Source organism: Cetorhinus maximus, unplaced genomic scaffold (assembly GCF_964194155.1).
Source record: "Cetorhinus maximus unplaced genomic scaffold, sCetMax3.hap1.1 HAP1_SCAFFOLD_1078, whole genome shotgun sequence".
Lineage (NCBI taxonomy): Eukaryota > Metazoa > Chordata > Chondrichthyes > Lamniformes > Cetorhinidae > Cetorhinus > Cetorhinus maximus.
The window spans coordinates 40,974-110,097 of NW_027597020.1; the positions used below are offsets into that span (position 1 = coordinate 40,974).

Here is a 69,124-nt window from a genome sequence, read left to right on the forward strand (position 1 = left end):
TGGGTGTACCTACACCACACAGGGGATAAAATCCTGAAACTCCCTCCCTAACAGCGTTGTGGGTGTACCTACACCACAGGGGACAAAATCCTGGAACTCCCTCCCTAACAGCACTGTGGGTGTACCTGCACCACACAGACAAAATCCTGGAACTCCCTCCCTAACAGCGCTGTGGGTGTACCTACACCACATGGACAAAATCCTGGAACTGCCTCCCTAACAGCGCCGTGGGTGTACCTACACCACAGGGACAAAATCCTGGAACTCCCTCCCTAACAGCGCTGTGGGTGTACCTACACCACAGGGGGACAAAATCCTGGAACTCCCTCCCTAACAGCACTGTGGGTGTACCTACACCACAGGGGACAAAATCCTGGAACGCCCTCCCTAACAGCGCTGTGGGTGTACCGACACCACAGAGGACAAAATCCAGGAACTCCCTCCCTAACAGCGCTGTGGGTGTACCTACACGACACGGACAAAATCCTGGAACTCCCTCCCTAACAGCGCTGTGGGTGTACCTACACCACAGGGGACAAAATCCTGGAACTCCCTCCCTAACAGCGCCGTGGGTGTACCTACACCACAGGGGACAAAATCCTGGAACTCCCTCCCTGACAGCGGTGTGGGTGTACCTACACCACACAGGGGACAAAATCCTGGAATTCCCTCCCTAACAGCGCCATGGGTGTACCTACACCACACAGGGGACAAAATCCTGGAACTCCCTCCCTAACAGCGCTGTGGGTGTACCTACACCACACAGGGGACAAAATCCTGGAACTCCCTCCTTCACAGCACCATGGGTGTAACTACACCACACAGGGGACAAAATCCTGGAACTCCCTCCCTAACAGCGCCGTGGGTGTACCTACACCACACAGGGGATAAAATCCTGGAACTCCCTCCCTAACAGCGCTGTGGGTGTACCTACACCACACAGGGGACAAAATCCTGGAACACCCTCCTTAACAGCACCATGGGTGTAACTACACCACACAGGGGACAAAATCCTGGAACTCCCTCCCTAACAGCGCCGTGGGTGTACCTACACCACAGGGGACTGCAGCGGTTCAAGAAGGCAGCTCACCCACCACCACCTTCTCAAGGGGGCAGTTAGGGATGGGCAATAAATGCTGGGCCCATTCAGCGATGCCCACGTCCCGTGATTGAAAAATTAACTTGAAGCACAGATCTCGCTGACTCCGAAGCTCCACTCTCGGCGCCACACCTTGCCACGTGCACACACACACACACACACCCACGCGGCTGCCATCTTGAACAGCACTGACTCACTCTGTCCTGGTGCAGTTTGAATTCAGCCTTCACCTGATCTGGCGTTTTTGGCAAAATAAAACCTTTCCGTCTTACCTTCACCTACTCACAGGGAAACCGGGTCCATCCAGGTTCACCCTCCCCTTCCCTCTGATCCCCCCCATCCCCCACCTCTTTCCTTGAGTCTCGGACCTCGTCGTGAATGTGTGAAACCATCTGGGACGACCTGTAAAATCTTAACAGGAAGAGACAGGGTAGGTGCAGGAAGGATGTTCCCGATGGTGGGAGGGGAGTCCAGAACCAGGGGTCACAGTCTGAGGATAGGGGGTAGACCATTTAGGACGGAGATGAGGAGAAATGTCTTCATCCAGAGAGCGGTGAGCCTGTGGAATTCCCTACCACAGAAAGGAGTTGAGACCAAAACACTATGTTTTCAAGAAGGAGTTAGATATAGCTCTTGGGGTGAAGGATATGGGGAGAAAGCGGGAGCAGGTTATTGAGTTGGATGATCAGCCATGATCACAATGAATTGGCGGAGCAGGCTCTAAGGGCCGAATGGCCTAATCCTGCCCCTAGTTTCTATGAGGAGATTATCCTATGAGGAAAGGCTTGGCCACTATCCATTGGGAGTCCGGAAGAACGAGAGGAGGTGGTCTTATCGGAACATATAAGGTGCTGAAGGGCGGGTGGGAGGGGTTCTTTGGAATTCTCTTCCTCGGGGCTAGTAATCCAGAGACCCGGGGTGATGCTCTGGGGACCCGGGTTCGAATCCCGTCTCGGCAGATGGTGGAATTGGAATTGAATGAATATCTGGAATTAAGAGATGACTATGAAACCAGTGACGATGGTTGTTAAAACCCATCTGGTTCACTGATGTCCCTTTAGGGAAGGAAATCTGCCCTCCTTACCTGGGTCTGGCCTACATGTGACTCCAGACCCACAGCAATGTGGTTGGCTCTTAAAATACCCACTGAACAAGGGGCAATTAGGGATGGATAATAAATGCTGGCCTGGCCGGCAATACCCACATCATAAGAAACCATAAGACATAGGAGCAGAAATTAGGCCATTCGGCCCATCGAGTCTGCTCCGCCATTCAATCATGGCTGATACGTTTCTCAACCCCATTCTCCCGCCTTCTTCCCCGTAACCTTTGATCCCCTCACCAGTCAAGAACCTATCTATCTCGGTCTTAAATACACTCAATGACCTGGCCTCCACAGCCTTCTGTGGCAATGAACTCCATAGATTCACCACTGTCCGGCTAAAGAAGTTTCTCCTCATCTCTGTTCTAAAAGGTCTTCCCTTTACTCTGAGGCTGTGCCCCTCGGGGTCCTAGTCTCTCCGACTAATGGAAACATCTTCCCCACGTCCACTCTATCCCAGGCCTTTCAGTATTCTGTAAGTTTCAATCAGATTCCCCCACCTCATCCTTCTAAACTCCATCGAGTATAGACCCAGAGTCCTCAAACCTTCCTCATATGTTAAGCCTTTCGTCCCTGGGATCGTTCTCGTGAACATCGCATGAATGAATTTATAAAAAAGGCAGTGGAAACCGAGTCTTTGAATATTTTTCAGGCAGAGGTGGAGAGATTCTTGGTGAGCAAGGTGGGGTGAGAGGTTATCGGTGGGTGGGAGGTGGGATGCAGATTTCAGGTTACGATCAGATCAGCCACGATCTTATTAAATGGCGGAGCAGGCTCAAGGGGCTGAATGGCCTTTTCCTGCTCCTTGTTCGTGTGTTCGTATGTACTGACCTCAACCAAGCAGAGGCTGAAAGTCAACCCTCTGGCGCTCCCTCTTACCCAGGTTGACATTCCCTGACGCCCAGCGCCGAGGGAGTGTGGCACTGTCTGAGGCGCCGTCTTTCAGGTGGGACCATTAACTGAATGAAATGACTTTCCCAGTGTCCTGGGTTCATGTGGATGCAGCAACCATGTCATGCTGCAAACCATCGACAAACATCGTCAATAAGTAGCCAACGGTACATTATCTAGTTGTTATTACAGACCATAGATAGAGCGAGTGCAGGAAAGAAATAGAAAGAGAGAGGGAGAAAGAGAGAGGGAGAAGGAGAGTGATGAGAGCAAGGGAGGAAGAGGTAGAGTAAGAGAGGGAGAAAGGGAGGGCGAAAGGGAGGGAGAAAGAGAGGGAGAAAAGAGGGAGAAAGAAAGGGAGATAGAGAGGGAGAAAGAGAAGGAGAAAGACAGGGAGAAAGGGGAGGAGAAAGGGAGAGAAAGAGAAGGAGAAAGAGAGGGAGAAAGAGGGGGAGGAAGAGAGGTGGGGGGGAAGAGATAAAGAGATACACAGACAGGGAAAGAGAGACATGAAGGACATCCCATTCATTATATGCATCTTGAAATTACCAAAACATCCGAAATGCTTGACAGGAGCAATAATCAAACAAGTATGGTCCTGAGACGCGTACGGAGATATTATAGACAAGACACCAAAAGCCTGGTCAGAGAGGGAGGATTTAAGGAGCGTCTTAAATGAGGAGAGAGGGAGAGAGAGAGATAGAGAGAGGGAGGTGCAGGGAGGATTTACGGAGGGAACTGCAGAGCTTGGGGCCCCCAGGAAGCTGAAGGCACGGCCGCCAATGGTGGAGCGATACAAATTGGGGATTTGAGAGAACAGCATTGGAGGAGCGCAGAGATCTCGGACGGTTGCAGGGGCTGGAGGAGGTTAGAGGGGTGGGGAGGGGTGCAGAGGCTGCAGGAGGTTACAGAGATAGGGAGGGTTGTAGGGACTGGAGGAGGTTACAGAGATGGGGAGGGTTGTAGGGGCTGGAGGAGGTTACAGAGATAGAGAGGGGTGTAGGGACTAGAGGGGGTTACCGTGATAGGGAGGGATGTAGGGACTGGAGGAGGTTACAGGAGTAGGTAGGGTTGTGGAGTAGGTAGGGTTGTGGGGTAGGAGGAGGTTGCAGTGATAGGGAGGGTTGTTGAGACTGGAGAAGGTTATAGAGATAAGGAAGGTTGAAGGTGCTGGAGGAGGTTACAGAGATAGGGAGGGTTGTCGGGGCTGGAGGAGGTTAGAGGGATAGGGAGGGCTGTTGGGACTGGAGAAGCTTATAGGGATAGGGAGGGTTGTAGGGGCTGGAGGAGGTTAGAGGGATAGGGAGGGGTGTAGGAGCTGGAGGAGGTTACAGAGATAGGGAGAGTTGAAGGGGCTGGAGGAGGTTACAGAGATAGGGAGAGTTGAAGGGGCTGGAGGAGGTTACAGAGATAGGGAGGGGTGTAGGAGCTGGAGGAGGTTACAGAGATAGGGAGGGTTGTAGGGCTGGAGTAGTTTACCGAGATAAGGAGGGTTGTAGGAGCTGGAGAAGGTTACAGAGATAGGGAGGGTTGTTGGACTTGGAGGAGGTTACCGAGATATGGAGGATTGTAGGAGCTGGAGGAGGTTACAGAGATAGGGAGGGTTGGAGGGGCTGGAGGAGGTTACAGAGATAGCGGGTACTAGGGGCTGCAGGAGGTTACAGAGAGAGGGAGGGTTGTAGGGGCTGCAGGAGGTTCCAGAGATAGGGAGGGGTGTAGGGGCTGGAGGAGGTTACAGAGATAGGGAGGGTTGTAGGTGCTGGAGGATGTTACAGAGACAGGGAGGGGTGTAGGGGGCTGGAGGACTTTACAGAGATAGGGAGGGGTGTAGGGGCTGGAGGAGGCTCCAGAGATAGGGGGGGGGGGTCTAGGGGCAGGAGGATGTTACAGGGATAGGGAGGGTTGTAGGGGGTGGAGGGGGTTACAGAGTTAGGGAGGATTGTAGGGACGGGAGGAGTCTACGGAGATAGGGAGGGTTGTAGGGGCTGGAGAAGGTTACAGAGATAGGGAGGGTTGTAGGGGCTGGAGGAGGTTACAGAGATAGGGAGGGTTGTTGGGGCTGGAGGAGGTTAGAGGGATAGGGAGGGCTGTTGGGACTGTAGAAGCTTATAGGGATAGGGAGGGTTGTAGGGGCTGGAGGAGGTTGCAGAGATAGGGAGGGGTGTAGGGGCTGGAGGAGGTTACAGAGATAGGGAGGGGTGTAGGGGCTGGAGGGGGTTACAGAGTTAGGGAGGATTGTAGGGACGGGAGGAGGTTACAGAGATAAGGAGGGTTGTAGGGGCTGGAGGAGGTTACAAAGATAGGGAGGGTTGTAGGGGCTGGAGGTATTTATTGGGATGGGGAGAGGTGTAGGGGCAGGAGGACATTACAGAGGCAGGGAGGGGTGTAGGTGCTGGAGGAGGTTTCAGATAGAGGGAGGGCAGTAGGGACTGGAGGAGGTTACAGGGGTAAGGAGGGTTGTATGGGCAGGAGGAGGTTACAGAGATAGGGAGGGTTGTTGTGGCCTTGGAGGATACAGGGATGGAGAGGTTTGTAGGGGCTGGAGGAGGTTACAGAGATAGGGAGGGATGTACTGACTGGAGGAGGTTACAGAGATAGGGAGGGGTATAGGGACTGGAGGAGGTTACAGAGATAGGGAGTGTTGTAGGGCTGGAGGAGGTTACAGAGATAGGGAGGGGTGTAGGGGGCTGGAGGAGGTTACAGAGATAGGGAGGGTTGTAGGGGCTGAAAGAGGTTACAGAGATAGGGAGGGTTGTAGGGGCTGAAAGAGATTACAGAGATAGGGAGGGTTCTCGGGGCTGGAGGAGGTTACAGTGAAATGGAGGGTTGTCGGAGCCAGAGGAGGTTACAGAGATAGGATGGTTGTAGGGGCTGGAGGAATTTATGCATATAGGGAGTTTTGTTGGGGCAGGATCTGTTCACAGAGATAGGGAGGGGTGTAGGGGCTGGAGGAGCTAACAGAGATAGGGAGGGGTGTAGGGGCTGGAGGAGGTTACAGAGATAGGGAGGGGTGTAGGGGCTGCAGGAGGTTACAGAGATAGGGAGGGGTGTAGGGGCTGAAGGAGGTTACAGAGATAGGGAGGGTTGTATGTGCTGGAGGAGGTTACAGAGATAGGGAGGGTTGTAGGGGCTGGAGGAGGTTGCAGAGATAGGGAGGGTTGTAGGGACTGGAGGAGGTTACAGGGATAGGGAGGGTTGTAGGGGATAGAGGAGGTTACAGAGATAGGGAGGGTTGTAGGGGCTGGAGGAGGTTACATTCTTTCTGCATTCTCCGCATTCTCTCTCTCTTTCTCTGTATTCTTTCCCTGACTTTCTCTGCATTCTCTTTCTGTCTCTGCATTCTCTCTACCTTTATTCTGCATTCTCTCTTTCTTTCATTGCATTCTCTCTCTTTCTTTCTCTGCATTCTCACTTTCCTTCTCTGCATTCTCTCCTTCCCTTTCCTTCCTGAGATTCTCTGTCTTTCTTTCTCTGCCTTCTCTCTTTCTTTCCCTGCATTCCCTTTCCTTCTTTCTCTACATTCTCTCTTCCTTTCTGTGCATTATCACACTTTTACTCTGCATTATCTGTCATTCTTTCTCTGCATTCTCTTTCTTTCTTTCTCTGCATTCTCTTTTTCTTTCTCTGCATTCTCTCTCTTTTTATCTCTGAATTCTCTCCCTCTTTCCTTCTCTGCATTCTTTCTCTATCTTTCTCTGCATTCTCTTTCTTTCTCTGCATTCTCTCTATTTTTGATCTGCATTCTCTCTTTCTCTGCATTCTCTCTATCTTTTTTTCACTGAATTCTCTCTCTCTTTCTTTCGAAGTATTATCTCTCTCTCTTTCTTTCTCTGCATTCTCTTTCTTTCTCTTCATTCTCTCACTCTCTCTTTCTTTCCCTGCATTCTCTCTTTTTTTCTCTGCAGTCTCTTTCATTCTCTGCATTCTCTCTTTCTTTCTCTGCATTCTCTCTCTTCCTTTCTTTCGTTGCATTTTCTCTCTCTTTCTTTCTTTCTCTGCATTCTCTCTCTCTTTCTCTGCATTCTCTCTTTCCTTCTCCGTATTCTTTCTCTATCTTTCTCTGCATTCTCTTTCTTTCTCTGCATTCTCTCTATCTTTCTTCCGCTGAATTCTCTCTCTCTTTCTTTCGAAGCATTATCTCTCTCTCTTTCTTTCTTTCTCTGCATTCTCTCTCTCTTTCTCTGCATTCTCTCTTTCCTTCTCCGTATTCTTTCTCTATCTTTCTCTGCATTCTCTTTCTTTATCTGCATTCTCCCTATTTTTGATCTACATTCTCTCTTTCTCTGCATTCTCTCTATCTTTTTTTCACTGAATTCTCTCTCTCTTTCTTTCGAAGTATTATCTCTCTCTCTTTCTTTCTCTGCATTCTCTAAACTCTCTTTCTCTGTATTCTCTTTCTTTCTCTGCATTCTGATTCTTACTCTGCATTCTCTCTCACTCTTTCATTCTCTGCATTCTCTCTATATATATCTCTGCATTCTCTCTCTCTCTCTATTTCTCTGCATTCTCTCTCACTTTCTCTGCATTCTATCATTCCTTCTCTGTCTTCTTTCTCTATCTTTCTCTGCATTCTCTTCCTTTCTGTGCATTCTCTCTATTTTTGATCTGCATTCTCTCTTTCTTTCACTGCATTCTCTCTCTTTCTTTCTCTGCATTCTCTTTCTGTTTCTTTCACCGCATTCTCTCTCTCTCTTTCTTTCTCTGCATTCTCCCTTTCTTTCCCTGCATTCTCTCACTCTCTCTTTCTTTCACTGCATTCCCTCTTTCCTTCTCTGCATTCTCTTTCATTCTCTACATTCTCTGTTTCTTTCTCTGCATTCTCTCTCTTCCTTTCTTTCGTTGCATTCTCTTTCTCTTTCCTTTTTCTGAATTCTCTCTATCTTTCTCTGCATTCTCTCTTTCCTTCGCTGTATTCTTTCCCTATCTTTCTCTGCATTCTCTTTCTTTCTCTGCATTCCCTCTAACTTTGTTCTGCATTCTCTCTTTCTTTCACTGCATTCTCTCTCTTTGTTTCTCTGCATTCTTACTTTCCTTCTCTGCATTCTCTCCTTCTCTTTCTTTCCTGGGATTCTCTGTCTTTCTATCTCTGCCTTCTCTCTTGCTTTCCCTGCATTCCCTCTCCTTCTTTCTCTGCATCCTTTCTTTCTTTTTGTGCATTCTCACCCTTTTTCTCTGCATTCTCTTTTTCTTTCTCTGCATTCTGCTCCTTTCTTTCTCTGCATTCTCTTTTTCTTTCTCTGCATTCTCTTTTTCTTTCTCTGCATTCTCTCTCTCTTTTTTTCTCTGAATTCTCTCTCTCTTTCTTTCGAAGTATTATCTCTCTCTCTTTCTTTCTCTGCATTCTCTCTCACTCTTTCTTTCTCTGCATTCTCTCTCTCTATTTCTCTGCATTCTATCTCTTTCTTTCTCTGCATTCTCAATCTTCCATTCTCAGCATTGTCTACCTCTCTTCCTCTACATTCTCTGTCTTTCTCTGCATTCTCTCTATTTTTGATCTGCATTCTCTCTTTCTTTCCCGGCATTCTCTTTCTCTTTCTTTCTCTGCATTCTCTCTCTCTTTCTTTCTCTGCGTACTCTCACTCTCTTTCTTTCCCCACTTTCTCCGTCTCTTGTTTTTCTCCGCATTCTCTCTTTCTTTCCCTGAATTCCCTTTCTTCCTTTCTCTGCATTCTCTTTCATTCTCTGCATTCTCTCTTTCTTTCTCCGCATTCTCTCTCTTCCTTTCTTGCACTGCATTCTCTCTCTCTTTCTTTCTTTTTCTGCATTCTCTCTTTCCTTCTCTGTATTCTTTCCCTGTCTTTCTCTGCATTCTCTTTCTTTCTCTGCATTCTCTCTATCTTTGTTCTGCATTCTCTCTTTCTTTCTCTGCATTCTCTCTTTCTTTCCCTGTATTCTCTCTCTTTCTTTCTCTGCATTCTCACTTTCTTTCTCTGCATTCTCTCTTTCTTTCCCTGCATTCCCTCTCCTACTTTCTCTGCATTCTCTTCTCTTATGTGCATTCTCACAATTTTTCTCTGCATTCTCTGTCATTGTTTCTCTGCATTCTCTTTCTTTCTTTCTCTGCATTCTCTTTTTCATTCTCTGCAGTCTCTCTCTCTCTTTTCTCTGAATTCTCTCCCTCTTCCTTTCTCTGCATTCTTTCTCTCTATTTCTCTGCATTCTCTCTCTTTATTTCTCTGCATTCTCTCTCTCTATTTCTCTGCATTCTCTCTTTCCTTCTCTGTATTCTTTCTCTATCTTTCTCTGCATTCTCACTTTCATTCTCTGCATTCTCTCCTTCTCTTTCCTTCCTGGGATCCTCTGTCTTTCTTTCTCTGCCTTCTCTCTTTCTTTCCCTACATTCCCTCTCCTTCTTGCTCTGCATCCTTTCTTTCTTATTGTGCATTCTCACCCTTTTTCTCTGCATTCTCTGTCTTTCTTTCTCTGCATTCTCTTTCTTTCTCTCTCTGCATTCTCTTTTTCTTTCTCTGCATTCTCTCTCTCTTTTTTTCTCTGAATTCTCTCTCTCTTTCTTTCGAAGTATTATCTCTCTCTCTTTCTTTCTCTGCATTCTCTCAACTCTCTTTCTCTGTATTCTCTTTCTTTCTCTACATTCTGATTCTTTCTCTGCATTCTCTCTCACTCTTTCTTTCTCTGCATTCTCTCTCTCTATTTCTCTGAATTCTCTCTCTCTATTTCTCTGCATTCTCTCTCTCTATTTCTCTGCATTCTCTCTTTCCTTCTCTGTATTCTTTCTCTCTATTTCTCTGCATTCTCTTTCTTTCTCCGAATTCTCTCTATTTTTGATCTGCATTCTCTCTTTCTTTCTCGGCATTCTCACTTTCCTTCTCTGAATTCTCTCCTTCTCTTTTCTTCCTGGGATTCTCTGTATTTCTTTCTCTGCCTTCTCTCTTTCATTCCCTGCATTCCCTCTCCTTCTTTCTCTGCATTCTCACTCTTTTTCTCTGCATTCTCTCTCATTGTTTCTCTGCATTCTCTTTCTTTCTCTGCATTCTCTCTTTATTTCTGTACATTCTCACTCTTTTTCTCTGCATTCTCTCTCATTGTTTCTCTGCATTCTATTTCTTTCTTTCTCTGCATTCTCTTTTTCTTTCTCTGCAGACTCTCTCTCTTTTTTCTCTGAATTCTCTCCCTCTTTCTTTCTCTGCATTCTTTCTCTCTATTTCTCTGCATTCTCTCTCTCTATTTCTCTGCATTCTCTCTCTCTCTGCATTCTCTTTTTCCTTCTCTGTATTCTTTCTCTATCTTTCTCTGCATTCTCTTTCTTTCTGTGCATTCTCTCTATTTTTGATCTACATTCTCTCTTTCTTTCACTGCATTCTCTCTTTCTTTCTCTGCATTCTCTCACACTCTTTATTTCTCTGCATTCTCTCTCTCTCTTTCTTTCTCCACAATCTCTCTTTCTTTCCCTGCATTCTCTCACTCTCTCTTTCATTCTCTGCATTCTCTCTTTCTTTCTCTGCATTCTCTCTCTCTTTCTCTGCATTCTCTTTCCTTCTCTGTATTCTTTCCCTGACTTTCTCTGCATTGTCTTTCTTTCTCTGCATTCTCTCTACCTTTGTTCTGCATTCTCTCTTTCTTTCATTGCATTCTCTCTCTTTCTTTCTCTGCATTCTCACTGTCCTTCTCTGAATTCTCTACTTCTCTTTCCTTCCTGAGATTCTCTGTCTTTCTTTCTCTGCCTTCTCTCGTTCTTTCCCTGCATTCCCTCTCCTTCTTTCTCTACATTCTCTCTTCCTTTCTGTGCATTATCACACTTTTTCTCTGCATTATCTGTCATTCTTTCTCTGCATTCTCTTTCTTTCTTTCTTTCTTTCTTTCTTTCTTTCTTTCTTTCTTTCTTTCTTTCTTTCTTTCTTTCTTTCTTTCTCTGTATTCTCTTTTTCTTTCTTTGCATTCTCTCTCTCTTTTTATCTCTGAATTCTCTCCCTCTTTCTTTCTCAGCATTCTTTCTCTCTATTTCTCTGCATTCTCTCCCTCTAGTTCTCTGCATTCTCTCTCTTTCTCTGCATTCTCTCTTTCCTTCTCTGTATTCTTTCTCTATCTTTCTCTGCATTCTATTTCTTTCTCTGCATTCTCTCTATCTTTGATCTGCATTCTCTTTCTTTCACTGCATTCTCCCTCTTTCTTTCTCTGCATTCTCTCACTCTCTTTCCTTCTCCGCACTCTCGCTCCCTCTTTCTTTCTCTGCATTCTCTCTTTCTTTCCCCACATTCTCTCACTCTCTTTCTTTCCCTGCATTCTCTCTCTTTCATTCTCTGCATTCTCTCTTTCTTTCTCTGCATTCTCTCTCTTTCTTTCTTTCTTTCGTTGCAGTCTCTGTCTCTTTCTTTCTTTCTCTGCATTCCCTCTCTCTTTCTCTGCATTCTCTCTTTCCTTCTCTGTATTCTTTCTCTATCTTTCTCTGCATTCTCTTTCTTTATCTGCATTCTCCCTATTTTTGATCTGCATTCTCTCTTTCTTTCAATGCATTCTCTCTCTTTCTTTCTCTGCCTTCTCTCTTTCTTTCCCTGCATTCCCTCTCCTTCTTTCTCTGCATCCTTTCTTTCTTATTGTGCATTCTCACCCTTTTTCTCTGCATTCTCTGTCTTTCTTTCTCTGCATTCTCTTTCTTTCTTTCTCTACATTCTCTTTTTCTTTCTCTGCATTCTCTCTCTTTTTTCTCTGAATTCTCTCTCTCTTTCTTTCGAAGTATTATCTCTCTCTCTTTCTTTCTCTACATTCTCTCAACTCTCTTTCTCTGTATTCTCTTTCTTTCTCTACATTCTGATTCTTTCTCTGCATTCTCTCTCACTCTTTCTTTCTCTGCATTCTCTCTCTCTATTTCTCAGAATTCTCTCTCTCTATTTCTCTGCATTCTATCTCTCTTTCTTTCTCTGCATTCTCAATCTTCCTTTCTTAGCATTGTCTCCCTCTCTTTCTCTACATTCTCTGTCTTTCTCTGCATTCTCTCTATTTTTGATCTGCATTCTCTCTTTCTTTCCCGGCATTCTCTTTCTCTTTCTTTCTCTGCATTCTCTCTCTCTCTTTCTTTCTCTGCGTACTCACTTTCATTCTCTGCATTCTCTCCTTCTCTTTCCTTCCTGGGATTCTCTGTCTTTCTTTCTCTGCCTTCTCTCTTTCATTCCCTGCATTCCCTCTCCTTCTTTCTCTGCATTTTCTTCTTTTATGTGCATTATCATTCTTTTTCTCTGCATGCTCTGTCATTGTTTCTCTGCATTCACTTTCTTTCTTTCTCTGCATTCTCTTTTTCATTCTCTGCAGTCTCTCTCTCTCTTTTCTCTGAATTCTCTCCCTCTTTCTTTCTCTGCATTCTTTCTCTCTATTTCTCTGCATTCTCTCTCTCTATTTCTCTGCATTCTCTCTTTCCTTCTCTGTATTCTTTCTCTTTCTTTCTCTGCATTCTCACTTTCATTCTCTGCATTCTCTCCTTCTCTTTCCTTCCTGGGATACTCTGTATTTCTTTCTCTGCCTTCTCTCTTTCATTCCCTGCATTCCCTCTCCTTCTTTCTCTGCATTCTCACTTTCTTTCTGTGTATTCTCACTCTTTTTCTCTGCATTCTCACTCATTGTTTCTCTGCATTCTCTTTCTTTCTTTCTCTGCATTCTCTCTTTCTTTCTGTACATTCTCACTCTTTTTCTCTGCATTCTCTCTCATTGTTTCTCTGCATTCTATTTCTTTCTTTCTCTGCATTCTCTTTTTCTTTCTCTGCAGACTCTCTCTCTTTTTTCTCTGAATTCTCTCCCTCTTTCTTTCTCTGCATTCTTTCTCTCTATTTCTCTGCATTCTCTCTCTCTATTTCTCTGCATTCTCCCTCTCTCTGCATTCTCTTTTTCCTTCTCTGTATTCTTTCTCTATCTTTCTCTGCATTCACTTTCTTTCTGTGCATTCTCTCTATTTTTGATCTACAATCATTCTTTCACTGCATTCTCTCTTTCTTTCTCTGCATTCTCTCACACTCTTTATTTCTCCGCATTCTCTCTCTCTCTTTCTTTCTCCACAATCTCTCTTTCTTTCTCTGCATTCTTTCTCTCTATTTCGCTGCATTCTCTCTTTCCTTCTCTGCATTCTTTCTCTATTTTTTTCTGCATTCTCTTTCTTTCTCTGCATTCTCTTTATTTTTGATCTGCATTCTCTCTTTCTTTCACTGCATTCTTCCTCTTTCTTTCTCTGCGTTCTTTCACTCTCTTTCCTTCTCAGAATTCTCTCTCCCTCTTTCTTTCTCCGCATTCTCTCTTTCTTTCCCCGCATTCTCTCACTCTCTCTTTCTTTCCCTGAATTCCCTCTCTTTCTTTCCCTGCATTCTCTCTTTCTTTCTCTGCATTCTTCTCTTCCTTTCTTTCATTGCATTTTCTCTATGTTTCTTTCTTTCTCTACATTCTCTTTCTCTTTCTCTGCATTCTCTCTTTCCTTCTCTGTATTCTTTCTCTATCTTTCTCTGCATTCTATTTCTTTCTCTGCATTCTCCCTCTTTCTTTCTCTGCATTCTCTCACTCTCTTTCCTTCTCCGCAGTCTCTCTCCCTCTTTCTTTCTCCGCATTCTCTCTTTCTTTACCCACATTCTCTCACTCTCTCTTTCTTTCCCTGCATTCTCTCTTTCTTTCTCTGCAGTCTATTTCATTCTCTGCATTCTCTCTTTCTTTCTCTGCATTCCCTCTCTCTTTCTCTGCAATCTCTCTTTCCTTCTCTGTATTCTTTCTCTATCTTTCTCTGCATTCTCTTTCTTTATCTGCATTCTCCCTATTTTTGATCTGCATTCTCTCTTTCTTTCACTGCATTCTCTGTCTTTCTTTGTCTGCCTTCTCTTTTTCATTCCCTGCATTCCCTCTCCTTCTTTCTCTGCATTCTCTCTTTCTTTCTCTGCATTCCCACTCTTTTTCTCTGTATTCTCTATCTATCTGTCTCTGCATTCTCTTTTTCTTTCTTTGCATTCTCTCTATCTTTTTTTTCGCTGAATTCTCTCTCTCTTTCTTTTGAAGCATTATCTCTCTCTCTTTCTTTCTCTCCATTCTCTAAACTCTCTTTCTCTTTATTCTCTTTCATTCTCTGCATTCTGATTATTTCTCTGCATTCTCTCTCACTCTTTCATTCTCTGCCTTTTCTCTATATATATCTCTGCATTCTCTCTCTCTATTTCTCTGCATTCTCTCTCGCTTTCTCTGCATTCTCTCTCTCTATTTCTCTGCATTCTCTCTCGCACTTTCTGTGCATTCTCTCATTCCTTCTCTGTATTCTTTCTCTATATTTCTCTGCATTCTCTTTCTTTCTCTGCATTCTCTCTATTTTTGATCTGCATTCTCTCTTTCTTTCACTGCATTCTCCCTCTTTCATTCTCTGTATTCTCTCATTCTCTTTCCTTCTCCGCATTCTCTCTCTCTCTTTCTTTCTCCGTATTTTCTCTTTCTTTCCCTGCATTCTCTCACACTCTCTTTCTTGCCCTCCATTCCCTCTTTCTTTCTCTGCATTCTCTCTTTCCTTCTCTGCATTCTCTCCTTCTCTTTCTTTCCTGGGATTCTCTGTCTTTCTTTCTCTGCCTTCTCTCTTTCTTTCTGTGCATTCTCATTCTTTTTCTCTGCATTTCTGTCATTGTTTCTCTGCATTCTCTTTCTTTCTTTCTTTCTTTCTCTGCATTCTCTTTTTCATTCTCTGCAGTCTCTCTCTCTCTCTTTTCTCTGAAGTCTCTCCCTCTCTCTTTCTCTGCATTCTTTCTCTCTATATCTCTGCATTCTCTCTCTCTATTTCTCTACATTCTCTCTATTTATCTGCATTCTCTCTTTCCTTCTCTGTATTCTTTCTCTATCTTTCTCTGCATTCTCTTTCTTTCTCTGCATTCTCTCTATTTTTGATCTACATTCTCTCTTTCTTTCACTGCATTCTCTCTTTCTTTCTCTGCATTCTCTCACACTCTTTCGTTCTCTGCATTCTCTCTCTCTCTTTCTTTCACCACAATCTCTCTTTCTTTCCCCACATTCTCTCACTCTCTCTTTCTTTCCGTGCCTTCCCTCTCCTCCTATCCCTGCATTCGCTTTCAATCTCTGTATTCTCTCTTTCTTTCTCTGCATTCTCTCTTTCTTTCCCTGCATTCTCTCTTTCTTTCTCTGCATTCTCTTACATTCTCTGTATTCTCTCTTTCTTTCTCTGCATTCTCTCTCTTCCTTTCTTTCTCTGCATTCTCTCTCTCTTTCTCTGCATTCTCTCTTTCCTTCTCTGTATTCTTTCTCTATTTTTCTCTGCATTCTTTTTCTTTCTCTGCATTCTCCCTATTTTTGATCTGCATTCTCTCTTTCTTTCCCTGCATTCCCTCTCCTTCTTTCTCTGCATTCTCTCTTTCTTTCTGTGCATTCTCACTCTTTTTCTCTGCATTAACTGTCTTTCTATCTCTGCATTCTCTTTTTATTTCTCTGCATTCTCTCTCTCTCTTTTTCGCTGAATTCTCTCTCTGTTTCGAAGCATTATCTCTCTATCTTTCTTTCACTGCATTCTCTAAACTCTCTTTCTCTGTATTCTCTTTCTTTCTCTACATTCTGATTCTTTCTCTGCATTCTCTCTAACTCTTTCATTCTCTGCATTCTCTCTATATTTATCTCTGCATTCTCTCTCTCTCTCTATTTCTCTGCATTCTCTCTCTCACTTTCTCTGCATTCTCTCATTCCTTTCTCTGTATTCTTTCCCTATATTTCTCTGCATTCTCTTTCTTTCTCCGCATTCTCTCTATTTTGATCTGCATTCTCTTTTTCTTTCACTGCATTCTCTTTCTCTTTCTTTCACCGCATTCTCTCTCTCTTTTTCTTTCGCGGCATTCTCCCTTTCTTTCCCTGCATTCCCTCTCTTTCATTCTCTGCATTCTCTCTTTCATTCTCTGCATTCTCTCTTTCTTTCTCTGCATTCTCTCTCTTCCTTTCTTTCATTGCATTCTCTTTCTCTTTCCTTCTTTTTCTGCATTCTCTCTATCTTTCTCTGCATTCTCTTTCTTTCTCTGCATTCCCTCTAACTTTGTTCTGCATTCTCTCTTTCCTTCACTGCATTCTCTCTCTTTGTTTCTCTGCATTCTCACTTTCCTTCTCTGCATTCTCTCCTTCTCTTTCTTTCCCGGGATTCTCTGTCTCTCTATCTCTACCTTCTCTCTTTCTTTCCCTGCATTCCCTCTCCTTCTTTCTCTGCATCATTTCTTTCTTTTTGTGCATTCTCACCCTTTTTCGCTACATTCTCTGTCTTTCGGTCTCTGCATTCTCTTTTTCTTTCTCTGCATTCTCTCTCTCTTTTTTTCGATGAATTCTCTCTCTTTCTTTCGAAGCATTATCTCTCTCTCTTTCTTTCTCTGCATTCTCTAAACTCTCTTTCTCTGTATTCTCTTTCTTTCTCTGCATACTGATTCTTTCTCTGCATTCTCTCTCACTCGTTCATTCTCTGCATTCTCTCTATATATATCTCTGCATTCTCTCTCTCTATTTCTCTGCATTCTCTCTCACTTTTTCTGCATTCTCTCTTTCCTTCTCTGTATTCTTTCTCTATATTTCTCTGCATTCTCTTTCATTCTCTGCATTCTCTCTTTCTTTCTCTGCATTCTCTCTCTTCCTTTCTTTCTCTGCATTCCCTCTCTCTTTCTCTGCATTCTCTCTTTCCTTCTCTGTATTCTTTCTCTATATTTCTCTGCATTCTCTTTCATTCTCTGCATTCTCTCTTTCTTTCTCTGCATTCTCTCTCTTCCTTTCTTTCTCTGCATTCCCTCTCTCTTTCTCTGCATTCTCTCTTTCCTTCTCTGTATTCTTTCTCTATCTTTCTCTGCATTCTCTTTCTTTATCTGCATTCTCCCTATTTTTGATCTGCATTCTCTCTTTCTTTCACTGCATTCTCTGTCCTTCTTTCTCTGCCTTCTCTTTTTCTTTCCCTGCATTCCCTCTCCTTCTTTCTCTGCATTCTCTCTTTCTTTCTCTGCATTCCCACTCTTTTTCTCTGCATTCTCTGTCTATCTGTCTCTGCATTCTCTTTTTCTTTCTCTGCATTATCTCTATCTTTTTTTCGCTGAATTCACTCTCCCTTTGTTTCGAAGCATTATCTCTCTCTCTTTCTTTCTCTGCATTCTCTAAACTCTCTTTCTCTATATTCTGATTCTTTCTCTGCATTCTCTCTCTCTCTCTGCATTCTCTTTGTTTCTCTGCATTCTCTTTGTTTCTCTGCATTCTCTCTTTCTTTCTGTGCATTCTCTTTCTTTCACCACATTCTCTCTCTCTCTTTCTATCCCTGCATTCTCTCTTTCATTCCCTGCATTCTCTTTCTTTCTCTGCATTCTCTCAATCTCTTTCCTTCTCCGCATTCTCTCTCTCTTTCTCTGCATTCTCTCTTTCCTTCTCTGCATTCTCTCCTTCTCTTTCCTTCCTGGGATTCGCTGTCATTCTTTCTCTGCCCTCTATCTTTCTTTCCCTGCATTCCCTCTCCTTCTTTCTCTACATCCTCTCTTTCTTTCTGTGCATTCTCATTCTTTTTCTCTGCATTCACTGTCATTCTTTCTCTGCATTCTCTCTTTCCTTCTCCGTATTCGTTCTCTGCATTCTCTCATTGCTTTCTCTGTATTCTTTCTCTATCTTTCTCTGCATTCTCTTTGTTTCTCTGCATTCTCTCTTTCTTTCACCGCATTCTCTTTCTCTTTTTCTTTCTCTGCATTCTCCCTTTCTTTCCCTGCATTCTCTCACTCTCTCTTTCTTTCCATGCATTCCTTCTCTTTCATTCTCTGCATTCTCTCTTTCCTTCTCTGCATTCTCTCTTTCATTCTCTGCATTCTCTTTCATTCTCTGCATTCTCTCTTTCTTTCTCTGCATTCTCGCTCTTCCTTTCTTTCATTGCATTCTCTTTCTCTTTCCTTCTTTTTCTGCATTCTCTCTATCTTTCTCTGCATTCTCTCTTTCCTTCTCTGTATTCTTTCCCTATCTTTCTCTGCATTCTCTTTCTTTCTCTGCATTCCCTCTAACTTTGTTCTGCATTCTCTCTTTCTTTCACTGCATTCTCTCTCTTTCTTTCTCTGCATTCTCTCTTTCTTTCTCTGCCTTCTCTCTTTCTTTCCCTGCATTCCCTCTCCTTCTTTCTCTGCATCCTTTCTTTCTTTTTGTGCATTCTCACCCTTTTCTCTGCATTCTCTGTCTTTCTTTCTCTGCATTCTCTTTTTCTTTCTCTGCATTCTCTCTCTCATTTTTCGCTGAAATCTCTCTCTCTTTCTTTCGAAGCATTATCTCTCTCTCTTTCTTTCTTTCTCTGCATTCTCTCTCACTTTCTCTGCATTCTCTCATTCCTTCTCTGTATTCTTTCTCTATCTTTCTCTGCATTCTCTTTCTTTAGCTGCATTCTCCCTATTTTTGATCTGCATTCTCTCTTTCTTTAACTGCATTCTCTCTCATTCTTTCTCTGCATTCTCTCCTTTTCTTTCTTACCCGGGATTCTCTGTCTTTCGTTCTCTGCCTTCACTCTTTCTTTCTCTGCATTCTCTCTTTCTTTCTGTGCATTGTCACTCTTTTTCTCTGCATTCTCTGTCTTTCTTTCTCTGCATTCTCTAAACTCTCTTTCTCTGTATTCTCTTTCTTTCTCTGCATTCTGATTCTTTGTCTGCATTCTCTCTCACTCTTTCATTCTCTGCATTCTCTCTATATATATCTCTGCATTCTCTCCCTCTCTATTTCTCTGCATTCTCTCTCTCACTTTCTCTACATTCTCTCATTCCTTCCCTGTATTCTTTCTCTATATTTCTCTGCATTCTCTCTTTCTTTCACTGCATTCATTTTATTTCTTTCTTTGCATTCTCACTTTCATTCTCATCATTCTCTCCTTCTCTTGCCTTCCTGGGATTCTCTGTCTTTCTTTCTCTGCCTTCTCTCTTTCTTTCCCTGCATTCCCTCGCCTTCTTTCTCTGCATTCTCTCTTTTTTTCTGTGCATTCTCACTCTTTTTCTCTGCATTCTCTGTCTTTCTGTCTCTGCATTCTCTTTTTCTTTCTCTGCATTCTCTCTCCCTTTTTTTGCTGCATTCTCTCGCTCCTTCTTTCGAAGCATTAGCTCTAAATCTTTCTTTCTCTCCATTCTCTAAACTCTCTTTCTCTCTATTCTCTTTCATTCTCTGCCTTCTGATTCTTTCTCTGCATTCTCTCTCACTCTTTCATTCTCTGCATTCTCTCTATATCTATCTCTGCATTCTCTCTCTCTTTCTATTTCTCTGCATTCTCTCTCACTTTCTCTACATTCTCTCATTCCTTCTCTGTATTCTTTCCCTAAATTTCTCTGCATTCTCTTTCTTTCTCTGCATTCTCCCTCTTTCGTTCTCTGCATTCTTTTTCTCTTTCTTTCACCACATTCTCTCACTCTCTCTTTCTTTCCCTGCATTCCCTCTCTTTCATTCTCTGCATTCTCTCTTTCATTCTCTGCATTCTCTCTTTCGTTCTCTGCATTCTCTCTCTTCCTTTCTTTCGCTGCATTCTCTACCTCTTTCTTTCATTCTCTGCATTCTCTCTCTCCTTCTCTGCATTCTCTCCTTCTATTTCCTTCCTGGGATTCTCTGTCGTTCTTTCTCTGCCCGCTAACTTTCTTTCCCTGCATTCACTCTCCTTCTTTCTCTACATCCTCTCTTTCTTTCTGTGCATTCTCACACTTTTTCTCTGCATTCTCTGTCATTCTTTCTCTGCATTCTCTTTCTTTCTTTCTCTGCATTCTCTCTCTTTTTTTCTCTGAATTCTCTCCCTCTTTCTTTCTCTGCATTCTTTCTCTCTATTTCTCTGCATTTTCTCTCTCTATTTCTCTGCATTCTCTCTCTCTTTCTCTCCATTCTCTCTTTCCTTCACTGCATTCTCACTCTTTCTTTCTCTGCATTCTCTCTCACTTTCTCGGCATTCTCTCATTCCTTCTCTGTATTCTTTCTCTATATTTCTCTGCATTCTCTTTCTTCCTCTTCATTCTCTCTACTTTTCATCTGCATTCTCTCTTCCTTTCACTGCATTCTCTCTCTTTCTTTCTCTGCATTCTCACTTTCATTCTCTTCATTCTCTAGGTCTCTTGCCTTCCTGGGATTCTCTGTCTTTCTTTCCCTGCCTTCTCTCTTTCTTTCCCTGCATTCCCTCTCCTCCTTTCTCTGCATTCTCTCTTTCTTTCTGTGCATTCTCACTCTTTTTCTCTGCATTCTCTGTCTTTCTGTCTCTGCATTCTCTCTCCCTTTTTTTGATGAATTCTCTCTCTCTTTCTTTCGAATCATTAGCTCTAAATCTTTCTTTCTCTGCATTCTCTAAACTCTCTTTCTCTGCATTCTCTTTCTTTCTCTGCATTCTCTCTCACTCGTTCATTCTCTGCATTCTCTCTATATATATCTCTGCATTCTCTCTCTCTATTTCTCTGCATTCTCTCTCACTTTCTCTGCATTCTCTCATTCCTTCTCTGTATTCTTTCTCTATATTTCTCTGCATTCTCTTTCTTTCTCTGCATTCTCTCTATTTTTCATCTGCATTCTCTCTTTCTTTCACTGCATTCTCTCTCTTTCTTTCTCTGCATTCTCACTTTCAATCTCTGCATTCTCTCCTTCTCTTTTTCTTTCCTGGGATTCTCTGTCTTTCTTTCTCTGCCTTCTGTCGTTCTTCCTCTGCATTCCCTCTCCTTCTTTCTCTGTATTCTCTCTTTCTTTCTGTGCATTCTCACTCTTTTTCTCTGCATTCTCTGTCATTGTTTCTCTGAATTTTCTTTATTTCTTTCTCTGCATTCTCTTTTTCTTTCTCTGCATTCTCTCTCTTTTTATCTCTGAATTCTCTGCCTCTTTCTTTCTCTGCATTCTTTCTCTCTATTTCTCTGCATTCTCTCTTTCCTTCTCTGCATTCTTTCTCTATTTTTTTCTGCATTCTCTTTCTTTCTCTGCATTCTCTTTATTTTTGATCTGCATTCTCTCTTTCTTTCACTGCATTCTCCCTCTTTCTTTCTCTGCATTCTCTCACTCTCTTTCCTTCTCCGGATTCTCTCTCCCTCTTTCTTTCTCCGCATTCTCTCTTTCTTTCTCCGCATTCTCTCACTCTCTCTTTCTTTCCCTGCATTCCCTCTCTTTCATTCCCTGCATTCTCTCTTTCATTCACTGCATTCTCTCTTTCTTTCTCTGCATTCTTCTCTTCCTTTCTTTCCTTGCATTTTCTCTATGTTTCTTTCTTTCTCTGCATTCTCGCTCTCTTTCTCTGAATTCTCTCTTTCCTTCTCTGTATTCTTTCTCTATCTTTCTCTGCATTCTCTTTCTTTCTCTACATTCTCTCCTTTTCTTTCTTACTCGGGATTCTCTGTCTTTCTTTCTCTGCCTTCACTCTTTCTTTCTCTGCATTCTCTCTTTCTTTCTGTGCATTCTCACTCTTTTTCTCCGCATTCTCTGTCTTTTTGTCTCTGCATTCTCTTTTTCTTTCTCTGCATTCGCTCTCTCTTTTTTTCACTGAATTCTCTCTCTCTTTCTTTCGAAGCATTCTCTCTCACTCTTTCATTCTCTGCATTCTCTCTCTATATATCTCTGCATTCTCTCTCTCTATGTCTCTGCATTCTTTCTCACTTTCTCTGCATTCTCTCATTCCTTCTCTGTATTCTTTCTCTATATTTCTCTGCATTCTCTTTCTTTCTCTGCTTTCTCTCTATTTTTGATCTGCATTCTCTCTTTCTTTCACTGCATTCTCTCACTCTCTCTTTCTTTCGCTGCATTCCCCCTTTCTTCCTTTGCATTCTCTCTTTCCTTCTCTGCATTCTCTCATTCTCTTTCCTTCCTGGGATTCTCTGTCTTTCTTTCTCTGCCCTCTCTCTTTCTTTCCCTGAATTCCCCCTCCTTCTTTCTCTGCATTCTTTCTTTCTGTGCATTCTCACTCTTTTTCGCTACATTCTCTGTCTTTCGGTCTCTGCATTCTCTTATTCTTTCTCTGCATTCTCTCTCTCTTCTTTTCACTGAACTCTCTCTCTTTCTTTCGAAGCATTATCTTTCTCTCTTTCTTTCTCTGCATTCTCAAAAACTCTCTTTCTCTGTATTCTCTTTCTTTCTCTGCATACTGATTCTTTCTCTGCATTCTCTCTCACTCGTTCATTCTCTGCATTCTCTCTATATATATCTCTGCATTCTCTCTCTCTATTTCTCTGCATTCTCTCTCACTATTTCTGCATTCTCTCTTTCCTTCTCTGTATTCTTTCTCTATATTTCTCTGCATTCTCTTTCTTTCTCTGCATTCTCTCTATTTTTGATCTGCATTCTCTCTTTCTTTCACTGCATTCTCCCTCTTTCATTCTATGCATTCTCTCGCTCTCTTTCCTTCACCGCATTCTCTCTCTCTCTTTCTTTCTCCGCATTCTCTCTTTCTTTCCCTGCATTCTCTCACTCTCTCTTTCTTTCCCTGCATTCCCTCTTTCTTTCTCTGCATTCTCTCTTTCCTTCTCTGCATTCTTTCCTTCTCTTTCCTTCCTGGGATTCTCTGTCTTTCTTTCTCTGCCTTCTCTCTTTCTTTCCCTCCATTCCCTCTCCTTCTTTCTCTGCATTCTCTCTTTCTTTCTGTGCATTCTCACTCTTTTTCTCTGCATTCTCTGTCATTGTTTCTCTGCATCCTCTTTCTTTCTTTCTCTGCATTATCTTTTTCTTTCCCGACAGTCTCTCTCCTTTTTTTCTCTTCATTCTCTCCCTCTTTCTTTTGCTGCATTCTTTCTCTCTATTTCTCTGCATTCTCTCTCTCTATTTCTCTGCATTCTCTCTCTCTGCATTCTCTCTTTCTTTCGCTGCAATCTCTCTCTTCCTTTCTTTCATTGCATTCTCTCTCTCTTTCTTTTCTTTCTCTATCTTTCTCTGCATTATCTTTCTTTCTCTGCATTCTCTCTATTTTTGATCTACATTCTCTCTTTCTATCACTGCATTCTCTCTTTCTTTCTCTGCATTCTCTCACACTCTTTCCTTCTCCGCATTCTCTCTCTCTTTCTTTCTCCACAATCTCTCTTTATTTCCCTGCATTCTCTCACTCTCTCTATCTTTCCCTGCATTCCCTCTCTTCCTTTCCCTGCATTCTGTTTCATTCTCTGTATTCTCTCTTTCTTTCTCTGCATTCTCTCTCTCTTTCTCTGCATTCTCTCTTTCCTTCTCTGTATTCTTTCCCTGTCTTTCTCTGCATTCTCTTTCTTTCTCTGCATTCTCTCTATATTTGTTCTGCATTCTCTCTTTCTTTCACTGCATTCTTTCTCTCTATTTCTCTGCATTCTCTCTCTCTATTTCTCTGCATTCTCTCTCTCTTTCTCTGCATTCTCTCTTTCCTTCTCTGTATTCTTTCTCTATCTTTCTCTGCATTCTCTTTCTTTCTCTGCATTCTCTCACTCTCTCTTTCTTTCCCTGCATTCTCTCTTTCTTTCTCTGCATTCTCTTTCATTCTCTGCATTCTCTCTTTCTTTTTCTGCATTCTCTCTCTTCCTTTCTTTCTCTGCATTCTCTCTCTCTCTGCATTCTCTCTTTCCTTCTCTGTATTCTTTCTCTATCTTTCTCTATCTTTCTCTGCATTCTCTTTCTTTATCTGCATTCTCCCTATTTTTGATCTGCATTCTCTCTTTCTTTCTCTGCATTCTCTCCTTCTCGTTCTTACCCGGGATTCTCTGTCTTTCTTTCTCTGCCTTCTCTCTTTCTTTCCCTGCATTCCCTCTCCTTCTTTCTCTGCATTCTCTCTTTCTTTCTGTGCATTCTCACTCTTTTTCTCCGCATTCTCTGTCTTTCTGTCTCTGCATTCTCTTTTTCTTTCTCTGCATTCGCTCTCTCTTTTTTTCACTGAATTCTCTCTCTCTTTCTTTCGAAGCATTCTCTCTCACTCTTTCATTCTCTGCATTCTCTCTATATATATCTCTGCATTCTCTCTCTCTATGTCTCTGCATTCTTTCTCACTTTCTCTGCATTCTCTCATTCCTTCTCTGTATTCTTTCTCTATATTTCTCTGCATTCTCTTTCTTTCTCTGCTTTCTCCCTATTTTTGATCTGCATTCTCTCTTTCTTTCACTGCATTCTCTCACTCTCTCTTTCTTTCGCTGCATTCCCCCTTTCTTCCTTTGCATTCTCTCTTTCTTTCTCTGCATTCTCTCCTTTTCTTTCTTACCCGGGATTCTCTGTCTTTCTTTCTCTGCCTTCACTCTTTCTTTCTCTGCATTCTCTCTTTCTTTCTGTGCATTGTCACTCTTTTTCTCTGCATTCTCTGTCTTTCTTTCTCTGCATTCTCTAAACTCTCTTTCTCTGTATTCTCTTTCTTTCTCTGCATTCTGATTCTTTCTCTGCATTCTCTCTCACTCTTTCATTCTCTGCATTCTCTCTATATATATCTCTGCATTCTCTCTCTCTTTCTATTTCTCTGCATTCTCTCTCACTTTCTCTACATTCTCTCATTCCTTCTCTGTATTCTTTCCCTAAATTTCTCTGCATTCTCTTTCTTTCTCTGCATTCTCTCTCTTTCTTTCTCTGCATTCTTTTTATCTTTCTTTCACCACTTTCTCTCACTCTCTCTTTCTTTCCCTGCATTCCCTCTCTTTCATTCTCTGCATTCTCTCTTTCATTCTCTGCATTCTCTCACTCTCTCATTCTTTCGCTGCATTCCCCCTTTCTTCCTTTGCATTCTCTCTTTCCTTCTCTGCATTCTCTCATTCTCTTTCCTTCCTGGGATTCTCTGTCTTTCTTTCTCTGCCCTCTCTCTTTCTTTCCCTGAATTCCCCCTCCTTCTTTCTCTGCATTCTTTCTTTCTGTGCATTCTCACTCTTTTTCGCTACATTCTCTGTCTTTCGGTCTCTGCATTCTCTTTTTCTTTCTCTGCATTCTCTCTCTCTTTTTTTCGATGAATTCTCTCTCTTTCTTTCGAAGCATTATCTCTCTCTCTTTCTTTCTCTGCATTCTCTAAACTCTCTTTCTCTGTATTCTCTTTCTTTCTCTGCATACTGATTCTTTCTCAGCATTCTCTCTCATTCGTTCATTCTCTGCATTCTCTCTATATATATCTCTGCATTCTCTCTCTCTATTTCTCTGCATTCTCTCTCACTTTTTCTGCATTCTCTCTTTCCTTCTCTGTATTCTTTCTCTATATTTCTCTGCATTCTCTTTCATTCTCTGCATTCTCTCTTTCTTTCTCTGCATTCTCTCTCTTCCTTTCTTTCTCTGCATTCCCTCTCTCTTTCTCTGCATTCTCTCTTTCCTTCTCTGTATTCTTTCTCTATATTTCTCTGCATTCTCTTTCTTTCTCTGCATTCTCTCTATTTTTGATCTGCATTCTCTCTTTCTTTCACTGCATTCTTCATCTTTCTTTCTCTGTGTTCTCTCACTCTCTTTCCTTCTCCACATTCTCTCTCCCTCCTTCTTTCTCTGCATTCTCTCTTTCTTTCCCCGCATTCTCTCACTCTCTCTTTCTTTCCCTGCATTCCCTCTCTTTCTTTCCCTGCATTGTCTCTTTCTTTCTCTGCATTCTTCTCTTCCTTTCTTTCGTTGCATTTTCTCTATGTTTCTTTCTTTCTCTGCATTCTCACTCTCTTTCTCTGCATTCTCTCTTTCCTTCTCTGTATTCTTTCTCTTTCTTTCTCTGCATTCTCTTTTTTATCTACATTCTCCCTATTTTTGATCTGCATTCTCTCTTTCTTTAAGTGCATTCTCTCTCATTCTTTCTCTGCATTCTCTCCTTTTCTTTCTTACCTGGGATTCTCTGTCTTTCTTTCTCTGCCTTCACTCTTTCTTTCTCTGCATTCTCTCTTTCTTTCTGTGCATTGTCACTCTTTTTCTCTGCATTCTCTGTCTTTCTATCTCTGCATTCTCTAAACTCTCTTTCTCTGTATTCTCTTTCTTTCTCTGCATTCTGATTCGTTCTCTGCATTCTCTCTCACTCTTTCATTCTCTGCATTCTCTCTATATATATCTCTGCATTCTCTCTCTCTCTCTATTTCTCTGCATTCTCTCTCACTTTCTCTACATTCTCTCATTCCTTCTCTGTATTCTTTCGCTTAATTTCTCTGCATTCTCTTTCTTTCTCTGCATTCTCTCGCTTTCTTTCACCACATTCTCTCTCTCTCTTTCTATCCCTGCATTCTCTCTTTCATTCCCTGCATTCTCTTTCCTTCTCCGCATTCTCTCTTTCATTCCCTGCATTCTCTTTCCTTCTCTGCATTCTCTCCTTCTCTTTCCTTCCTGGGATTCTCTGTCGTTCTTTCTCTGCCTTCTCTCTTTCTTTCCCTGTATTCCCTCTCCTTCTTTCTCTACATCATCTCTTTCTTTCTGTGCATTCTCATTCTTTTTCTCTGCATTCTCTGTCATTCTTTCTCTGCATTCTCTTTTTCTTTCTGTGCATTCTCACTCTTTTTCTCTGCATTCACTCTCTTTCTTTCTCTGCATTCTCTTTCTTTATCTGCATTCTCCTTATTTTTGATCTACATTCTCTCTTTCTTTCTCTGCATTCTCTCTACCTTTTTTTCGCTGAATTCTCTCTCTCTTTCTTTCGAAGCATTATCTCTCTCTCTTTCTTTCTCTGCATTCTCTCTATATTTCTTCTGCATTCTCTCTTTCTTTCACTGCATTCTTTCTCTCTATTTCTCTGCATTCACTCTCTTTCTCTGCATTCTCTCTTTCCTTCTCTGTATTCTTTCTCTATCTTTCTCTGCATTCTCTTTCTTTCTCTGCATTCTCTCACTCTCTCTTTCTTTCCCTGCATTCTCTTTCATTCTCTGCATTCTCTCTTTCTTTCTCTGCATTCTCTCTCTTCCTTTCTTTCTCTGCATTCTCTCTCTCTTTCTCTGCATTCTCTCTATATTTGTTCAGCATTCTCTCTTTCTTTCACTGCATTCTTTCTCTCTATTTCTCTGCATTCTCTCTCTCTTTCTCTGCATTCTCTCTTTCCTTCTCTGTATTCTTTCTCTATCTTTCTCTGCATTCTCTTTCTTTCTCTGCATTCTCTCACTCTCTCTTTCTTTCCCTGCATTCTCTCTTTCTTTCTCTGCATTCTCTTTCATTCTCTGCATTCTCTCTTTCTTTTTCTGCATTCTCTCTCTTCCTTTCTTTCTCTGCATTCTCTCTCTCTCTGCATTCTCTCTTTCCTTCTCTGTATTCTTTCTCTATCTTTCTCTATCTTTCTCTGCATTCTCTTTCTTTATCTGCATTCTCCCTATTTTTGATCTGCATTCTCTCTTTCTTTCTCTGCATTCTCTCCTTCTCGTTCTTACCCGGGATTCTCTGTCTTTCTTTCTCTGCCTTCTCTCTTTCTTTCCCTGCATTCCCTCTCCTTCTTTCTCTGCATTCTCTCTTTCTTTCTGTGCATTCTCACTCTTTTTCTCCGCATTCTCTGTCTTTCTGTCTCTGCATTCTCTTTTTCTTTCTCTGCATTCGCTCTCTCTTTTTTTCACTGAATTCTCTCTCTCTTTCTTTCGAAGCATTCTCTCTCACTCTTTCATTCTCTGCATTCTCTCTATATATATCTCTGCATTCTCTCTCTCTATGTCTCTGCATTCTTTCTCACTTTCTCTGCATTCTCTCATTCCTTCTCTGTATTCTTTCTCTATATTTCTCTGCATTCTCTTTCTTTCTCTGCTTTCTCCCTATTTTTGATCTGCATTCTCTCTTTCTTTCACTGCATTCTCTCACTCTCTCTTTCTTTCGCTGCATTCCCCCTTTCTTCCTTTGCATTCTCTCTTTCTTTCTCTGCATTCTCTCCTTTTCTTTCTTACCCGGGATTCTCTGTCTTTCTTTCTCTGCCTTCACTCTTTCTTTCTCTGCATTCTCTCTTTCTTTCTGTGCATTGTCACTCTTTTTCTCTGCATTCTCTGTCTTTCTTTCTCTGCATTCTCTAAACTCTCTTTCTCTGTATTCTCTTTCTTTCTCTGCATTCTGATTCTTTCTCTGCATTCTCTCTCACTCTTTCATTCTCTGCATTCTCTCTATATATATCTCTGCATTCTCTCTCTCTTTCTATTTCTCTGCATTCTCTCTCACTTTCTCTACATTCTCTCATTCCTTCTCTGTATTCTTTCCCTAAATTTCTCTGCATTCTCTTTCTTTCTCTGCATTCTCTCTCTTTCTTTCTCTGCATTCTTTTTATCTTTCTTTCACCACTTTCTCTCACTCTCTCTTTCTTTCCCTGCATTCCCTCTCTTTCATTCTCTGCATTCTCTCTTTCATTCTCTGCATTCTCTCACTCTCTCATTCTTTCGCTGCATTCCCCCTTTCTTCCTTTGCATTCTCTCTTTCCTTCTCTGCATTCTCTCATTCTCTTTCCTTCCTGGGATTCTCTGTCTTTCTTTCTCTGCCCTCTCTCTTTCTTTCCCTGAATTCCCCCTCCTTCTTTCTCTGCATTCTTTCTTTCTGTGCATTCTCACTCTTTTTCGCTACATTCTCTGTCTTTCGGTCTCTGCATTCTCTTTTTCTTTCTCTGCATTCTCTCTCTCTTTTTTTCGATGAATTCTCTCTCTTTCTTTCGAAGCATTATCTCTCTCTCTTTCTTTCTCTGCATTCTCTAAACTCTCTTTCTCTGTATTCTCTTTCTTTCTCTGCATACTGATTCTTTCTCAGCATTCTCTCTCATTCGTTCATTCTCTGCATTCTCTCTATATATATCTCTGCATTCTCTCTCTCTATTTCTCTGCATTCTCTCTCACTTTTTCTGCATTCTCTCTTTCCTTCTCTGTATTCTTTCTCTATATTTCTCTGCATTCTCTTTCATTCTCTGCATTCTCTCTTTCTTTCTCTGCATTCTCTCTCTTCCTTTCTTTCTCTGCATTCCCTCTCTCTTTCTCTGCATTCTCTCTTTCCTTCTCTGTATTCTTTCTCTATATTTCTCTGCATTCTCTTTCTTTCTCTGCATTCTCTCTATTTTTGATCTGCATTCTCTCTTTCTTTCACTGCATTCTTCATCTTTCTTTCTCTGTGTTCTCTCACTCTCTTTCCTTCTCCACATTCTCTCTCCCTCCTTCTTTCTCTGCATTCTCTCTTTCTTTCCCCGCATTCTCTCACTCTCTCTTTCTTTCCCTGCATTCCCTCTCTTTCTTTCCCTGCATTGTCTCTTTCTTTCTCTGCATTCTTCTCTTCCTTTCTTTCGTTGCATTTTCTCTATGTTTCTTTCTTTCTCTGCATTCTCACTCTCTTTCTCTGCATTCTCTCTTTCCTTCACTGTATTCTTTCTCTTTCTTTCTCTGCATTCTCTTTTTTATCTACATTCTCCCTATTTTTGATCTGCATTCTCTCTTTCTTTAAGTGCATTCTCTCTCATTCTTTCTCTGCATTCTCTCCTTTTCTTTCTTACCTGGGATTCTCTGTCTTTCTTTCTCTGCCTTCACTCTTTCTTTCTCTGCATTCTCTCTTTCTTTCTGTGCATTGTCACTCTTTTTCTCTGCATTCTCTGTCTTTCTATCTCTGCATTCTCTAAACTCTCTTTCTCTGTATTCTCTTTCTTTCTCTGCATTCTGATTCGTTCTCTGCATTCTCTCTCACTCTTTCATTCTCTGCATTCTCTCTATATATATCTCTGCATTCTCTCTCTCTCTCTATTTCTCTGCATTCTCTCTCACTTTCTCTACATTCTCTCATTCCTTCTCTGTATTCTTTCGCTTAATTTCTCTGCATTCTCTTTCTTTCTCTGCATTCTCTCGCTTTCTTTCACCACATTCTCTCTCTCTCTTTCTATCCCTGCATTCTCTCTTTCATTCCCTGCATTCTCTTTCCTTCTCCGCATTCTCTCTTTCATTCCCTGCATTCTCTTTCCTTCTCTGCATTCTCTCCTTCTCTTTCCTTCCTGGGATTCTCTGTCGTTCTTTCTCTGCCTTCTCTCTTTCTTTCCCTGTATTCCCTCTCCTTCTTTCTCTACATCATCTCTTTCTTTCTGTGCATTCTCATTCTTTTTCTCTGCATTCTCTGTCATTCTTTCTCTGCATTCTCTTTTTCTTTCTGTGCATTCTCACTCTTTTTCTCTGCATTCACTCTCTTTCTTTCTCTGCATTCTCTTTCTTTATCTGCATTCTCCTTATTTTTGATCTACATTCTCTCTTTCTTTCTCTGCATTCTCTCTACCTTTTTTTCGCTGAATTCTCTCTCTCTTTCTTTCGAAGCATTATCTCTCTCTCTTTCTTTCTCTGCATTCTCTCTATATTTCTTCTGCATTCTCTCTTTCTTTCACTGCATTCTTTCTCTCTATTTCTCTGCATTCACTCTCTTTCTCTGCATTCTCTCTTTCCTTCTCTGTATTCTTTCTCTATCTTTCTCTGCATTCTCTTTCTTTCTCTGCATTCTCTCACTCTCTCTTTCTTTCCCTGCATTCTCTTTCATTCTCTGCATTCTCTCTTTCTTTCTCTGCATTCTCTCTCTTCCTTTCTTTCTCTGCATTCTCTCTCTCTTTCTCTGCATTCTCTCTATATTTGTTCAGCATTCTCTCTTTCTTTCACTGCATTCTTTCTCTCTATTTCTCTGCATTCTCTCTCTCTATTTCTCTGCATTCTCTCTTTCCTTCTCTGTATTCTTTCTCTATATTTCTCTGCATTCTCTCTTTCTTTCACTGCATTCCTTTTATTTCTTTCTTTGCATTCTCACTTTCATTCTCATCATTCTCTCCTTCTCTTGCCTTCCTGGGATTCCCTGTCTTTCTTTCTCTGCCTTCTCTCTTTCTTTCCCTGCATTCCCTCTCCTTCTTTCTCTACATTCTCTCTTTCTTTCTGTGCATTCTCACACTTTTTCTCTGCATTATCTGTCATTCTTTCTCTGCATTCTCTTTCTTTCTTTCTTTCTTTCTCTGCATTCTCCTTTTCTTTCTCTGCATTCTCTCTCCCTCTTTTTATCTCTGAATTCTCTCCCTCTTTCTTTCACTGCATTCTTTCCCTCTATTTATCTGCATTCTCTCTATTTCTCTCTCTTTCTCTGCATTCTCTCTTTCCTTCTCTGTATTCTTTCTCTATCTTTCTCTGCATTCTCTCTATTTTTGAACTGCATTCTCTCTTTCTTTCACTGCATTCTCTTTCTTTCCTTCTCTGCATTCTCTTTCTTTCTCTGCATTCTCCCTATTTTTGATCTGCATTCTCTCTTTCTTTCCCTGCATTCCCTCTCCTTCTTTCTCTGCATTCTCTCTTTTTTTCTGTGCATTCTCACTCTTTTTCTCCGCATTCTCTGTCTTTCTGTCTCTGCATTCTCTTTTTCTTTCTCTGCATTCTCTCTCCCTTTTTTTTGCTGCATTCTCTCTTTCTTTCGAAGCATTTGCTCTAAATCTTTCTTTCTCTGCATTCTCTAAACTCTCTTTCTCTGTATTCTCTTTCTTTCTCTGCATTCTGATTCTTTCTCTGCATTCTCTCTCACTCTTTCATTCTCTGCGTTCTCTCTATATATATCTCTGCATTCTCTCTCTCTCTCTATTTCTCTGCATTCTCTCTCTCACTTTCTCTACATTCTCTCATTCCTTCTCTGTATTCTTTCCCTAAATTTCTCTGCATTCTCTTTCTTTCTCTGCATTCTCTCTCTTTCTTTCTCTGCATTCTTTTTCTCTTTCTTTCACCACATTCTCTCACTCTCTCTTTCATTCTCTGCATTCTCTCTTTCGTTCTCTGCATTCTCTCTCTTCCTTTCTTTCGCTGCATTCTCTACCTCTTTCTTTCATTCTCTGCATTCTCTCTTTCCTTCTCTGCATTCTCTCCTTCTATTTCCTCCCTGGGATTCTCTGTCGTTCTTTCTCTGCCCGCTATCTTTCTTTCCCTGCATTCACTCTCCTTCTTTCTCTACATCCTCTCTTTCTTTCTGTGCATTCTCACACTTTTTCTCTGCATTCTCTGTCATTCTTTCTCTGCATTCTCTTTCTTTCTTTCTCTGCATTCTCTCTCTTTTTTTCTCTGAATTCTCTCCCTCTTTCTTTCTCTGCATTCTTTCTCTCTATTTCTCTGCATTTTCTCTCTCTATTTCTCTGCATTCTCTCTCTCTTTCTCTCCATTCTCTCTTTCCTTCACTGCATTCTCACTCTTTCTTTCTCTGCATTCTCTCTCACTTTCTCAGCATTCTCTCATTCCTTCTCTGTATTCTTTCTCTATATTTCTCTGCATTCTCTTTCTTCCTCTTCATTCTCTCTACTTTTCATCTGCATTCTCTCTTCCTTTCACTGCATTCTCTCTCTTTCTTTCTCTGCATTCTCACTTTCATTCTCTTCATTCTCTCCGTCTCTTGCCTTCCTGGGATTCTCTGTCTTTCTTTCCCTGCCTTCTCTCTTTCTTTCCCTGCATTCCCTCTCCTTCTTTCTCTGCATTCTCTCTTTCTTTCTGTGCATTCTCACTCTTTTTCTCTGCATTCTCTGTCTTTCTGTCTCTGCATTCTCTCTCCCTTTTTTTGATGAATTCTCTCTCTCTTTCTTTCGAAGCATTAGCTCTAAATCTTTCTTTCTCTGCATTCTCTAAACTCTCTTTCTCTGCATTCTCTTTCTTTCTCTGCATTCTCTCTCACTCGTTCATTCTCTGCATTCTCTCTATATATATCTCTGCATTCTCTCTCTCTATTTCTCTGCATTCTCTCTCACTTTCTCTGCATTCTCTCATTCCTTCTCTGTATTCTTTCTCTATATTTCTCTGCATTCTCTTTCTTTCTCTGCATTCTCTCTATTTTTCATCTGCATTCTCTCTTTCTTTCACTGCATTCTCTCTCTTTCTTTCTCTGCATTCTCACTTTCAATCTCTGCATTCTCTCCTGCTCTTTCCTTTCTGGGATTCTCTGTCTTTCTTTCTCTGCCTTCTGTCATTCTTTCCCTGCATTCCCTCTCCTTCTTTCTCTGCATTCTCTCTTTCTTTCTGTGCATTCTCACTCTTTTTCTCTGCATTCTCTGTCATTGTTTCTCTGAATTTTCTTTATTTCTTTCTCTGCATTCTCTTTTTCTTTCTCTGCATTCTCTCTCTTTTTATCTCTGAATTCTCTGCCTCTTTCTTTCTCTGCATTCTTTCTCTCTATTTCTCTGCATTCTCTCTTTCCTTCTCTGCATTCTTTCTCTATTTTTTTCTGCATTCTCTTTCTTTCTCTGCATTCTCTTTATTTTTGATCTGCATTCTCTCTTTCTTTCACTGCATTCTCCCTCTTTCTTTCTCTGCATTCTCTCTCTCTCTTTCCTTCTCCGCATTCTCTCTCCCCCTTTCTTACTCCGCATTCTCTCTTTCTTTCTCCGCATTCTCTCACTCTCTCTTTCTTTCCCTGCATTCCCTCTCTTTCATTCCCTGCATTCTCTCTTTCATTCTCTGCATTCTCTCTTTCTTTCTCTACATTCTTCTCTTCCTTTCTTTCGTTGCATTTTCTCTATGTTTCTTTCTTTCTCTGCATTCTCGCTCTCTTTCTCTGCATTCTCTCTTTTCTTCTCTGTATTCTTTCTCTATCTTTCTCTGCATTCTCTTTCTTTCTCTACATTCTCTCCTTTTCTTTCTTACTCGGGATTCTCTGTCTTTCTTTCTCTGCCTTCACTCTTTCTTTCTCTGCATTCTCTCTTTCTTTCTGTGCATTCTCACTCTTTTTCTCCGCATTCTCTGTCTTTCTGTCTCTGCATTCTCTTTTTCTTTCTCTGCATTCGCTCTCTCTTTTTTTCACTGAATTCTCTCTCTCTTTCTTTCTCTGCATTCTCTCTCACTCTTTCATTCTCTGCATTCTCTCTGTATATATCTCTGCATTCTCTCTCTCTATGTCTCTGCATTCTTTCTCACTTTCTCTGCATTCTCTCATTCCTTCTCTGTATTCATTCTCTATATTTCTCTGCATTCTCTTTCTTTCTCTGCTTTCTCCCTATTTTTGATCTGCATTCTCTCTTTCTTTCACTGCATTGTTTCTCTTCCTTTCTTTCTCTGCATTCTCTCTCTCTCTCTCTGCATTCTCTCTTTCCTTCTTTGTATTCTTTCTCTATCTTTCTCTGCATTCTCTATCTTTATCTGCATTCTCTCTCTCTAATTCTATGCATTCACTCTCTTTCTCTGCATTCTCTCTTTCTTTCTCTGTATTCTTTCTCTATCTTTCTCTGCATTCTCTTTCTTTCTCTGCATTCTCTCACTCTCTCTTTCTTTCTCTGCATTCTCCCTTTCTTTCTCTGCATTCTCTCTCTTCCTTTCTTTCTCTGCATTCTCTCTCTCTCTCTCTGCATTCTCTCTTTCCTTCTTTGTATTCTTTCTCTATCTTTCTCTGCATTCTCTATCTTTATCTGCATTCTCCCTATTTTTGATCTGCATTCTCTCTTTCTTTCACTGCATTCTCTCTCTTTCTTTCTCTGCATTCTCTCCTTCTCCTTCTTACCCGGGATTCTCTGACTTTCTTTCTCTGCCTTCTCTCTTTCTTTCCCTGCATTCCCTCTCCTTCTTTCTATGCATTCTCTCTTTCTGTCTGTGCATTCTCCCTCTTTTTCTCTGCATTCTCTGTCTTTCTGTCTCTGCATTCTCTCTCTCTTTCTCTGCATTCTCTCTATATTTGTTCTGCATTCTCTCTTTCTTTCACTGCATTCTTTCTCTCTATTTCTCTGCATTCTCTCTCTCTAATTCTATGCATTCACTCTCTTTCTCTGCATTCTCTCTTTCCTTCTCTGTATTCTTTCTCTATCTTTCTCTTTCTTTCTCTGCATTCTCTTTCATTCTCTGCATTCTCTCTTTCTTTCTCTGCATTCTCTCTCTTCCTTTCTTTCTCTGCACTCTCTCTCTTTCCCTGCATTCTCTCTTTCCTTCTCTGTATTTTTTCTCTAACTTTCTCTGCATTCTCTTTCCTTCTCTGCATTCTCCCTATTTTTGATCTGCATTCTCTCTTTCTTTCACTGCATTCTCTCTCTTTCTTTCTCTGCATTCTCTCCTTCTCTTTCTTACCCGGGATTCTCTGTCGTTCATTCTCTGCATTCTCTCTATATATATCTCTGCATTCTCTCTCTCTCTCTCTATTTCTCTGCATTCTCTCTCACTTTCTCGGCATTCTCTCATTCCTTCTCTGTTTTCTTTCTCTATATTTCTCTGCATTCTCTTTCTTTCTCTGCATTCTCCCTATTTTTCATCTGCATTCTCTCTTTCTTTCCCTGCATTCTCTCTTTCTTTCTCTGCATTCTCACTTTCATTCTCTACATTCTTTCTTACATTCTCTGCATTCTTCTCTTCCTTTCTTTCGTTGCATTTTCTCTATGTTTCTTTCTTTCTCTGCATTCTCTCTTTCTTTCTCTGCATTCTCTCTTTCTTTCTCTGCATTCTTCTCTTCCTTTCTTTCGTTGCATTTTCTCTATGTTTCTTTCTTTCTCTGCATTCTCTCTTTCTTTCTCTGCATTCTCTCTCTCTCTCTCTCTGCATTCTCTCTTTCTTTCTCTGTATTCTTTCTCTATCTTTCTCTGCATTCTCTTTCTTTATCTGCATTCTCCCTAATTTTGATCTTCATTCTCTCTTTCTTTCTCTGCATTCTCTCCTTTTCTTTCTTACCCGGGATTCTCTGTCTTTCTTTCTCTGCCTTCACTCTTTCTTTCTCTGTATTCTCTTTCTTTCTCTGCATTCTGATTCTTTCTCTGCATTCTCTCTCACTCTTTCATTCTCTGCATTCTCTCTATATCTATCTCTCTGCATTCTCTCCCTCTCTATTTCTCTGAATTCTCTCTCTCACTTTCTCTACATTCTCTCATTCCTTCTCTGTATTATTTCTCTATATTTCTCTGCATTCTCTCTTTCTTTCACTGCATTCTTTTTATTTCTTTCTTTGCATTCTCACTTTCATTCTCATCATTCTCTCCTTCTCTTGCCTTCCTGGAATTCTCTGTCTTTCTTTCTCTGCCTTCTCTCTTTCTTTCCCTGCATTCCCTCTCCTTCTTTCTCTACATTCTCTCTTTCTTTCTGTGCATTCTCACACTTTTTCTCTGCATTATCTGTCATTCTTTCTCTGCATTCTCTTTCTTTCTTTCTTTCTTTCTCTGCATTCTCCTTTTCTTTCTCTGCATTCTCTCTCCCTCTTTTTATCTCTGAATTCTCTCCCTCTTTCTTTCACTGCATTCTTTCCCTCTATTTATCTGCATTCTCTCTATTTCTCTCTCTTTCTCTGCATTCTCTCTTTCCTTCTCTGTATTCTTTCTCTATCTTTCTCTGCATTCTCTCTATTTTTGAACTGCATTCTCTCTTTCTTTCACTGCATTCTCTTTCTTTCCTTCTCTGCATTCTCTTTCTTTCTCTGCATTCTCCCTATTTTTGATCTGCATTCTCTCTTTCTTTCCCTGCATTCCCTCTCCTTCTTTCTCTGCATTCTCTCTTTTTTTCTGTGCATTCTCACTCTTTTTCTCCGCATTCTCTGTCTTTCTTTCTCTGCATTCTCTTTTTCTTTCTCTGCATTCTTTCTCCCTTTTTTTTGCTGCATTCTCTCTCTCTTTCTTTCGAAGCATTTGCTCTAAATCTTTCTTTCTCTGCATTCTCTAAACTCTCTCTGTATTCTCTTTCTTTCTCTTCATTCTGATTCTTTCTCTGCATTCTCTCTCACTCTTTCATTCTCTGCGTTCTCTCTATATATATCTCTGCATTCTCTCTCTCTCTCTCTCTATTTCTCTGCATTCTCTCTCTCACTTTCTCTACATTCTCTCATTCCTTCTCTGTATTCTTTCCCTAAATTTCTCTGCATTCTCTTTCTTTCTCTGAATTCTCTCCCTTTCTTTCTCTGCATTCTTTTTCTCTTTCTTTCACCACATTCTCTCACTCTCTCTTTCATTCTCTGCATTCTCTCTTTCGTTCTCTGCATTCTCTCTCTTCCTTTCTTTCGCTGCATTCTCTACCTCTTTCTTTCATTCTCTGCATTCTCTCTTTCCTTCTCTGCATTCTCTCCTTCTATTTCCTCCCTGGGATTCTCTGTCGTTCTTTCTCTGCCCGCTATCTTTCTTTCCCTGCATTCACTCTCCTTCTTTCTCTACGTCCTCTCTTTCTTTCTGTGCATTCTCACACTTTTTCTCTGCATTCTCTGTCATTCTTTCTCTGCATTCTCTTTCTTTCTTTCTCTGCATACTCTCTCTTTTATTCTCTGATTTCTCTCCCTCTTTCTTTCTCTGCATTCTTTCTCTCTATTTCTCTGCATTTTCTCTCTCTATTTCTCTGCATTCTCTCTCTCTTTCTCTCCATTCTCTCTTTCCTTCACTGCATTCTCACTCTTTCTTTCTCTGCATTCTCTCTCACTTTCTCAGCATTCTCTCATTCCTTCTCTGTATTCTTTCTCTATATTTCTCTGCATTCTCTTTCTTCCTCTGCATTCTCTCTATTTTGCATCTGCATTCTCTCTTTCTTTCACTGCATTCTCTCTCTTTCTTTCTCTGCATTCTCACTTTCATTCTCTTCATTCTCTCCGTCTCTTGCCTTCCTGGGATTCTCTGTCTTTCTTTCCCTGCCTTCTCTCTTTCTTTCCCTGCATTCCCTCTCCTTCTTTCTCTGCATTCTCTCTTTCTTTCTGTGCATTCTCACTCTTTTTCTCTGCATTCTCTGTCTTTCTGTCTCTGCATTCTCTCTCTCTTTTTTTGATGAATTCTCTCTCTCTTTCTTTCGAAGCATTAGCTCTAAATCTTTCTTTCTCTGCATTCTCTAAACTCTCTTTCTCTGCATTCTCTTTCTTTCTCTGCATTCTCTCTCACTCGTTCATTCTCTGCATTCTCTCTATATATATCTCTGCATTCTCTCTCTCTATTTCTCTGCATTCTCTCTCACTTTCTCTGCATTCTCTCATTCCTTCTCTGTATTCTTTCTCTATATTTCTCTGCATTCTCTTTCTTTCTCTGCATTCTCTCTATTTTTCATCTGCATTCTCTCTTTCTTTCACTGCATTCTCTCTCTTTCTTTCTCTGCATTCTCACTTTCGTTCTCTGCATTCTCTCTCTTCCTTTCTTTCGCTGCATTCTCTACCTCTTTCTTTCATTCTCTGCATTCTCTCTTTCCTTCTCTGCATTCTCTCCTTCTATTTCCTCCCTGGGATTCTCTGTCGTTCTTTCTCTGCCCGCTATCTTTCTTTCCCTGCATTCACTCTCCTTCTTTCTCTACATCCTCTCTTTCTTTCTGTGCATTCTCACACTTTTTCTCTGCATTCTCTGTCATTCTTTCTCTGCATTCTCTTTCTTTCTTTCTCTGCATTCTCTCTCTTTTTTTCTCTGAATTCTCTCCCTCTTTCTTTCTCTGCATTCTTTCTCTCTATTTCTCTGCATTTTCTCTCTCTATTTCTCTGCATTCTCTCTCTCTTTCTCTCCATTCTCTCTTTCCTTCACTGCATTCTCACTCTTTCTTTCTCTGCATTCTCTCTCACTTTCTCAGCATTCTCTCATTCCTTCTCTGTATTCTTTCTCTATATTTCTCTGCATTCTCTTTCTTCCTCTGCATTCTCTCTATTTTTCATCTGCATTCTCTCTTTCTTTCCCTGCATTCTCTCTTTCATTCTCTGCATTCTCTCTTTCCTTCTCTGCATTCTTCTCTTCCTTTCTTTCGTTGCATTTTCTCTATGTTTCTTTCTTTCTCTGCATTCTCTCTCTCTTTCTCTGCGTTCTCTCTTTCCTTCTCTGTATTCTTTCTTTCTTTCTCTGCATTCTCTTTTTTATCTACATTCTCCCTATTTTTGATCTGCATTCTCTCTTTCTTTCTCTGCATTCTCTCCTTTTCTTTCTTACCCGGGATTCTCTGTCTTTCTTTCCCTGCCTTCACTCTTTCTTTCTCTGCATTCTCTCTTTCCTTCTGTGCATTCTCACTCTTTTCTCTGCATTCTCTGTCTTTCTGTCTCTGCATTCTCTTTTTCTTTCTCTGCATTCTCTCTCTCTTTCTTTCGAAGCAGTAGCTCTAAATCTTTCTCTCCATTCTCTAAACTCTCTTTCTCTCTATTCTCTTTCATTCTCTGCATTCTGATTATTTCTCTGCATTCTCTCTCACTCTTTCATTCTCTGCATTCTCTCTATATATATATCTGCATTTTCTCTCTCTCTATTTCTCTGAATTCTCTCTCACTTTCTCTGCATTCTCTCATTCCTTCTCTGTATTCATTCACTATATTTCTCTGCATTCTCTTTCTTTCTCTGCATTCTCTCTATTTTTCATCTGCATTCTCTCTTTCTTTCTGTGCATTCTCACTCTTTTTCTCTGCATTCTCTGTCTTTGTTTCTCTGAATTTTCTTTCTCTGCATTCTCTTTTTCTTTCTCTGCATTCTCTCTCTCTATTTCTCTGCATTCTCTCTTTCCTTCTCTGCATTCTTTCTCTATTTTTTTCTGCATTCTCTTTCTTTCTCTGCATTCTCTTTATTTTTGATCTGCATTCTCTCTTTCTTTCACTGCATTTTCCCTCTTTCTTTCTCTGCATTCTCTCACTCTTTTTCCTTCTCCGCATTCTCTCTCCCTCTTTCTTTCTCCGCATTCTCTCTTTCTTTCTCCGCATTCTCTCACTCTCTCTTTCTTTCCCTGCATTCCCTCTCTTTCATTCCCTGCATTCTCTCTTTCATTCTCTGCATTCTCTCTTTCTTTCTCTGCATTCTTCTCTTCCTTTCTTTCGTTGCATTTTCTCTATGTTTCTTTCTTTCTCTGCATTCTCGCTCTCTTTCTCTGCATTCTCTCTTTCCGTCTCTGTATTCTTTCTCTATCTTTCTCTGCATTCTCTTTCTTTCTCTACATTCTCTCCTTTTCTTTCTTACTCGGGATTCTCTGTCTTTCTTTCTCTGCCTTCACTCTTTCTTTCTCTGCATTCTCTTTTTCTTTCTCTGCATTCGCTCTCTCTTTTTTTCGCTGAATTCTCTCTCTCTTTCTTTCTCTGCATTCTCTCTCACTCTTTCATTCTCTGCATTCTCTCTCTATATATCTCTGCATTCTCTCTCTCTATGTCTCTGCATTCTTTCTCACTTTCTCTGCATTCTCTCATTCCTACTCTGTATTCTTTCTCTATATTTCTCTGCATTCTCTTTCTTTCTCTGCTTTCTCTCTATGTTTGATCTGCATTCTCTCTTTCTTTCACTGCATTCTCTCACTCTCTCTTTCTTTCGCTGCATTCCCCCTTTCTTCCTTTGCATTCTCTCTTTCCTTCTCTGCATTCTCTCATTCTCTTTCCTTCCTGGGATTCTCTGTCTTTCTTTCTCTGCCCTCTCTCTTTCTTTCCCTGAATTCCCCCTCCCTCTTTCTCTGCATTCTTTCTTTCTGTGCATTCTCACTCTTTTTCGCTACATTCTCTGTCTTTCGGTCTCTGCATTCTCTTTTTCTTTCTCTGCATTCTCTCTCTCTTTTTTTCGCTGAATTCTCTCTCTTTCTTTCGAAGCATTATCTCTCTCTCTTCCTTTCTCTGCATTCTCTAAACTCTCTTTCTCTGTATTCTCTTTCTTTCTCTGCATACTGATTCTTTCTCTGCATTCTCTCTCACTCGTTCATTCTCTGCATTCTCCCTATATATATCTCTGCATTCTCTCTCTCTATTTCTCTGCATTCTCTCTCACTTTTTCTGCATTCTCTCTTTCCTTCTCTGTATTCTTTCTCTATATTTCTCTGCATTCTCTTTCATTCTCTGCATTCTCTCTATTTTTGATCTGCATTCTCTCTTTCTTTCACTGCATTCTCCTTCTTTCATTCTCTGCATTCTCTCACTCTCTTTCCTTCACCGCATTCTCTCTCTCTCTTTCTTTCTCCGCATTCTCTCTTTCTTTCCCTGCATTCTCTCACTCTCTCTTTCTTTCCCTGCATTCCCTCTTTCTTTCTCTGCATTCTCTTTTTCCTTCTCTGCATTCTTTCCTTCTCTTTCCTTCCTGGGATTCTCTGTCTTTCTTTCTCTGCCTTCTCTCTTTCTTTCCCTCCATTCCCTCTCCTTCTTTCTCTGCATTCTCTCTTTCTTTCTGTGCATTCTCACTCTTTTTCTCTGCATTCTCTGTCATTCTTTCTCTGCATTCTCTTTCTTTCTTTCTCTGCATACTCTCTCTTTTATTCTCTGATTTCTCTCCCTCTTTCTTTCTCTGCATTCTTTCTCTCTATTTCTCTGCATTTTCTCTCTCTATTTCTCTGCATTCTCTCTCTCTTTCTCTCCATTCTCTCTTTCCTTCACTGCATTCTCACTCTTTCTTTCTCTGCATTCTCTCTCACTTTCTCAGCATTCTCTCATTCCTTCTCTGTATTCTTTCTCTATATTTCTCTGCATTCTCTTTCTTCCTCTGCATTCTCTCTATTTTGCATCTGCATTCTCTCTTTCTTTCACTGCATTCTCTCTCTTTCTTTCTCTGCATTCTCACTTTCATTCTCTTCATTCTCTCCATCTCTTGCCTTCCTGGGATTCTCTGTCTTTCTTTCCCTGCCTTCTCTCTTTCTTTCCCTGCATTCCCTCTCCTTCTTTCTCTGCATTCTCTCTTTCTTTCTGTGCATTCTCACTCTTTTTCTCTGCATTCTCTGTCTTTCTGTCTCTGCATTCTCTCTCCCTTTTTTTGATGAATTCTCTCTCTCTTTCTTTCGAAGCATTAGCTCTAAATCTTTCTTTCTCTGCATTCTCTAAACTCTCTTTCTCTGCATTCTGATTCTTTCTCTGCATTCTCTCTCACTCGTTCATTCTCTGCATTCTCTCTATATATATCTCTGCATTCTCTCTCTCTATTTCGTTGCATTCTCTCTCACTTTCTCTGCATTCTCTCATTCCTTCTCTGTATTCTTTCTCTATATTTCTCTGCATTCTCTTTCTTTCTCTGCATTCTCTCTATTTTTCATCTGCATTCTCTCTTTCTTTCACTGCATTCTCTCTCTTTCTTTCTCTGCATTCTCACTTTCAATCTCTGCATTCTCTCCTCTTTCCTTCCTGGGATTCTCTGTCTTTCTTTCTCTGCCTTCTGTCGTTCTTTCCCTGCATTCCCTCTCCTTTCTCTGCATTCTCTCTTTCTTTCTGTACATTCTCACTCTTTTTCTCTGCATTCTCTGTCATTGTTTCTCTGAATTTCCTTTATTTCTTTCTCTGCATTCTCTTTTTCTTTCTCTGCATTCTCTCTCTTTTTATCTCCGAATTCTCTGCCTCTTTCTTTCTCTGCATTCTTTCTCTCTATTTCGCTGCATTCTCTCTTTCCTTCTCTGCATTCTTTCTCTATTTTTTTCTGCATTCTCTCTCTTTTTGATCTGCATTCTCTCTTTCTTTCACTGCATTCTTCCTCTTTCTTTCTCTGCATTCTCTCACTCTCTTTCCTTCTCCGCATTCTCTCTGCCTCTTTCTTTCTCCGCATTCTCTCTTTCTTTCCCCGCATTCTCTCACTCTCTCTTTCTTTCCCTGCATTCTCTCTTTCTTTCTCTGCATTCTCTCTTTCCTTCTCTGCATTCTTCTCTTCCTTTCTTTCGTTGCATTTTCTCTATGTTTCTTTCTTTCTCTGCATTCTCTCTCTCTTTCTCTGCATTCTCTCTTTCCTTCTCTGTATTCTTTCTTTCTTTCTCTGCATTCTCTTTTTTATCTACATTCTCCCTATTTTTGATCTGCATTCTCTCTTTCTTTCTCTGCATTCTCTCCTTTTCTTTCTTACCCGGGATTCTCTGTCTTTCTTTCCCTGCCTTCACTCTTTCTTTCTCTGCATTCTCTCTTTCCTTCTGTGCATTCTCACTCTTTTCTCTGAATTCTCTGTCTTTCTGTCTCTGCATTCTCTTTTTCTTTCTCTGCATTCTCTCTCTCTTTCTTTCGAAGCAGTAGCTCTAAATCTTTCTCTCCATTCTCTAAACTCTCTTTCTCTCTATTCTCTTTCATTCTCTGCATTCTGATTATTTCTCTGCATTCTCTCTCACTCTTTCATTCTCTGCATTCTCTCTATATATATATCTGCATTTTCTCTCTCTCTATTTCTCTGAATTCTCTCTCACTTTCTCTGCATTCTCTCATTCCTTCTCTGTATTCTTTCACTATATTTCTCTGCATTCTCTTTCTTTCTCTGCATTCTCTCTATTTTTCATCTGCATTCTCTCTTTCTTTCTGTGCATTCTCACTCTTTTTCTCTGCATTCTCTGTCTTTGTTTCTCTGAATTTTCTTTCTCTGCATTCCCTCTTTCTTTCTCTGCATTCTCTCTTTCCTTCTCTGCATTCTTTCCTTCTCTTTCCTTCCTGGGATTCTCTGTCTTTCTTTCTCTGCATTCTCTCTTTCTTTCTGTGCATTCTCACTCTTTTTCTCTGCATTCTCTGTCATTGTTTCTCTGCATCCTCTTTCTTTCTTTCTCTGCATTATCTTTTTCTTTCCCGACAGTCTCTCTCCTTTTTTTCTCTTCATTCTCTCCCTCTTTCTTTTGCTGCATTCTTTCTCTCTATTTCTCTGCATTTTCTCTCTCTATTTCTCTGCATTCTCTCTCTCTGCATTCTCTCTTTCTTTCGCTGCAATCTCTCTCTTCCTTTCTTTCATTGCATTCTCTCTCTCTTTCTTTTCTTTCTCTATATTTCTCTGCATTCTCTTTCTTTCTCTGCATTCTCTCTATTTTTGATCTACATTCTCTCTTTCTTTCACTGCATTCTCTCTTTCTTTCTCTGCATTCTCTCACACTCTTTCCTTCTCCGCATTCTCTCTCTCTCTTTCTTTCTCCACAATCTCTCTTTATTTCCCTGCATTCTCTCACTCTCTCTATCTTTCCCTGCATTCCCTCTCTTCCTTTCCCTGCATTCTGTTTCATTCTCTGTATTCTCTCTTTCTTTCTCTGCATTCTCTCTCTCTTTCTCTGCATTCTCTCTTTCCTTCTCTGTATTCTTTCCCTGTCTTTCTCTGCATTCTCTTTCTTTCTCTGCATTCTCTCTATATTTGTTCTGCATTCTCTCTTTCTTTCACTGCGTTCTTTCTCTCTATTTCTCTGCATTCTCTCTCTCTATTTCTCTGCATTCACTCTCTTTCTCTGCATTCTCTCTCTCTTTCTCTGCATTCTCTCATTCCTTCTCTGCATTCTTTCTCTATCTTTCTCTGCATTCTCGTTCTTTCTCTGCATTCTCTCACTCTCTCTTTCTTTCCCTGCATTCTCTCTTTCTTTCTCTGCATTCTCTTTCATTCTCTGCATTCTCTCTTTCTTTCTCTGCATTCTCTCTCTTCCTTTCTTTCTCTGCATTTTCTCTCTCTCTCTCTGCATTCTCTCTTTCCTTCTCTGTATTCTTTCTCTATCTTTCTCTGCATTCTCTTTCTTTATCTGCATTCTCCCTATTTTTGATCTGCATTCTCTCTTTCTTTCACTGCATTCTCTCTCTTTTATTCTCTGCATTCTCTCCTTCTCTTTCTTACCCGGGATTCTCTGTCTTTCTTTCTCTGCCTTCTCTCTTTCTTTCCCTGCATTCCCACTCCTTCTTTCTATGCATTCTCTCTTTCTGTCTGTGCAATCTCCCTCTTTTTCTCTGCATTCTCTGTCTTTCTGTCTCTGCATTCTCTCTCTCTTTCTCTGCATTCTCTCTATATTTGTTCTGCATTCTCTCTTTCTTTCACTGCCTTCTTTCTCTATCTTTCTCTGCATTCTCTCTTTCCTTCTCTGTATTCTTTCTCTGTTTTCTCTTTCTTTCTCTACATTCTGGTTCTTTCTCTGCATTCTCTCTCACTCTTTCATTCTCTGCATTCTCTCTCTCTATTTCTCTGCATTCTCTTTCTTTCTCCGCATTCTCTCTATTTTGATCTGCATTCTCTTTTTCTTTCACTGCATTCTCTTTCTCTTTCTTTCACCGCATTCTCTCTCTCTTTTTCTTTCACGGCATTCTCCCTTTCTTTCCCTGCATTCTCTCACACTCTCTTTCTTTCCCTGCATTCCCTCTCTTTCATTCTCTGCATTCTCTCTTACTTTCTCTGCATTCTCTGCATTCTCTTTCTTTCTCTGCATTTTCTCTCTTCCTTTCTTTCGTTGCATTCTCTTTCTCTTTCCTTCTTTTTCTGCATTCTCTCTATCTTTCTCTGCATTCTCTCTTTCCTTCTCTTCATTCTTTCCCTATCTTTCTCTGCATTCACTTTCTTTCTCTGCATTCCCTCTAACTTTGTTCTGCATTCTCTCTTTCTTTCACTGCATTCTCTCTCTTTGTTTCTCTGCATTCTCACTTTCCTTCTCTGCATTCTCTCCTTCTCTTTCTTTCCCGGGATTCTCTGTCTCTCTATCTCTGCCTTCTCTATTTCTTTCCCTGCATTCCCTCTCCTTCTTTCTCTGCATCATTTCTTTCTTTTTGTGCACTCTCACCCTTTTTCTCTGCATTCTCTGTCTTTCTTTCTCTGCATTCTCTCTCTCATTTTTCGCTGAATTCTCTCTCTCTTTCTTTCGAAGCATTATCTCTACTCTCTTTCATTCTCTGCATTATCTTAACTCTCTTTCCCTGTATTCTCTTTCTTTCTCTGCATTCTGATTCTTTCTCTGCATTCTCTCTCACTCTTTCTTTCTCTGCATTCTCTCTCTCTATTTCTCTGCATTCTTTCTCTCTATTGCTCTGCATTCTATCTCTCTTTCTTTCTCTGCATTTTCTGTCTTTCTCTGCGTTCTCTCTATTTTTGATCTGCATTCTCTCTTTCTTTCATTGCATTCTCAAATTTTCTTTCCCGGCATTATCTTTCTCTTTCTTTCTCTGCATTCTCTCTCTCTCTCTTTCTTTCTCTGCGTTCTCTCACTCTCTATCTTTCTCCACATTCTCTCTCTCTTTCTCTGCATTCTCTCTTTCCTTCTCTGTATTCTTTCTCTATATTTCCCTACATTCTCTTTCATTCTCTGCATTCTCTCTCTTTCATTCTCTGCATTCTCACTTTCCTTCTCTGCATTCTCTCCTTCTCTTTCCTTCCTGAGATTCTCTGTCTTTCTTTCTCTGCCTTCTCTCTTTCTTTCCCTGCATTCCCTCTCCTTCTTTCTCTACATTCTCTCTTTCTTTCTGTGCATTCTCACACTTTTTCTCTGCATTATCTGTCATTCTTTCTCTGCATTCTCTTTCTTTCTTTCTTTCTCTGCATTCTCCTTTTCTTTCTCTGCATTCTCTCTCCCTCTTTTTATCTCTGAATTCTCTCCCTCTTTCCTTCTCTGTATTCTTTCTCTATCTTTCTCTGCAATCTCTCTATTTTTGATCTGTATTCTCTCTTTCTTTCACTGCATTCTCCCTCTTTCCTTCTCTGCATTCTCTCACTCTCTTTCCTTTTCTGCATTCTCTCGCCCTTTCTTTCTCCACATTCTTTCTTTCTTTCCCCGCATTCTCTCACTCTCTCTTTCTTTCCCTCCATTCCTTCTCTTTCTTCCTCTGCATTCTCTTTCATCCTCTGCATTCTCTCTTTCTTTCCCTGCATTCCCTCTCCTTCTTTCTCTGCATTCTCTCTTTCTTTCTGTGCATTCTCACTCTTTTTCTCTGCATTCTCTGTCTTTCTGTCTCTGCATTCTCTTTTTCTTTCTCTGCATTCTCTCTTTTTTTTGCAAATTCTCTCTCTCTTTCTTTAGAAGCATTATCTCTCTATCTTTCTTTCTCTCCATTCTCTAAACTCTCTTTCTCTGTATTCTCTTTCTTTCTCTGCATACTGATTCTTTCTCTGCATTCTCTCTCACTCGTTCATTCTCTGCATTCTCTCTATATATATCTCTGCATTCTCTCTCTCTATTTCTCTGCATTCTCTCTCACTTTCTCGGCATTCTCTCATTCCTTCTCTGTATTCTTTCCCTGTCTTTCTCTGCATTCTCTTTCTTTCTCTGCATTCTCTCTATATTTGTTCTGCATTCTCTCTTTCTTTCACTGCGTTCTTTCTCTCTATTTCTCTGCATTCTCTCTCTCTATTTCTCTGCATTCACTCTCTTTCTCTGCATTCTCTCTCTCTTTCTCTGCATTCTCTCATTCCTTCTCTGCATTCTTTCTCTATCTTTCTCTGCATTCTCGTTCTTTCTCTGCATTCTCTCACTCTCTCTTTCTTTCCCTGCATTCTCTCTTTCTTTCTCTGCATTCTCTTTCATTCTCTGCATTCTCTCTTTCTTTCTCTGCATTCTCTCTCTTCCTTTCTTTCTCTGCATTTTCTCTCTCTCTCTCTGCATTCTCTCTTTCCTTCTCTGTATTCTTTCTCTATCTTTCTCTGCATTCTCTTTCTTTATCTGCATTCTCCCTATTTTTGATCTGCATTCTCTCTTTCTTTCACTGCATTCTCTCTCTTTTATTCTCTGCATTCTCTCCTTCTCTTTCTTACCCGGGATTCTCTGTCTTTCTTTCTCTGCCTTCTCTCTTTCTTTCCCTGCATTCCCACTCCTTCTTTCTATGCATTCTCTCTTTCTGTCTGTGCAATCTCCCTCTTTTTCTCTGCATTCTCTGTCTTTCTGTCTCTGCATTCTCTCTCTCTTTCTCTGCATTCTCTCTATATTTGTTCTGCATTCTCTCTTTCTTTCACTGCCTTCTTTCTCTATCTTTCTCTGCATTCTCTCTTTCCTTCTCTGTATTCTTTCTCTGTTTTCTCTTTCTTTCTCTACATTCTGGTTCTTTCTCTGCATTCTCTCTCACTCTTTCATTCTCTGCATTCTCTCTCTCTATTTCTCTGCATTCTCTTTCTTTCTCCGCATTCTCTCTATTTTGATCTGCATTCTCTTTTTCTTTCACTGCATTCTCTTTCTCTTTCTTTCACCGCATTCTCTCTCTCTTTTTCTTTCACGGCATTCTCCCTTTCTTTCCCTGCATTCTCTCACACTCTCTTTCTTTCCCTGCATTCCCTCTCTTTCATTCTCTGCATTCTCTCTTACTTTCTCTGCATTCTCTGCATTCTCTTTCTTTCTCTGCATTTTCTCTCTTCCTTTCTTTCGTTGCATTCTCTTTCTCTTTCCTTCTTTTTCTGCATTCTCTCTATCTTTCTCTGCATTCTCTCTTTCCTTCTCTTCATTCTTTCCCTATCTTTCTCTGCATTCACTTTCTTTCTCTGCATTCCCTCTAACTTTGTTCTGCATTCTCTCTTTCTTTCACTGCATTCTCTCTCTTTGTTTCTCTGCATTCTCACTTTCCTTCTCTGCATTCTCTCCTTCTCTTTCTTTCCCGGGATTCTCTGTCTCTCTATCTCTGCCTTCTCTATTTCTTTCCCTGCATTCCCTCTCCTTCTTTCTCTGCATCATTTCTTTCTTTTTGTGCACTCTCACCCTTTTTCTCTGCATTCTCTGTCTTTCTTTCTCTGCATTCTCTCTCTCATTTTTCGCTGAATTCTCTCTCTCTTTCTTTCGAAGCATTATCTCTACTCTCTTTCATTCTCTGCATTATCTTAACTCTCTTTCCCTGTATTCTCTTTCTTTCTCTGCATTCTGATTCTTTCTCTGCATTCTCTCTCACTCTTTCTTTCTCTGCATTCTCTCTCTCTATTTCTCTGCATTCTTTCTCTCTATTGCTCTGCATTCTATCTCTCTTTCTTTCTCTGCATTTTCTGTCTTTCTCTGCGTTCTCTCTATTTTTGATCTGCATTCTCTCTTTCTTTCATTGCATTCTCAAATTTTCTTTCCCGGCATTATCTTTCTCTTTCTTTCTCTGCATTCTCTCTCTCTCTCTTTCTTTCTCTGCGTTCTCTCACTCTCTATCTTTCTCCACATTCTCTCTCTCTTTCTCTGCATTCTCTCTTTCCTTCTCTGTATTCTTTCTCTATATTTCCCTACATTCTCTTTCATTCTCTGCATTCTCTCTCTTTCATTCTCTGCATTCTCACTTTCCTTCTCTGCATTCTCTCCTTCTCTTTCCTTCCTGAGATTCTCTGTCTTTCTTTCTCTGCCTTCTCTCTTTCTTTCCCTGCATTCCCTCTCCTTCTTTCTCTACATTCTCTCTTTCTTTCTGTGCATTCTCACACTTTTTCTCTGCATTATCTGTCATTCTTTCTCTGCATTCTCTTTCTTTCTTTCTTTCTCTGCATTCTCCTTTTCTTTCTCTGCATTCTCTCTCCCTCTTTTTATCTCTGAATTCTCTCCCTCTTTCCTTCTCTGTATTCTTTCTCTATCTTTCTCTGCAATCTCTCTATTTTTGATCTGTATTCTCTCTTTCTTTCACTGCATTCTCCCTCTTTCCTTCTCTGCATTCTCTCACTCTCTTTCCTTTTCTGCATTCTCTCGCCCTTTCTTTCTCCACATTCTTTCTTTCTTTCCCCGCATTCTCTCACTCTCTCTTTCTTTCCCTCCATTCCTTCTCTTTCTTCCTCTGCATTCTCTTTCATCCTCTGCATTCTCTCTTTCTTTCCCTGCATTCCCTCTCCTTCTTTCTCTGCATTCTCTCTTTCTTTCTGTGCATTCTCACTCTTTTTCTCTGCATTCTCTGTCTTTCTGTCTCTGCATTCTCTTTTTCTTTCTCTGCATTCTCTCTTTTTTTTGCAAATTCTCTCTCTCTTTCTTTAGAAGCATTATCTCTCTATCTTTCTTTCTCTCCATTCTCTAAACTCTCTTTCTCTGTATTCTCTTTCTTTCTCTACATTCTGATTCTTTCTCTGCATTCTCTCTCACTCGTTCATTCTCTGCATTCTCTCTATATATATCTCTGCATTCTCTCTCTCTATTTCTCTGCATTCTCTCTCACTTTCTCGGCATTCTCTCATTCCTTCTCTGTATTCTTTCTCTATATTTCTCTGCATTCTCTTTCTTCCTCTGCATTCTCTCTATTTTTCATCTGCATTCTCTCTTTCTTTCACTGCATTCTCTCTCTTTCTTTCTCTGCATTCTCACTTTCATTCTCTTCATTCTCTCCTTCTCTTGCCTTCCTGGGATTCTCTATCTTTCTTTCTCTGCCTTCTGTCGTTCTTTCCCTGCATTCCCTCTCCTTCTTTCTCTGCATTCTCTCTTTCTTTCTGTGCATTCTCACTCTTTTTCTCTGCATTCTTTGTCTTTGTTTCTCTGAATTTTCTTTCTCTGCATTCTCTTTTTCTTTCTCTGCATTCTCTCTCTCTACTTCCCTGCATTCTCTCTTTCCTTCTCTGCATTCTTCCTCTATTTTTTTTCTGCATTCTCTTTCTTTCTCTGCATTCTCTTTATTTTTGATCTGCATTCTCTCTTTCTTTCACTGCATTCTCTCACTCTCTTTCCTTCTCCGCATTCTCTCTCCCTCTTTCTTTCTCCGCATTCTCTCCTTCTTTCTCCGCATTCTCTCACTCTCTCTTTCTTTCCCTGCATTCCCTCTCTTTCATTCCCTGCATTCTCTCTTTCATTCTCTGCATTCTCTCTTTCTTTCTCTGCATTCTTCTCTTCCTTTCTTTCGTTGCATTTTCTCTATGTTTCTTTCTTTCTCTGCATTCTCTCTCTCTTTCTCTGCATTCTCTCTTGCCGTCTCTGTATTCTTTCTCTATCTTTCTCTGCATTCTCTTTCTTTCTCTACATTCTCTCCTTTTCTTTCTTACTCGGGATTCTCTGTCTTTCTTTCTCTGCCTTCACTCTTTCTTTCTCTGCATTCTCTCTTTCTTTCTGCGCATTCTCACTCTTTTTCTCCGCATTCTCTGTCTTTCTGTATCTGCATTCTCTTTTTCTTTCTCTGCATTCGCTCTCTCTTTTTTTCACTGAATTCTCTCTCTCTTTCTTTCGAAGCATTCTCTCTCACTCTTTCATTCTCTGCATTCTCTCTCTATATATCTCTGCATTCTCTCTCTCTATGTCTCTGCATTCTTTCTCACTTTCTCTGCATTCTCTCATTCCTTCTCTGTATTCTTTCTCTATATTTCTCTGCATTCTCTTTCTTTCTCTGCTTTCTCTCTATGTTTGATCTGCATTCTCTCTTTCTTTCACTGCATTCTCTCACTCTCTCTTTCTTTCGCTGCATTCCCCCTTTCTTCCTTTGCATTCTCTCTTTCCTTCTCTGCATTCTCTCATTCTCTTTCCTTCCTGGGATTCTCTGTCTTTCTTTCTCTGCCCTCTCTCTTTCTTTCCCTGAATTCCCCCTCCTTCTTTCTCTGCATTCTTTCTTTCTGTGCATTCTCACTCTTTTTCGCTACATTCTCTGTCTTTCGGTCTCTGCATTCTCTTTTTCTTTCTCTGCATTCTCTCTCTCTTTTTTTCGCTGAATTCTCTCTCTTTCTTTCGAAGCATTATCTCTCTCTCTTCCTTTCTCTGCATTCTCTAAACTCTCTTTCTCTGTATTCTCTTTCTTTCTCTGCATACTGATTCTTTCTCTGCATTCTCTCTCACTCGTTCATTCTCTGCATTCTCTCTATATATATCTCTGCATTCTCTCTCTCTATTTCTCTGCATTCTCTCTCACTTTTTCTGCATTCTCTCTTTCCTTCTCTGTATTCTTTCTCTATATTTCTCTGCATTCTCTTTTATTCTCTGCATTCTCTCTTTCTTTCTCTGCATTCTCTCTCTTCCTTTCTTTCTCTGCATTCCCTCTCTCTTTCTCTGCATTCTCTCTTTCCTTCTCTGTATTCCTTCTCTATCTTTCTCTGCATTCTCTTTCTTTATCTGCTTTCTCCCTATTTTTGATCTGCATTCTCTCTTTCTTCCACTGCATTCTCTGTCTTTCTTTCTCTGCCTTCTCTTTTTCTTTCCCTGCATTCCCTCTCCTTCTTTCTCTGCATTCTCTCTTTCTTTCTCTGCATTCCCACTCTTTTTCTCTGCATTCTCTATCTATCTGTCTCTGCATTCTCTTTTTCTTTCTCTGCATTATCTCTCTCTTTTCGCTGAATTCACTCTCGCTTTCTTTCGAAGCATTATCTCTCTCTCTTTCTTTCTCTCCATTCTCTAAACTCTCTTTCTCTGTATTCTCTCTCTTTCTCTGCATTCTCTTTCTCTTTCTTTCACCACATTCTCTCTCTCTCTTTCTATCCCTGCATTCTCTCTTTCATTCCCTGCATTCTCTTTCTTTCTCTGCATTCTGATTCTTTCTCTGCATTCTCTCTCACTCTTTCATTCTCTGCATTCTCTCTATATATATCTCTGCATTCTCTCTCTCTCTCTATTTCTCTGCATTCTCTCTCTCACTTTCTCTACATTCTCTCATTCCTTCTCTGTATTCTTTCCCTAAATTTCTCTGCATTCTCTTTCTTTCTCTGCATTCTCTCTCTTTCTTTCTCTGCATTCTTTTTCTCTTTCTTTCACCACATTCTCTCACTCTCTCTTTCTTTCCCTGCATTCCCTCTCTTTCATTCTCTGCATTCTCTCTCTTTCTTTCTCTGCATTCTCACTTTCATTCTCTTCATTCTCTCCGTCTCTTGCCTTCCTGGGATTCTCTGTCTTTCTTTCCCTGCCTTCTCTCTTTCTTTCCCTGCATTCCCTCTCCTTCTTTCTCTGCATTCTCTCTTTCTTTCTGTGCATTCTCACTCTTTTTCTCTGCATTCTCTGTCTTTCTGTCTCTGCATTCTCTCTCCCTTTTTTTGCTGAATTCTCTCTCTCTTTCTTTTGAAGCATTAGCTCTAAATCTTTCTTTCTCTGCATTCTCTAAACTCTCTTTCTCTGTATTCTCTCTCTTTCCCGGAATTCTGGTTCTTTCTCTGCATTCTCTCTCACTCTTTCATTCTCTGCATTCTCTCTGTATATCTCTCTGCATTCTCTCTCTCTATTTCTCTGCATTCTCTCTCACTTTCTCTGCATTCTCTCATTCCTTCTCTGTATTCTTTCTCTATATTTCTCTGCATTCTCTTTCTTTCTCTGCATTCTCTCTATTTTTCATCTGCATTCTCTCTTTCTTTCACTGCATTCTCTCTCTTTCTTTCTCTGTATTCTCACTTTCATTCTCTGCATTCTCTGCTCTTTCCTTCCTGGGATTCTCTGTCTTTCTTTCTCTGCCTTCTGTCGTTCTTTCCCTGCATTCCCTCTCTGTCTTTCTCTGCATTCTCTCTTTCTTTCTGTGCATTCTCACTCTTTTTCTCTGCATTCTCTGTCATTGTTTCTCTGAATTTTCTTTATTTCTTTCTCTGCATTCTCTTTTTCTTTCTCTGCATTCTCTCTCTCTTTTTATCTCTGAATTCTCTGCCTCTTTCTTTCTCTGCATTCTTTCTCTCTATTTCGCTGCATTCTCTTTTTCCTTCTCTGCATTCTTTCTCTATTTTTTTCTGCATTCGCTTTCTTTCTCTGCATTCTCTTTATTTTTGATCTGCATTCTCTCTTTCTTTCACTGCATTCTTCATCTTTCTTTCTCTGTGTTCTCTCACTCTCTTTCCTTCTCCGCATTCTCTCTCCCTCTTTCTTTCTCCGCATTCTCTCTTTCTTTCCCCGCATTCTCTCACTCTCTCTTTCTTTCCCTGCATTCCCTCTCTTTCTTTCCCTGCATTCTCTCTTTCTTTCTCTGCATTCTTCTCTTCCTTTCTTTCGTTGCATTTTCTCTATGTTTCTTTCTTTCTCTGCATTCTCTCTCTCTTTCTCTGCATTCTCTCTTTCCTTCTCTGTATTCTTTCTCTTTCTTTCTCTGCATTCTTTTTTTTATCTACATTCTCCCTATTTTTGATCTGCATTCTCTCTTTCTTTAACTGCATTCTCTCTCTTTCTTTCTCTGCATTATCTCCTTTTCTTGCTTACCCGGGATTCTCTGTCTTTCTTTCTCTGCCTTCACTCTTTCTTTCTCTGCATTCTCTCTTTCTTTCTGTGCATTCTCTTTCTTTCACCACATTATCTCTCTCTCTCTTTCTATCTCTGCATTCTCTCTTTCATTCCCTGCATTCTCTTTCTTTCTCTGCATTCTCTCAATCTCTTTCCTTCTCCGCATTCTCTTCTCTTTCTCTGCATTCTCTCTTTCCTTCTCTGCATTCTCTCCTTCTCTTTCCTTCCTGGGATTCTCTGTCGCTCTTTCTCTGCCCTCTATCTTTCTTTCCCTGCATTCCCTCTCCTTCTTTCTCTACATCCTCTCTTTCTTTCTGTGCATTCTCATTCTTTTTCTCTGCATTCTCTGTCATTGTTTCTCTGCATTCTCTTTTTCTTTCTGTGCATTCTCACTCTTTTTCTCTGCATTCACTGTCTTTCTTTCTCTGCATTCTCTCTACCTTTTTTTCACTGAATTCTCTCTCTCTTTCTTTTGAAGCATTAGCTCTAAATCTTTCTTTCTCTGCATTCTCTAAACTCTCTTTCTCTGTATTAACTTTCATTCTCTCTTTCTTTCCATGCATTCCTTCTCTTTCATTCTCTGCATTCTCTCTTTCCTTCTCTGCATTCTCTCTTTCATTCTCTGCATTCTCTTTCCTTCTCTGCATTCTCTCTTTCATTCTCTGCATTCTCTTTCATTCTCTGCATTCTCTCTTTCCTTCTCTGCATTCTCTCTTTCTTTCTCTGCATTCTCTCTCTTCCTTTCTTTCATTGCATTCTCTTTCTCTTTCCTTCTTTTTCTGCATTCTCTCTTTCTTTCACTGCATTCTCTCTCTTTCTTTCTCTGCATTCTCTCTTTCTTTCACTGCATTCTCTCTCTTTCTTTCTCTGCCTTCTCTCTTTCTTTCCCTGCATTCCCTCTCCTTCTTTCTCTGCATCCTTTCTTTCTTTTTGTGCATTCTCACCCTTTTTCTCTGCATTCTCTGTCTTTCTTTCTCTGCATTCTCTTTTTCTTTCTCTGCATTCTCTTTTTCTTTCTCTGCATTCTCTCTCTCATTTTTCGCTGAATTCTCTCTCTCTTTCTTTCGAAGTATTATCTCTGTCTCTTTCTTTCTCTCCATTATCTAAACTCTCTTTCTCTGTATTCTCTTTCTTTCTCTGCATACTGATTCTTTCTCTGCATTCTCTCTCACTCTTTCATTCTCTGCATTCTCTCTATATATATCTCTGCATTCTCTCTCTCTATTTCTCTGCATTCTCTCTCACTTTCTCTGCATTCTCTCATTCCTTCTCTGTATTCTTTCACTATATTTCTCTGCATTCTCTTTCCTTCTCTGCATTCTCTCTATTTTTCATCTGCATTCTCTCTTTCTTTCTCTGCATTCTCTCTATTTTTCATCTGCATTCTCTCTTTCTTTCTGTGCATTCTCACTCTTTTTCTCTGCATTCTCTGTCTTTGTTTCTCTGAATTTTCTTTCTTTCTTTCTCTGCATTCTCTTTTTCTGTCTCTGCATTCTCTCTCTTTTTTTCGCTGAATTCTCTCTCTCTTTCTTTTGAAGCATTATCTCTCTCTCTCTCTTTCTCTGCATTCTCTAAACTCTCTTTCTCTGTATTCTCTTTCTTTCTCTGCATACTGATTCTTTCTCTGCATTCTCTCTTACTCTTTCATTCTCTGCATTCTCTCTCTCTATTTCTCTGCATTCTCTCTCACTTTTTCTGCATTCTCTCTTTCCTTCTCTGTATTCTTTCTCTATATTTCTCTGCAGTCTCTTTCTTTCTCTGCAATCTCTCTATTTTTGATTTGCATTCTCTCTTTCTTTCACTGCATTCTCCCTCTTTCATTGTCTGCATTCTCTCACTCTCTTTCCTTCTCTGCATTCTCTCTCTCTCTTTCTTTCTCCACATTCTCTGTTTCTTTCCCTGCATTCTCTCACTCTCTCTTTCTTTCCCTGCATTCCCTCTTTCTTGCTCTGCATTCTCTCTTTCCTTCTCTGCATTCCCTCCTTCTCTTTCCTTCCTGGGATTCTCTGTCTTTCTTTCTCTGCATTCTCTCTTTCTTTCTGTGCATTCTCACTCTTTTTCTCTGCATTCTCTGTCATTGTTTCTCTGCGTTCTCTTTTTTCCTTTATCTGCATTCTCTCTCTTTCTCTGCATTCTCTCTTTCCTTCTCTGTATTCTTTCTCTATCTTTCTCTGCATTCTCTTTCTTTCTCTGCATTCTCTCTATTTTTGATCTGCAGTCTCTCTTTCTTTCACTGCATTCTCCCTCTTTCCTTCCTCTGCATTCTCTCTCTCCCTTTCCTTCTCCGCATTCCTTCTTTCTTTCCCCACATTCTCTCACTCTCTCTTTCTCTCCCTGCATTCTCTCTCATTCTTTCTCTGCAATCTCTTTCATTCTCTGCATTCTATCTCTTCCTTTCTTACGTTGCATGCTCTCTCTCTTTGTTTCTTTCTCTGCATTCCCTCTCTCTTTCTCTGCATTCTCTCTTTCCTTCACCGCATTCTCTCTCTCTCTTTCTTTCTCCGCATTCTCTGTTCTTTCCCTGAATTCTCTCACTCTCTCTTTCTTTCCCTGCATTCCCTCTTTCTTTCTCTGCATTCTCACTTTCCTTCTCTGCATTCTCTCTTTCTCTTTCCTTCCTGAGATTCTCTGTCTTTCTTTCTCTGCCTTCACTCTTTCTTTCCCTGCATTCCCTCTACTTCTTTCTCTCATTCTCTCTTTCTTTCTGTGCATTCTCACACTTTTTCTCTGAATTAGCTGTCATTCTTTCTCTGCATTCTCTTTTTTTCTTTCTTTCTCTGCATTCTCTTTTTCTTTCTCTGCATTCTCTCTCCCTCTTTTTATCTCTGAATTCTCTCCCTCTTTTTTCTCTGCATTCTTTCTCTCTATTTCTCTGCATTCTCTCTCTTTCTCTGCATTCTCTCTTTCTTTCTCTGTATTCTATCTCTATCTTTCTCTGCATTCTCTTTCTTTCTCTGCATTCTCTCTACCTTTGTTCTGCATTCTCTCTTTCCTTCTCTGTATTCTTTCTCTATCTTTCTCTGCATTCTCTTTCTTCTCTGCATTCTCTCTATTTTTGATCTGCATTCTCCCTTTCTTTAACTGCATTCTCCCTCTTTCCTTCTCTGCATTCTCTCACTCTCTTTCCTTCTCCGCATTCTCTCGCCCTTCCTTTCTCCGCATTTTTTCTTTCTTCCCCCGCATTCTCTCTCTTTCATCCTCTGCATTCTCTCTTTCTTTCCCTGCATTCCCTCTCCTTCTTTCTATGCATTCTTTCTTTCAGTGCATTCTCACTCTTTTTCTCTGCATTCTGTTTCTTTCTGTCTCTGCATTCTCTTTCTCTTTCTCTGCATTCTCTCTCTCTTTTTTTCGCAAATTCTCTCTCTCTTTCTTTCGAAGCATTATCTCTCTCTCTTTCTTTCTCTCCATTCTCTAAACTCTCTTTCTCTGTATTCTCTTTCTTTCTCTACATTCTGATTCTTTCTCTGCATTCTCTCTCACTCTTTCATTCTCTGCATTCTCTCTATATATATCTCTGCATTCTCTCTCTCTATTTCTCTACATTCTCTCTCTCCCACTTTCTCTGCATTCTCTCATTCCTTCTCTGTATTCTTTCTCTATATTTCTCTGCATTCTCTTTCTTTATCTGCATTCCCTCTATTTTTGATCTGCATTCTCTCTTTCTTTCACTGCAGTCTCTCTCTTCCTTTCTTTCGCTGCATTGTCTCTCTCTCTCTCTTTCATCCTCTGCATTCTCTCTTTCTTTCCCTGCATTCCCTCTCCTTCTTTCTCTCAATCTCTCTTTCATTCTGTGCATTCTCATTCTTTTTCTCAGCATTTTCTCTCTCTATTTCTCTGCATTCTCTCTTTCCATCTCCGTATTCTTTGTCTATATTTCTCTGCATTCTCTTTCTTTCTCTGCATTCTCTCTATTTTAGATCTACATTCTCTCTTTCTTTCACTGCATTTTTTCTTTCATTCTCTGCATTCTCTCACACTCTTTCCTTCTCCGCATTCTCTCTCTCTCTTTCTTTCTCCACAAGCTCTCTTTCTTTCCCCGCATTCTCTCACTCTCTCTTTCTTTCCCTGCATCGCCTCTCTTCCTTTCTCTGCATTCTCTCTCTTTGATTCTCTGCATTCACTTTCCTTCCTGAGATTCTGTGTCTTTCTTTCTCTGCATACCCTCTCCGTCTTACTCTACATTCTCTCTTTCTTACTCTACATTCTTTTTTTCTTTCTCTGCATTCTCTCTCCCACTTTTTATCTCAGAATTCTCTCCCTCTTTCTATGTCTGCATTCTTTCTCTCTATTTATCTGCGTTCTCACTATTTCTCTGCTCTCTCTCTCTCTTTCCCTGCTCTCTTTCTCTCTCTTTCCCTGCACTCTCTCTCTCGCTCTCTCTTTCATTCCCTGCTCTCGTTCTGTCTCTTTCCCTGCTCTCTCTCTCTCTTACCCTGCTCTCTCTCTATCTCTCTTTCCATGCTCTCTCTCTCTCTCTTTCCCTGCTCTCTCTCTCTCTTTCCCTGCACTCTCTCTCGCTCTTTCCCTGCTCTCTCTCTCTATTTCCCTGCACTCTCTCTCTCGCCTTCCCTGCCCTCTCTATCTCTCTTTCCCTGCTCTCTCTCTCTCTCTTTCCCTGCTCTCACTCTCCCGTTCCCTGCACTCTCTCTCTCTTTCCCTGCTCTCTCTCTCTCTTTCCCTGCTCTCTCTCTCTCTTTCCCTGCTCTCTCTCCCTCTTTCCCTGCACTCTCTCTCTCTCTTTCCCTGCTCTCTCTCTCTCTCTTTCCCTGCTCTCTCTTTCTCTCTTTCCCGGCTCTCTCCCTCTCGTTCCCTGCACTCTCTCTCTCTCTATCCCTGCTCTCCCTCGCTATATCCCTGCTCTCTCTCTCTCTTTCCCTGCACTCGCTCTCTCTCTTTCCCTGCACTCGCTCTCTCTCTTTCCCTGCTCTCTCTCTCTCTTTCGCTGCACTCTCTTTCCCTCTTTCCCTGCACTCTCTCTCTCTCTTTCCCTGCACTCTCTCTCTCTTTCCCTGCTCTCTCTCTCTCTCTTTCTCTGCACTCTCTCCCTCTTTCCCTGCACTCGCTCTCTCTCTTTCCCTGCTCTCTCTCTCTCTTTCCCTGCACTCTCTTTCTCTCTTTCCCTGCACTCTCTCTCTCTCTTTCCCTGCACTCTCTCTCTCTTTCCCTGCTCTCTCTCTCTCTCTTTCTCTGCACTCTCTCCCTCTTTCCCTGCTCTCTCTCTCTCTTTCCCTGCTCTCTCTCTCTCTTTCACAGCACTCTCTCTCTCTCTTTCCCTGCTCTCTCTCTCTCTTTCCCTGCACTCTCTCTCTCTCTTTCCCTGCTCTCTCTCTCTCTCTTTCCCTGCTCTCTCTCTCTCTTTGCCTGCACTCTCTCTCTCGTTCCCTGCACTCTCTCTATCTCGTTCCGTTCTCTCTCTCTCTCTTTCCCTGCACTCTATCTCTCTTTCCCTGCTCTCTCTCTCTCTTTCCGTGCTCTCTCTCTCTCTCTCTTTCCCTGCTCTCTCTCTCTTTCCCTGCTCTCTCTCTATCTCTCTTTCACTGCACACTCTCCCTCTCTTTCCCTGCTCACTCCCTCTCTCTTTCCCTGCTCTCTCTCTCTCTCTTTCCCTGCTCTCTCTCTCTCGTTCCCTGCTCTCTCTCTCTCTTTCCCTGCTCTCTCTCTCTTTCTCTGCTCTCTCTCTCTCTCTCTTTCCCTGCTCTCTCTCTCACGTTCCCTGCTCTCTCTCTCTCTTTCCCAGCTCTCTCTCTCTCTCTTTCCCTGCTTGCTCTCACTCTCTTTCCCTGCTCTCACTCTCCCTTTGCCTGCACTCTCTCTCATTCCCTTCTCTCTCTCTCTCATTCCCTTCTCTCTCTCTCTCATTCCCTGCACTCTCTCTCTCTCTCTCCCTGCACTCTCTCTCTCTTTCCCTGCTCCTTCTCGCTCTCTTTCCCTGCACTCGCTCTCTCTCTTTCCCTGCACTCTCTCTCTCTCTTTCCCTGCTCTCTCTCTCTCTCTCATTCCCTGCACTCTCTCTCTCTCTCTCCCTGCACTCTCTCTCTCTTTCCCTGCTCCTTCTCTCTCTCTTTCCCTGCACTCGCTCTCTCTCTTTCCCTGCACTCTCTCTCTCTCTTTCCCTGCTCACTGTCTCTCTCTTTCCCTGCTCTCTCTCTCTCTCTCTTTCCCTGCTCTCTCTCTCTCGTTCCCTGCTCTCTCTCTCTCTCATTCCCTGCTCCCTCTCTCTATCCCTGCACTCTCTCTCTCTCTTTCCCTGCTCTCTCTCTCTCGTTCCCTGCTCTCTCTCTCTCTCTCTCTTTCCCTGCTCTCTCTCTCCCATTCCCTGCACTCGCTCTCTCTCTTTCCCTGCACTCGCTCTCTCTCTTTCCCTGCTCTCTCTCTCTCTTTCCCTGCACTAGCTCTCTCTCTTTTTTTCTGCTCTCTCTCTCTCTTTCCCTGCTCTCTCTCTCTCTTTCCCCGCTCTCACTATTTCCCTGCCTTCTCTCACTCTCTTTCCCTGCACTCTCTCTCTCTCTTTCCCTGCTCCCTCTCTCTCTTTCTCTGCTCTCTCTCTCTCTCTCTCTCTCTCCCTGCTCTCTCTCTCTCTCTCTTTCTCTGCAATCTCTCTCTCTCTTTCCCTGCTCTCTGTCTCTCTCTTTCCCTGCTCCCTCTCTCTCTATTTCCCTGCTCTCTCTCTCTCTCTTTCCCTGCTCTCTCTCACTTTGCCTGCTCTCTCTCTCTCTTTCCCTGCTCTTTCTCTCTCTTTCCCTGCTCTATCTCTCTCTTTCCCTGCACTCTCTCTCTTTCTTTCCCTGCACTCTCTCTCTCTTTCCCTGTTCTCTCTCTCTCTCTTTCCCTGCTCTCTGTCTCCCTCTTTCCCTGCTATCTCTCTCTCTTTCCCTGCACTCTCTCTCTCACTTTCCCTGTTCTCTCTCTCTCTCTCTCCCTGCTCTCTCACTCTCTTTCCCTGCACTCTCTCTCTCTCTTTCCCTGCACTCTCTCTCTCTCTCTTTCCCTGCACTCTCTCTCTATCTTTCCCTGAACTCCCTCTCTCTCTTTCCCTGCTCTCTCCCTCTTTCCCTGCTCTCTCTCTCTCTTTCTCTGAACTCGCTCTCTCTCTTTCTATGCAATCTCTCTGTCTCTTTCCCTCCTCTCTATCTCTCTCTTTCCCTGCTCTCTCTGTCTCTCTCTCTTTCCCTGCTCTCTCTCTCTCTCTCTCTTTCCCTGCTCTCTCTCTCTCTCTCTTTCCCTGCTCTCTCTCTCTCTTTCCCTGCTCTATCTCTCTCTCTTTCCCTGCACTCTCTCTCTTTCTTTCCCTGCTCTCAATCTCTCTCTTTCCCTGCTCTCTCTCGCTGTCTTTCCCTGCTCTCTCTCTCTTTCCCTGCACTCTCTCTCTCTCTTTCCCTGCTCTCTCTCTCTCTCCTTCTCTGCTCTCTCTTTCTCTCTCTCTTTCCCTGTTCTCTCTCTTTCCCCGCTCTCTCTCTCGCTCTTTCCCTGCTCTCTCTCTCTCTTTCCCTGCGCTCTCTCTCTCTTTCCCTGCTCTCTCTCTATTTCTTTCCCTGCTCTCTCTCTCTTTCCTTGCACACTCTCTCTCTCTTTCCCTGCACTCTCTCTCTCTCTCTCTCTCTCTTTCCCAGCTCTCTCTCTCTTTCCCCGCAATCTCTCTCTTTAACCATGCACTCTCACTCTCTCTTTCCCTGCTCTCTCTCTCTTTCCCCGCACTCTCTCTCTTTAACCATGCACTCTCACTCTCTCTTTCCCTGCACTCTCTCTCTTTCCCTGCTCTCTCTCTCTCTCTTTCCCTGCTCTCTCTCTCTCTCTTTCCCTGCTCTCACTCGCTCTTTCCCTGCTTTCTCTCTCTCTTTCCCGGCACTCTCTCTCTCTTTCCCTGCTCTCTCTCTCTCTTTCCCAGCACTCTCTCTCTCTCTTTCCCTGCTCTCTCTCTCTCTTTCCCTGCTATCTCTCTCTCTTTCCCTGCACTCCTTCTCTCTCTTTCCCTGCTCTCTCTCTCTCTTTCCCTGCTCTCTCTCTCTCTCTTTCCCAGCACTCTCTCTCTCTCTTTCCCTGCTCTCTCTCTTTCCCTGCTATCTCTCTCTCTTTCCCTGCACTCTCTCTCTCTCCTTCCCTGCTATCTCTCTCTCTATAACTGCACTCTTTCTCTCTCTTTCCCTGCACTCTCTCTCTCCCTCTTTCCCTGCTCTCTCTCTCTCTCTTTCCCTGCTCTCTCTCTCTCTCTTTCCCTGCACTCTCTCCCTCCCTCTTACCCTCCTCTCTCTCTCTCTTTCCCTGCACTCTCTCTCTCCATCTTTACCTGCTCTCTCTCACTCTTTCCCTGCACTCTTTCTCTCTCTTTCCCTGCACTCTCTCTCTCCCTCTTTCCCTGCTCTCTCTCTCTTTCCCTGCTCTCTCTCTCTCCCTCTTTCCCTCCTCTCTCTCTCTCTTTCCCTGCTCTCTCTCCCACTTTCCCTGCATTCATTCTCTCTCTTTCCCTGCACTCTCTCTCTCTCTTTCCCTGCATCTCTCTCTCTCTCTTTCCCTCCTATCTCTCTCTCTTTCCCTGCACTCTCAATCTCTTTCTTTCCCTGCTCTCTCTCTCTCTCTCTTTCCCTGCACTCTCTCTCTCTTTCCCTGCACTCTCTCTCTCTCTATCCCTGCACTCTCTCTATCTCTTTCCCTGCTCTCTCTCTCTTTCCCTGCACTCTCTCTCTCTCTTTCCCTGCACTCTCTCTCTTTCCCTGCTCTCTCTCTCTCTTTCCCTGCTCTCTCTCTCTCTCTTTCCCTGCACTCTCTCTCTCTTTCCCTACACTCTCTCTCTCTCTTTCCCTGCACTCTCTCTCTCTCTCTTTCCGTGCACTCTCTCTCTCTCCTTCCCTGCAATTTGTCTCTCTCTTTCCCTGCACTCTTTCTCTCTCTTTCCCTGCTCTCTCTCTCTCTTTCCCTGCTCTCTCTCTCTCTCTTTCCCAGCACTCTCTCTCTCTCTTTCCCTGCTCTCTCTCTCTCTTTCCCTGCTATCTCTCTCTCTTTCCCTGCACTCTCATTCTCTCTTTCCCTGCTCTCTCTCTCTCTTTCCCTGCTATCTCTCTCTCTTTAACTGCACTCTTTCTCTCTCTTTCCCTGCACTCTCTCTCTCCCTCTTTCCCTGCTCTCTCTCTCTCTCTTTCCCTGCTCTCTCTCTCTCTCTTTCCCTGCACTCTCTCCCTCCCTCTTACCCTCCTCTCTCTCTCTCTTTCCCTGTACTCTGCCTCTCCATCTTTACCTGCTCTCTCTCACTCTTTCCCTGCACTCTTTCTCTCTCTTTCCCTGCACTCTCTCTCTCCCTCTTTCCCTGCTCTCTCTCTCTTTCCCTGCTCTCTCTCTCCCTCTTTCCCTCCTCTCTCTCTCTCTTTCCCTGCTCTCTCTCCCGCTTTCCCTGCATTCATTCTCTCTCTTTCCCTGCACTCTCTCTCTCTCTTTCCCTGCATCTCTCTCTCTCCCTCTATCCCTCCTATCTCTCTCTCTTTCCCTGCACTCTCTTTCTCTTTCTTTCCCTGCTCTCTCTCTCTCTCTCTTTCCCTGCACTCTCTCTCTCTTTCCCTGCACTCTCTCTCTCTCTTTCCCTGCACTCTCTCTATCTCTTTCCCTGCTCTCTCTCTCTTTCCCTGCACTCTCTCTCTCTCTTTCCCTGCACTCTCTCTCTTTCCCTGCTCTCTCTCTCCCTCTTTTCCTGCTCTCTCTCTCTCTCTTTCCCTGCACTCTCTCTCTCTCTTTCCCTACACTCTCTCTCTCTCTTTCCCTGCACTCTCTCTCTCTCTTTCCGTGTACTCTCTCTCTCTCCTTCCCTGCAATTTGTCTCTCTGTTTCCCTGCACTCTCTCTCTCTCTCTCTCTCTTTCCCTGCTCCCTCTCTGCCTCTTTCCCCGCTCTCTCTCTCTCTTTCCCTGCACTCTCTCTCTTTCCCTGCTATCTGTCTCTCTCTTTCCCTGCTCTCTCTCTCTCTCTCTTTCCCTGCTCTCTCTCTCTCTCTTTCTCTGCTCTCTCTCTCTCTTTCCCTGATCTCTCTATCCCTCTTTCCCTCCTCTCTCTCTCTTTCTTTCCCTGCTCTCTCTCCATCTCTCTTTCCGTGCTCACTCTCTCTCTCTTTCCCTGCACTCTCTCTCTCTCTTTCCCTGCACTCTCTCTCTTTCCCTGCTCTCTCTCTCTCTCTTTCCGTGCTCTATTTCTCTCTTTCCCTGCACTCTCTCTCTCTCTTTGCCTGCACTCTCTCTCTCTCTTTCCCTGCACTCTCTCTCTCTCTCTTTCCCTGCACTCTCTCTCTCCTTCCCTGCACTCTCTCTCTCTCTTTCCCAGCTCTCTCTCTCTTTCCCTGCACTCTCTCTCTCTCTCTCTTTCCCTGCTCTCTCTCTATCTCTTTCCCTGCTCTCTCTCTCTCTCTTTCCCTGCACTCTCTCTCTCTTTCCCTGCACTCTCTCTCTCTCTTTACCTGCTCTCTCTCTCTCTCTTTCCCTGCACTCTCTCTCTCGTTCCCTGCTCTCTCTCTCTCTCTTTCCCTGCTCTCTCTCTCTCTCTTTCCCTGCTCTCTCTCTCTCTCTTTCCCTGCACTCTCTCTCTCTTTCCCTGCACTCTCTCTCTCTCTTTCCCTGCTCTCTCTCTCTCTCTCTTTCCCTGCTCTCTCTCTCTCTTTCCCTGCACTCTCTCTCTCTCTCCTTCCCTGCTCTCTCTCTCTCTTTCCCTGCACTCTCTCTCTCTCTCTTTCCCTGCTCTCTCTCTCGCTCTCTTTCCCTGCTCTCCCTCTCACTTTACCTGCACTCTCTCTCTCTGTTAACCCTGCATTCTCTCTCTCTCTCTCTTTCCCTGCTCTCTCTCTCTCTCTTTCCCTGCTCTCCTTCTCTTTTTATCCCTGCTCTCTCTCTCTCTTTCCCTGCTCTCTCTCTCTCTCTTTCCCTGCTCTCTCTCTCTCTCTCTCTCTCTTTCCCGGCTCTCTCTCTGTCTCTTTCCGGACTCTCTCTCTCTCCTTCCCTCCTCTCTCTCTCTCTTTCCCTCATCTCTCTCTCACTTTCCCTGCTCTCTCTCCCTCTCTCTCTTTCCCTGCACTCTCTCTCTCTTTCCCTGCTCTCTCTCTATCTCTTTCCTTGCTCTCTCTCTAGCTCTTTCCATGAACTCTCTCTCTCTCTTTCCCTGCTCACTCTCTCTCTCTTTCACTGCTCTCTCTCTCTCTATCCCTGCACTCTCTCTCTCTCTTTCGCTGCTCTCTCTCCCTCTCTTTCCCTGCTCTCTCTCTCTTTCCCTGCACTCTCTCTCTCTCTCTTTCGCTGCTCTCTCTCTCTTTCCCTGCACTCTCTCTCTCTCTTTCCCTGCTCTCTCTCTCTCTTTCCCTGCACTCTTTCTCTCTCTCTCTCTTTCCCTGCACTCTCTCTTTCCCGGCACTCTCTCTCTGTCTCTTTCCCTTATCTCTCTCTCTCTTTCCCTGCACTCTCTCTCTTCCTTTCGCTGCTCTCTCTCTCTCTCTTTCCCTGCTCTCTCTCTCTCTCTTTCCCTGCTCTCTCTCTCTCTTTCACTGCACTCTTTCTCTCTCTCTCTCTTTCCCTGCACTCTCTCTTTCCCGGTACTCTCTCTCTGTCTCTTTCCCTTATCTCTCTCTCTCTTTCCCTGCACTCTCTCTCTCCCTTTCGCTGCTCTCTCTCTCTCTCTTTCCCTGCTCTCTCTCTCTTTCACTGCACTCTCTCTTTCCCTGACCTCTCTCTTTCTCTTACCCTGCTCTCTCTCTGTCTTTCCCTTCTCTCTCTCTCTCTCTCTTTCCCTGCACTCTCTCTCTCTCTCTTTCCCTGCTCTCTCTCTCTCTCTTTCCCTGCTCTCTCTCTCTCTTTCCCTGCACTCTCTATCTCTCTTTCCCTGCACTCTCTCTCTCTTACCCTTCTCACTCTCTCTCTCTTTCCCTGCTCTCTCTCTCTCTCTCTCTTTCCCTGCTCTCTCTCTCTCTCTTTCCGTGCTCTCTCTCTTTTCCAGCTCTCTCTCCCTCTCTTTCCCTGCTCTCTCTCTCTCTCTCTCTCATTCCCTGCTCTCTCTCTATCTCTTTCCCTGGTCTCTCTCTCTCTCTTTCGCTGCACTCTCTCTCTCTTTCCCTGCTCCCTCTCTCTCTGTTTCCCTGCTCTCTCTCTCTCTCTTTCCCTGCACTCTCTCTCTCTCTTTCCAGGCACTCTCTCTCTCTCTGTCCCTGCACTCTCTCTCTCTTTCCCTGCTATCTCTCTATCTTTCCCAGCACTCTCTCTCTCTCTTTCCCAGCACTCTCTCTTTCTCTTTCCCTGCTATCTCTCTCTCTTTCCCTGCACTCTTTCTCTCTCTTTCCCTGCTCTCTCTCTCTCTTTCCCTGCTCTCACTCTCTCTCTTTCCCTGCTCTCTCTCTCTCTTTCCCGGCACTCTCTCTCTCTTTCCCTGCTCTCTCTCTCTCTTTCCCAGCACTCTCTCTCTCTCTTTCCCTGCTCTCTCTCTCTCTTTCCCTGCTATCTCTCTCTCTTTCCCTGCACTCTTTCTCTCTCTTTCCCTGCTCTCTCTCTCTCTTTCCCTGATCTCTCTCTCTCTCTTTCCCAGCACTCTCTCTCTCTCTTTCCCTGCTCTCTCTCTCTCTTTCCCTGCTATCTCTCTCTCTTTCCCTGCACTCTCTCTCTCTCCTTCCCTGCTATCTCTCTCTCTATAACTGCACTCTTTCTCTCTCTTTCCCTGCACTCTCTCTCTCCCTCTTTCCCTGCTCTCTCTCTCTCTCTTTCCCTGCTCTCTCTCTCTCTCTTTCCCTGCACTCTCTCCCTCCCTCTTACCCTCCTCTCTCTCTCTCTTTTCCTGCAATCTCTCTCTCCATCTTTACCTGCTCTCTCTCACTCTTTCCCTGCACTCTTTCTCTCTCTTTCCCTGCACTCTCTCTCTCCCTCTTTCCCTGCTCTCTCTCTCTTTCCCTGCTCTCTCTCTCTCTCCCTCTTTCCCTCCTCTCTCTCTCTCTTTCCCTGCTCTCTCTCCCACTTTCCCTGCATTCATTCTCTCTCTTTCCCTGCACTCTCTCTCTCTCTTTCCCTGCATCTCTCTCTCCCTCTTTCCCTCCTATCTCTCTCTCTTTCCCTGCACTCTCTATCTCTTTCTTTCCCTGCTCTCTCTCTCTCTCTCTTTCCCTGCACTCTCTCTCTCTTTCCCTGCACTCTCTCTCTCTCTATCCCTGCACTCTCTCTATCTCTTTCCCTGCTCTCTCTCTCTTTCCCTGCACTCTCTCTCTCTCTTTCCCTGCACTCTCTCTCTTTCCCTGCTCTCTCTCTCTCTCTTTCCCTGCTCTCTCTCTCTCTCTTTCCCTGCACTCTCTCTCTCTTTCCCTACACTCTCTCTCTCTCTTTCCCTGCACTCTCTCTCTCTCTTTCCGTGCACTCTCTCTCTCTCCTTCCCTGCAATTTGTCTCTCTCTTTCCCTGCACACTCTCTCTCTCTCTCTCTTACCCTGCTCTCTCTCTGCCTCTTTCCCCGCTCTCTCTCTCTCTCTTTCCCTGCTCTCTCTCTCCCTCTTTCCCTCCTCTCTCTCTCTTTCTTTCCCTGCTCTCTCTCTCTCTCTCTTTCCCTGATCAATCTCTCTCTCTTTCCCAGCACTCTCTCCCTCTCTCTTTCCCTGCACTCTCTCTCTCTCCCTGCTCTCTCTCTCTCTCTTTCCCTGCTCTCTCTCTCTCTCTTTCCCTGCACTCTCTCTCTCTTTCCCTACACTCTCTCTCTCTCTTTCCCTGCACTCTCTCTCTCTTTCCCTACACTCTCTCTCTCTCTTTCCCTGCACTCTCTCTCTCTCTTTCCGTGCTCTCCCTCTCTCTTTCCCTGCACTCTCTCTCTCTCTCTTTCCCTGCTCTCTCTCTCTCTCTTTCCCTGCACTCTCTCTCTTTCCCTGCTATCTGTCTCTCTCTTTCCCTGCTCTCTCTCTCTCTCTCTTTCCCTGCTCTCTCTCTCTCTCTTTCTCTGCTCTCTCTCTCTCTTTCCCTGATCTCTCTATCTCCCTCTTTCCCTCCTCTCTCTCTCTTTCTTTCCCTGCTCTCTCTCCATCTCTCTTTCCGTGCTCACTCTCTCTCTCTTTCCCTGCACTCTCTCTCTCTCTTTCCCTGCACTCTCTCTCTTTCCCTGCTCTCTCTCTCTCTCTTTCCGTGCTCTATTTCTCTCTTTCCCTGCACTCTCTCTCTCTCTTTGCCTGCACTCTCTCTCTCTCTTTCCCTGCACTCTCTCTCTCTCTCTTTCCCTGCACTCTCTCTCTCCTTCCCTGCACTCTCTCTCTCTCTTTCCCAGCTCTCTCTCTCTTTCCCTGCACTCTCTCTCTCTCTCTCTTTCCCTGCTCTCTCTCTATCTCTTTCCCTGGTCTCTCTCTCTCTCTTTCGCTGCACTCTCTCTCTCTTTCCCTTTTCTCTCTCTCTCTATTTCCCTGCTCTCTCTCTCTCTCTTTCCCTGCACTCTCTCTCTCTTTCCCTGCACTCTCTCTCTCTCTTTACCTGCTCTCTCTCTCTCTCTTTCCCTGCACTCTCTCTCTCGTTCCCTGCTCTCTCTCTCTCTCTTTCCCTGCTCTCTCTCTCTCTCTTTCCCTGCTCTCTCTCTCTCTCTTTCCCTGCACTCTCTCTCTCTTTCCCTGCACTCTCTCTCTCTCTTTCCCTGCTCTCTCTCTCTCTCTCTTTCCCTGCTCTCTCTCTCTCTTTCCCTGCACTCTCTCTCTCTCTCCTTCCCTGCTCTCTCTCTCTCTTTCCCTGCACTCTCTCTCTCTCTCTTTCCCTGCTCTCTCTCTCGCTCTCTTTCCCTGCTCTCCCTCTCACTTTACCTGCACTCTCTCTCTCTGTTAACCCTGCATTCTCTCTCTCTCTTTCCCTGCTCTCTCTCTCTCTCTTTCCCTGCTCTCCTTCTCTTTTTATCCCTGCTCTCTCTCTCTCTTTCCCTGCTCTCTCTCTCTCTCTTTCCCTGCTCTCTCTCTCTCTCTCTCTCTCGTTCCCGGCTCTCTCTCTGTCTCTTTCCGGACTCTCTCTCTCTCCTTCCCTCCTCTCTCTCTCTCTTTCCCTCATCTCTCTCTCACTTTCCCTGCTCTCTCTCCCTCTCTCTCTTTCCCTGCACTCTCTCTCTCTTTCCCTGCTCTCTCTCTATCTCTTTCCTTGCTCTCTCTCTAGCTCTTTCCATGAACTCTCTCTCTCTCTTTCCCTGCTCACTCTCTCTCTCTTTCACTGCTCTCTCTCTCTCTATCCCTGCACTCTCTCTCTCTCTTTCGCTGCTCTCTCTCCCTCTCTTTCCCTGCTCTCTCTCTCTTTCCCTGCACTCTCTCTCTCTCTCTTTCGCTGCTCTCTCTCTCTTTCCCTGCACTCTCTCTCTCTCTTTCCCTGCTCTCTCTCTCTCTTTCCCTGCACTCTTTCTCTCTCTCTCTCTTTCCCTGCACTCTCTCTTTCCCGGCACTCTCTCTCTGTCTCTTTCCCTTATCTCTCTCTCTCTTTCCCTGCACTCTCTCTCTTCCTTTCGCTGCTCTCTCTCTCTCTCTTTCCCTGCTCTCTCTCTCTCTCTTTCCCTGCTCTCTCTCTCTCTTTCACTGCACTCTTTCTCTCTCTCTCTCTTTCCCTGCACTCTCTCTTTCCCGGTACTCTCTCTCTGTCTCTTTCCCTTATCTCTCTCTCTCTTTCCCTGCACTCTCTCTCTCCCTTTCGCTGCTCTCTCTCTCTCTCTTTCCCTGCTCTCTCTCTCTTTCACTGCACTCTCTCTTTCCCTGACCTCTCTCTTTCTCTTACCCTGCTCTCTCTCTGTCTTTC

At 42.4% G+C, this 69,124-nt stretch overlaps 1 pseudogene; it reads right to left on the reverse strand.

Moving 5' to 3' along the window:
• Positions 1–3,214: 3,214 nt before the first annotated feature.
• LOC144675656 (uncharacterized) lies at positions 3,215–59,922 on the reverse strand (annotated as a pseudogene).
• Positions 59,923–69,124: the final 9,202 nt, after the last annotated feature.